Source organism: Coregonus lavaretus (genome assembly GCF_964263955.1).
Source record: "Coregonus lavaretus genome assembly, chromosome: 3".
Classification (NCBI taxonomy): Eukaryota; Metazoa; Chordata; class Actinopteri; order Salmoniformes; family Salmonidae; genus Coregonus; species Coregonus lavaretus.
Window position 1 is genome coordinate 48,254,414 of NC_139990.1, and position 72,089 is coordinate 48,326,502.

General features: G+C 44.1%; 4 protein-coding genes across 5 annotated transcripts; all 4 read right to left on the reverse strand.

Annotated features, from left to right (window-relative positions):
• Positions 1-9,226: 9,226 nt before the first annotated feature.
• Positions 9,227-20,793, reverse strand: LOC311114832 (cytoplasmic dynein 1 light intermediate chain 1-like; the record flags this gene model as incomplete). Its single annotated transcript, XM_084157240.1, has 13 exons — positions 9,227-10,186; positions 14,062-14,172; positions 14,405-14,495; positions 14,691-14,735; positions 14,940-14,999; positions 15,474-15,585; positions 15,706-15,841; positions 16,085-16,178; positions 16,441-16,610; positions 16,843-17,073; positions 17,241-17,357; positions 20,450-20,523; positions 20,702-20,793. The coding sequence occupies 13 exons, from the start codon at positions 20,791-20,793 to the stop codon at positions 10,104-10,106; spliced, it is 1,416 nt and encodes a 471-aa protein (XP_084013366.1). The 3' UTR covers positions 9,227-10,103.
• A 3,009-nt stretch (positions 20,794-23,802) lies between these two features.
• On the reverse strand, positions 23,803-24,817 carry LOC311117100 (H-2 class II histocompatibility antigen, E-S beta chain-like; the record flags this gene model as incomplete). The annotated part of the gene is made up of 3 exons (XM_084157483.1): positions 23,803-23,978; positions 24,096-24,377; positions 24,568-24,817. 3 exons carry the CDS (start codon positions 24,815-24,817, stop codon positions 23,803-23,805), a joined length of 708 nt encoding a protein of 235 aa, XP_084013609.1.
• Positions 24,818-31,648: 6,831 nt separating this feature from the next.
• LOC311108949 (H-2 class II histocompatibility antigen, A-Q alpha chain-like) lies at positions 31,649-34,509 on the reverse strand (the record flags this gene model as incomplete). The annotated part of the gene is made up of 4 exons (XM_084151727.1): positions 34,439-34,509; positions 33,958-34,224; positions 31,968-32,249; positions 31,649-31,779 (listed from the first exon to the last, which is right to left on the reverse strand). The coding sequence occupies exons 1-4, from the start codon at positions 34,494-34,496 to the stop codon at positions 31,649-31,651; spliced, it is 738 nt and encodes a 245-aa protein (XP_084007853.1). The 5' UTR covers positions 34,497-34,509.
• A 1,090-nt stretch (positions 34,510-35,599) lies between these two features.
• On the reverse strand, positions 35,600-38,104 carry LOC311110084 (INO80 complex subunit C-like). Of its 2 annotated transcripts, XM_084152969.1 has the most exons (5): positions 37,780-38,104; positions 37,112-37,228; positions 36,886-36,997; positions 36,605-36,672; positions 35,600-36,459 (listed from the first exon to the last, which is right to left on the reverse strand). In XM_084152969.1, exons 1-5 carry the CDS (start codon positions 37,993-37,995, stop codon positions 36,328-36,330), a joined length of 645 nt encoding a protein of 214 aa, XP_084009095.1. In that variant the 5' UTR covers positions 37,996-38,104; the 3' UTR covers positions 35,600-36,327. The 2 variants fall into 2 exon arrangements, with proteins under 2 accessions (XP_084009095.1, XP_084009096.1); XM_084152970.1 differs by lacking the exon at positions 37,112-37,228.
• Between the last annotated feature and the right edge of the window lie 33,985 nt (positions 38,105-72,089).

Sequence of the window (72,089 nt, forward strand, 5' to 3'; positions counted from 1 at the left end):
CCACTCAGGATAATAATAACTGCAATAACTATCAATAATAATTATATAATAACTATTACGAATTATATTGTCCTTTTTCTGATGTTCCAATTGTAGTCTATTCATTTTAGTTTAAAATATAAAGTTATTTATAACAAATCCAGAACCCACCACAGGCTGGCGCTATTCCCCCAGCACAACAGCCAATGCCACTTGCTTCCTAACCAAAATAAATTATCGTTTTAAAATCGTCCAATTATTCTGTATTTTCCCGCTAACCCATTTCAGTTCGCTATTCAATTTATTTAACTGTTCTCTCTGATTAGGCCCTAATTAATCAAACAAATACTTGCTATCGTTTATCAGCATACGTTTAATGATGTTCCTACCATCTGAACTATACTGTCTCTCACCCTCCCCTTGCTCCTTCGGGGAGAGCGCATGGTAACCTTATAACATGTTTTCATAGACTTTAGAATACTACTAGTTATCTTATGCAACTTTTAATACACGTAAAAACTCTCTCTCCACCCATTCTCTATTGAATAAGTGCGTCTTCCTAGTTACCCCATAACCACGCCTCAAATCTTTTATTTAGCATTTAACCAACCAAATACTAAGTAGTATCCGGTTATCATTTATACCCGCCGTTGAATTTCCTCATACACACATTTTACCTTCTGCCATTCAAATGCCCAACACGACAGAATAGTTCCATGCAAACCTCTATTGGCTCTTCAAGTCGCTCCGGACCAGAGCGTCTGCCAAATGACCAAAAATGCAAACGTAAATTTCTCTACTTTTTCACTCATTACGTACGTCTACGTTTGAGTGCGAAAGCTCATACATATGCATAATAATATGCCATTTAGCAGACGCTTCTATCCAAAGCGACTTACAGTCATGCGTGCATACATGTTTTATTTTATTTTTATGGGTGGTCCCGGGGATCGAACCCACTACCTTGGCGTTACAAGCGCCGTGCTCTACCAGCTGAGCTACAGAGGACCACATCGTTGGACTTTATAGGTACCTCTCAAATAATCGCTTTGTGGTGTTTTTAGCCAATTCTTAATTGACACGAATCATTTTTCAAACATTTTACCCGTTGAACCAAAAATATTGACTGTCATCCTCCTTTTCCCCTGCAGTCACGATGGTTAAATATTCCTTTGTCCCCGTTAAAGCATTTTCGCGCTTAAAAAAAACACACTCGCTGTCTGTAGCCTCTCCTTTCGCTGTTCTTCCAAATTAGTTCCAGTCTACATGCATCTGTTTGATCATAAATTCGAATTTTTCTTCTTCGAGATGCCCAATAAATTCATACCTCTTCTCCCAAATGGATCCCTAAAACATATTTCTTTCATCTCCCGTTAATTCTCGGACTTGTTTAGAAGATGTCTTTCCCATGGCGGAACAATAAGAAATCCCTCCCCCCCTTTTTGTTTTTTAAATAATTCACTCCCGAATTATTTTCGTAGGAGCTAATCTCTTAGTGCGCCTCTTGCTTTTGTAATTAACCCTTTAAAATTATTTAACCCCTAACCCAGAGTTTCTATTTAAAACTCCGGTTTCATGAAAAGAGTAAGTTACCCAATTTTCCTCACGCGACTTATTTTTTTCTCCACCCCTGAAATAATGATCACGTCTCCCGAGGGATTAAGTCTCACACACATACGACCTTATCATCTGATAAACTTGTTTGCAAAGTTCTAGCAAATGCCCAGTCGCATATAGAACTCCCGACATATCCCTCTCATACGATGATAATTATTTCCCTGTTTATACTGAACATTGCAATTCGTACAATGACAATATTAACTTAGTTTACATTTGTGATTGCAATTCACTACCATGTCATTTCGGACTAGTTTTTTTTTTGTAATAGCTATTTACCTCTAGGATCAATTGCGGACCCTCCCTGTCGTAATAATTATTACCTTCTTTGACTTTGGTAACTAAGTTCAACTCATTTTACCAAAATCCATGAATAAAAATTACTGACCTTTTCCTCGCAGTCTGGATTAAAATGCTTTTTCAAACTTGTTAACGTCTTTATCGTTCATAAAGAGTAATCACCGGCCTGTTTATTAACCTTAACGTCGAAGGCCAGGACTATTCTTCACGGATGCATTCACCCGGCCGTGCACGGATATCGGTGTCTCTAGAACGATAAAGATGTATTAAGCTCCGCTCAGAAGGACCAATCTGTCATGTGAATTTCTATCTCTAATTCGACCTAAGCTTGAATCATTACCAGAGGTTGTAAAGCTCTGGTTTTAATCATCAATAATTCAAGGTCCACAATCCACAAGTAATTATCGGTACATTTATTCATGGAGAGCTCTGCTCAAAAACACAAATATCCAGTTTTTTATACTCCTTGACAAACAAAGACACTATGCTCCTCCCACCTTTAGGTGGCTTTCTTAAACAGTTCCCGCCTTCCCCCTTGAATGGTTAGTAACGCCCCTTCTGTTAGTGGGTTGACACTACATGATAATTCTAACATTTATACTGTGTTTGGGGTGAAATTCTTTAGTCATTATTCTTAAAATCAAAATTAATCTAACAGAAGCACATTAAGGTCCTGGAGTGGCCTAGCCAGTCTCCTTAATCCCATAGAAAATCTTTGGAGGGAGCTGATGGTTCGAGTTGCCAAACATCAGCCTCGAAACCTTAATGACTTGGAGAAGATCTGCAAAGAGGAGTGGGACAAAATCCCTCCTGAGATGTGTGCAAACCTGGTGGCCAACTACAAGAAACGTCTGACCTCTGTGATTGCCAACAAGGGTTTTGCCACCAAGTATTAAGTCATGTTTTGCAGAGGGGTCAAATACTTATTTCCCTCACTAAAATGCAAATCAATTTATAACATTTTTGACATGCTTTTTTTGTTGTTATTCTGTCTCTCACTGTTCAAATAAACCTACCATTAAAATTATAGACTGATCATTTCTTTGTGAGTGGGCAAACGTACAAAATCAGCAGGGGATCAAATACTTTTTTCCCCTCACTGTACGTGTCATGTGACGTGAACGTGTTGGCAGTTTGAAGAAAAAAAACTTGTCTCCATTGACAGTCCATTTTAATTCATGGCGATATTTTATGGCGCTAGGAAGACGTTTGGTGACTTGATGAGAGGTATCAGTAGCTTCATGAGGCTTAATTCTGGCACTTATCACCCCCCATGCTAGCCTAGATAGACTACAGTCTAGTCTTCATAAAGAATACCATGATGCAAGAATATTGTGAAGCAAGTCAAAAGGCTCCCTCTTTTTCTTCTTCTTCTATGGTATAATGGCATTCGCAACAATTAGATGTGCATTCTGCCTCCTACTGTGCGGGTGGATAACAAGGATCCCAAAAAGGAAAACATTTGGGTAAAAATAAATAAAATATCATACAAACTACCAAAAAAGAAAATAACTAAACAAAAATTTTCTGTAAAAACCTAATTCTAATCAGGTCCCAACACAGGCTCAGAAGCCTCCTGTGAGGGCGGGACATTTCCTAGCGACAAAAGTCCTTGTAGTGCTTCTGCTGTGAAGTCTTGGAGCCCCAAAAAATTCCCGGCTGCAGATATAATGATATCCATCTTCTTGGACTTCTTAGACACTTGTGCTGTACAATTAATCACTGTGGCTATAAATGCCACAAAATCCATCTTCTTCACAATGAGTGTATCCAGATCACCCGATTGACTTAAAACACTAGCAACTGCTTGCAATGCATCCACCGCCATATCTTCAAGACTATTGCCTCTTGCCCCTTCCACTCTCTTCACCGCCTCCACATAGGAGATCCGCTGCGCAGGCTTGATCCTTGACCTCCTTCACCCTAACAGGGCACTCAAGGAAGTCCGGAGTATGATCCCCACCACAGTTGCAACATTTTCTATTCACAGATTCTTCAATATCATACTTCTTCTGTCTGCAAACATTTGACACGTGACCATATCCTTTACAATTTCCACACTGTAATGGTTTGGACACAAATGCTCTCACCGCATACCTCACATATCCAATCTTCACATATTCAGGTAGAGTCTCCTCAAACAACAATAATATCGACAGGCTTTTCTCCTTCCTTCCATTTACCATACGGTTCAGGCGACGTGCACTGGCCATTCCTGGGATTGTCTGACTAAGGTACTCATCATCTACATCCAACGAGACTCCAGCTATAACTCCTTTGGCAGGCGCCCTGCTCCGAAGATCAATACATGTTACTTTGGACATGGACAATTTTGCCAGATCCAACACGCTTCTTCTGTTCTTCATCAAACACAATTAACCAAAACAGGGCCGCTTTCTAGTCACCTTGATTGAATCCACCTTTCCCACTGCTTTCTTCACAGCCCTCGATATTACAAATGGATTTCCCAAATTAATCTCCTTGTCCAGAAAATGCAGTCCAATAAGAAGTGCATTATGGGACCGGTCTTTGTCTTCTACTACAACTTATCCTCATTTTGTTCCATTCTTTGATTTCACTATTTTCCGTTCATTATCACACACTTCACTTCCCGTACTTTCGGATTCAAGCACAGTCGCCATTTCATCCTCCTGTCCTACATCGGACTCACGAGCTCACACCCCTTCCGTATCAAGGCTCCCCCTTGCATCACTTGAACAGAAATAAAGCATTCAGGATACAACTCTTCTGCTTCTTCTTCTTCTGTGGATTTTATATGGCGGTTGGCAACCAACTTTAAGGTGCATTACCGCCACTAACTGGACTGGAGTGTGGACCAGAGACTGTGAAGGTCTAAATCCTACCCAATAATCTTGTCTCCCTAAGGAAACGAAATACATAATTAAATACTACATCCCCTGAAGATTTCCCCATTAGTTCACTTAATCCTGGCTCTTCAACTCCATTACTCCTCAAATCTAATAACAATCGCTCCCTTTCCCTCACATATTTCTGCCACTGAAATAGATAGTGTTCCACTGTCTCCATCTCCTCCTGACAATGATCACACCTCCCAGTTGGATGTTTCCCCACCAATTTCAATGTAGTATTGAGCCTTGTGTGTCCCAGTCTCAGCCTTGTGACTACACTTTCCTCCGTTCTGTCTCGGCCTGAGGGCCTCCCTGCCCCCACCTTTTCCTGGATCTTATACAGGTGTCTTCCCTTACTCTCCCTGTTCCACAACTCTTGCCACTTATTATTAACCACTGTTCTTATTAATCCCTTGGCTTCTGCTTTACTGATTGACAATTCCATCTCAACATTAGGATGTTTAAGGGCCTGCTTGGCAATAACAGCCACCTCCTCATTCCCCTCTACTCCCACATGAGCTGGTACCCAGAGGAACATCACAAATACCCCCATCTGTTTCACCCTATACAAGCACTGCAATACCTCATACAATTCATCCGGTCTGCTCTGAGACATAAATTAATTTAAGCTCATCAGTGCTGCACAGGAGTCAGAGCAGATGACTACCCTGTCTGGCCACACCTCCTCCACCCACTCTGCAGCCAATAGTATGGCCAACGACTCCATTGTGTAAACAGATAAATGATCCGTTGCTCTTTTCGTCACTGCCACCTTAAACTCAGGAACACTAAAAGCTGCTCCTGTCCTTCCTGTTTTAGGGTCCTTAGATCCATCTGTGAATATATTCAAGAAAGCATAGTATTTTGTTCTTAAATGTTCCCTTACAACTGAATCTACTCTTTCCTCAACATCTCTTGCCTTCTCAAGCAACCTTAGATCTATCACTGTCTGAGGGCGCAACCAAGGTAGGATAGAAGGAAGAGCTATATATATATATATCATTTTCAACGCCATTCTATCTGCCCCCCACTCCATTCCTGACAAGCAACGCATCACATTCAATATTTTCTTTCCTTTGACAACTACTCTGTTAATATGCTCCGCCCATATCAATCGAGCGTTAAACCAAACGCCCAGGAACCTAAACCCTCCCACCCTCTCCAGATTCCTTCATTACAACTTCAAGTATATTTCCTCCCCAACCTTCCCTCTAGAAAAAAACACAATCTGTGTTTTCTCATCTGAAAACTTGAAGCCCCACCTGAGGGACCACTGCTCAACTTCAGTTATCGCTTCTTGAACTCTTCTGGCAGTATGGGTAATATTTCTCCCTCTCTTCCACAGTGCCCCATCATCCGCAAACAATGACCTCCCAATATCAGGTCTCACCTGGGAGAATACATCTTCAATCATAATGGAGAACAACAAAGGACTAATGACACCTCCCTGGAGGGTACCATTATCTACCTCATAGCCTTCTGACATAGAGCTACCTGCCTTCACTTGTATTGATTGCCCAAAAAGAAAATCCTTTATCCAGTTAAAAACCCTTCCTCCAACCCCCATGTTATCCAGCTTGATAAGTAGGCCTTCCTCCCACTACATATCATAAGCCTTCTCTACATCAAAGAAAACGGCTACCACCACCTCCTTATTTGCCTGTGCCTCCCGCATGACTCAAGGCACAGTACAGGATCCATCGTTCCCCTGCCTTTCCTGAACCCACTTTGATCTGGTGACGTTAGTCCTCTACTCTCCAGAAAGTACGTCAGCCTTTCTGTTATCATTCTTTCTATAAGTTTACATACGTGAGATGTCAACGCTATCGGCCTATAGCTTGAAGGACTAGTAGGTTCTTTCCCTGGTTTCTGTATTAATAATAATAATAATAATAATAATATGCCATTTAGCAGACGCTTTTATCCAAAGCGACTTACAGTCATGCGTGCATACATTTTTGTGTATGGGTGGTCCCGGGGATCGAATTGACACCACTACCGCCTGCTTCCAACTTCCAGGCAGTTTCCCTTCCTGTCACACCTTATTGTAAAGGCCCAATACTTTCCCCACTGCAGTGTCATTGAGATGAGTCATCATGATGTAACACATCTCATCCTTCCCAGGAGATGTTACCCCAGCTTTAGCTAAAGCTCTCTTCATCTCAGCCAACGTAAAAGGGCCATTCAATGTATCCCCCACCATCTCTCTCTGATCCAGGACCCAGGATGTTCTCCTCTGACCCTCTCTCTCCCACACTGCCCCTCTTCTGTCAGATTATTTGAGCTGTGCACCTTCACAAATGCCTGGGCTAACATCTCAGTCTTCTCCATATTTCTCACTGCAACAATCTCCCCACTTTTCAGCACAGGGAGATCCCAATCTCTTCTGACCCCACTCATCCTCTTAATCATCCCCCATACCTCTCCCACAGGAGTGGTCCTGCCTATGTTTCCACAGAACCGGCGCCAAATACTCCCTCTTAGCTGTCCTAATGATCCTCCTTACTACTGCTTGTACTTGTTTATACTGTATCAGGTGCTGGTACTTATGGGACCTTTTTAACATTCTGAAAGTCATGTTCCTACTCCCCCCTGTACCCATAGGAATCACCTGCCTTGCTCGTTCTCCCCCTTGTACCCATAGGAATCACCTGCCTTGCTCCTTCTCCCCCCTGTACCCATAGGAATCACCTTCATCTGCCTGCCATTGAATTTGAGATTAAAGTTACTGGGTCAATCCTGGTTCCACTGCCGTCATTAAGACTCACAAGCCCTTTCTCATCCACACCCTCCTCCTCCCCCTCCTCCCCTATCACTACGGACTGCAACATAACCTTGTAATACAACATCTAGAGTTGGTTTAAGCCATGTCTCCTGGAGACATATCATATCAGGTTTGGCTGGTAACTCCTCAAGAAACTGTTTGAACTCTTGCCCATTAGCCATCAAACTTCTGGCATTCCATTGAAGGATTAACGCCACAATGAAAATTAACCAATACATGATTCCTGGCTGGACTGATTCTCAATCTTTATTGAGGTGATCCTGTACATTTTCCCATGTCAGTCCTGTGATCCCAAGATACCTCACTGCCTGCTCCACTATGATCTGTATCTTCTTAGTCTTTGATTGTAATTTGTCTGTGCAATTGATTGCTGCTGTCACAAATGTAACAACCTTCCTCATGTCTCCTACCAGTCTTGTGTTCTCCCCCATTCTGCTCCCTCCATCACGCCCAACCTGCATCTCAATCTGCCCTGGAATACCTGCTCTTCTAGGTGCCCCGCTTGTTTCTGTGTGAACTACCTTCACTGCTTCTGCATACGAGATGTTACGCTCATTCCTCACCTGCTGCGCTTCCACCTGTCTTTTCATCACTGAACAACCCCCATACGCCCCCACAGTTACAGCACTTTAACTGGGCCCGTCTCCACATTCCCCATATGCATGTTCTCCCCCACACTTTGCACATCTCCTTTTGCCTTTACACACCACAGCCACATGCCCAAACCTTTGACAGTTACAGCAACGCAATGGTTTCGGAACATATGCTCGCACATAGTAACTCATATACCCAATCCTACATTTTCCTGGCAATACCAGATCCTCAAAGTTTAGTAGCACTGTCAAGCTATCCACCTTCTTCCCATCTCGTGTCATCTGGAGGCACTTTGCCTCAATAAGAGAGCCTCCCTTCAAGTGGTCCTTTATTTCTTGCATGTTAACAATTTCTGGAACTCCTGTAATAACTCCCGTCACCCACTCCCATCCAGTTTGATCTGGCATGCTGCTATCAACCACACGTTTACATACCTGCTTGAGTTTGAGCGCCTTCTCACACTGTTTAGCATTAAAACACAAAACACAACACCACCAAACTTCCATCACGAAGAACTTTAGCAGACACAACCTCTCCTACTTTACTCTCCAAATCCCTAGTCAACGTGATCGGACTCACCGCCATGACTCCACTTTGATCCTTAAATTTCACCAACACCTTGAACTCCACTTCTCTCAGTACAACACTGTGAACCGAACCACCCTCATCACTACTCTCCTCTGACAAGACCTGCAAAGGCTCCTCAGGCTTCCTCTTCTTCTTAACCTTTACTCTTACTACACTGCCACCTTTTTCCACTCCACTCCATCCCGTCCTCCTCAACTCCTAACCCCCCTACCTTTCTATCCATCTCTGCTCCAGTCACAGCCCAGTGTTGCTCAACCACCTCCACCAGATTTCTTCCAGTTTCGTCAATATCTACTCACTCTTTGCAACTGAATGACAATGATTTTCTTAGCACCCCGTTCCGAAACCTCCCGGTCTCCTTTTAGTCTTTCAGACTTCCCGGCCAGCACCAGGATACAGCTCAACAATAGTGGTGGAAGTTAGACAATATCATTGGCTATTGCATCAACAGGTACCGTAGGCCTAAAGGAACATGAGACAAAAGCCGAATCCTGGTTATTAATACAGCTTTATTGAATGACGGCAGATTTAACAACGGTTCATTGAGAACTTGACTACATATTCCGAACACATGGACATTGCTCATCATCAAACCTTGACTACCTTTTTAAGATTGTGCCAGATGATTACCCTATGCCAATAAAATACTCCAGTGGTCTGCCTATTCTCTAATCCAAACCAAGCAAATAAACACACGACACAAGTAAAAAAAAAAAAAATAATCATTTCCCTGGTTAACGCATCATCGACTCTTGAGTTCTAATAGAACCCTTGATTATGACCATTATAAGCACTAAAACACAAACTATTTCAATCATTCTGCCCGATTGTACAGCGGTCTTCATCCATCAGCGTTCCAGTGCATTATGAAATCATATAACAATGTAACTGGTGTCTACCAAAGACCTATCTCCCCAAATAGCAAACATCAATCTCCTCCACTTTGAAAACATCCTCGCAGACAGCCACAGAGTTCAGAGTGACACCAAGGATGTGCACCTGTCACAGTGGCTTCAAGGCCACCCGCAAGAAATCCAGTTGCTCTCATTTTAATGTTGGTCTAAAAATAAAGCAACAACGAGTCAACAGCCGTACTCCATTTCCCTCCAATATCCTGTGAGCTTATCTTTTATATAATACATTGATGGTTTTCAGTAAGTCCATGTTGTGTTGCTTTGGCGGTGTTTCAACGGGTTGGCATGCAAGGCTCGGTCTCACGGCAACCGCTCTAAGACCGCTCTGTTCTGTTTCCAGTCCAGCTTCTGATCCATCCGACAGTCGAGGGTTTAAAAAGAGGGAGAGGACCCAGCGAGTGTGTGAGCGTGTGGGTGTGTGGTGGCGGGGAGGGTCAGGGGTTGGGGTTTGGGGGTTCAGGACTCCTCCATGTCGGCTGGGGGGGAGGGTGAGGTGGGGGAGGACGCCTCTGGCTCACCGTCTAGTCCCATCTTTGACCCTGGAAGAGTTCACAAAATAGATGTAGGTGTTAAAAATACACTTTCACCCAATTGCTAGTATTGGGACAAAGATCAGTCTGCAGTTGTACTCTCTTTGTGGCACCATTTGAAAATGACAAATAAAACATACATATGAAACAAATGAATACATCAATAGTCCCCTGTAGCTCAGTTGGAAGAGCATGGCGCTTGCAACGCCAGGGTTGTGGGTTCGTTTCCCACGGGGGGCCAGTATGAAAATGTATGCACTCACTAACTGTAAGTCACCCTGGATAAGAGCGTCTGCTAAATGACTAAAATGTAAAAATGTAAATCAAATTCTGAAAACAAAGAAATTAGTTCTAACCAACTACTAAGGCCTTGAAGAGCCAGAGTCATTTTTACAACAAAAGAGGATATGGGAGGACATAAGCTCTGTGCTGTCCTTTAGTGGCAGACCTACAGTACCAGTCAAAAGTTTGGACACACCTACTCATTCAAGGGTTTTTCTTTATTTTTACTATTTTCTATATTGTAGAATAATAGTGAAGTCATCAACACTATGAAATAACACATATGGAATCATGTAGTAACCAACAAAGTGTTAAACAAATCAAAATATATTTTATATTTGAGATTCTTCAAATAGCCACCCTTTGCCATGATGACAGCTTTGCACACTCTTGGCTTTAGTGGCAGACCTGTATGTCTGACGTCTGGGGAGTAGCAACAAATGAGGATATGGGAGGACATGAGCTCTGTGCTGTCCTTTAGTGGCAGACCTATGGAGTAGCAGAATGAGCAGAAACAAACAAGGAGGCTTAGGACCCAAACAAGCAAAAGCCGATGGCGCACCCAGCCACATCCACTCATTTGGGCCAGGCAGGCTCTGTGTGTGTGCAGGAACACAAGGGCAGGGAAACAGGCCGGTCAGTCTAACTGACCAAGTACAAAGGAGTCAAAAGAACCGCTGCAGATCTACAGGTAACTGCCAAAATAATGGAAACACTTGAGTAAATGAAGGATACAAAGTATATTGAAAAGAGGTGCTTCCACAACAGAGGAGGCTGGTGGGAGGAGCTATTGGAGGACGGGCTCATTGTAATAGCTGGAATGGTGTTAATGGAACAGAGTCAATATGTTTGATACCGTTCCATCAATTTCAATCCAGCCATTACAATGAGGCCGTCCTCCTATAGCTCCACCCACCAGACTCCACAAAGGTGTGGTTCCTCAGTTAATTAAGCAATAAACATCCCATCATGCTTAGGGGTCATGTTTACAACATAAAATCAGGGTTTGTTGAATGGTGGAATGGTTATATGGCTACAGAGTGAGCATGCCCCATGAATATGACCGCATGCAGGAGAGTTACATGATACACCGACCTTAGCGGGGCCAGCATCCTGTAACTAACACACACACACAAACAAACACACAGAGAAAGATGAGCAACGGACATAGAAGGGGTTCTAAAATACAATCCGGAGCACCGGATTGAGAACTCAGTTATGATCAGTTGATCTACCATCCACATCATTAGACAATTATAGGTTACATCATGATTATTAAAAGGTTGACTGAAAACCAGCATAAACAAAAAGGGTCATTTAGGACAGAACTATTTACTACTTTAAAAAAGGGGCAATCTATACTGAACAAAAATATAAACGCAACAAGTAAAGTGTTGGTCCCATGTTTCATGAGCTGAAATAAAAGATCCCAGAAATGTTCCATACGCACAAAAAGCTTATTTATTTCAAATTTTGTGCACAAATTTGTTTACATCCCCGTTAGTGAGCATTTCTCCTTTGCCAAGATAATCCATCCACCTGACAGGTGTGGCATATCAAGAAGCTGAATAAACAGCATGATCATTACACAGGTGCACCTTGTGCTGGGGACAATAAAAGGCCACTTGAAAATGTGCAGTTGTCTCAAGTTTGAGGGAGCGTGCAATTGGCATGCTGACTGCAGCAATGTCCACCAGAGCTGTTGCAGGAGAATTTAATGTTAATTTCTCCACCATAAGCCATCTCCAACGTAGTTTTAGAGAATTTGGCTGTACGTCCAACCAGCCTCACAACTGCAGACCACGTGTAACCACGCCAGCCCAGGACTTCCACATCTGGCTTCTTCACCTGCGGGGTCGTCTGAGACCAGCACATCCAAAGAATTTCTCCACAAACTGTCAGAAACCATCTCAGGGAAGCTCATCTGTGTGCTCGTCATCCTCACCAGGGTCTTGACCTGACTGTAGTTTGGCGTCGTAACAGACTTCAGTGGGCAAATGCACACCTTCGATGGCTGGAGAAGTGTGCTCTTCACGGATAAATCCCGGTTTCAACTGTACCGGGCAGATGGCGTTGTATGGGCGAGTGGTTTGCGGATGTCAACGTTGTGAACAGAGTGCCCCATGGTGGCAGTGGGGTTATGGTATGGGCAGGCATAAGCTACGGACAACAAACACAATTGCATTTTATCGATGGCAATTTGAACGCACAGAGATACCGTGATGAGATCCTGAGGCCCATTGTCGTGCAATTTATCCACCACAATCACCTCATGTTTCAGCATGATAATGCACGGCCCCATGTCGCAAGGATCTGTACACAATTCCTGGAAGCTGAAAATGTCCCAGTTCTTCCAGAGCCTGCATACTCACCAGACATGTCACCTATTGAGCACGGGATGCTCTGGATCAACGTGTACGACACAGTGTTCCAGTTCTCGCCAATATCCAGCAACTTCGCACAGACATTGAAGAGGAGTGGGACAACATTCCACAGGCCACAATCAACAGCTTGATCAACTCTATGTGAAGGAGATGTGTGACCACCATTTGGCTCATGCAGCGTGACACCAGATACTGACTGATTTTCTGATCCACACCGCTACTGTTTTTTAAAGGTATCTGTGACCAACAGATGCATATCTGTATTCCCAGTCATGTAAAATCCATAGATTAGGGCCTAATGAAATTATTTCAATTGACTGATTTCCTTATATGAACTGTAACTCAGTAAAATCTTTGAAATGGTTGCATGTTGCGTTTATATTTTTATTCACTGTAAGTTTGGTACATGCATCAATTTCTGAACTTTTGAAGATATATAGCCATTTGTAATGGTCATATTTAAGATGAATAAAGTTCATATTACCACAATACTTTGCATATTTATATGTTCTCCCTTTATGTAATACACATGATTTTTAGTATTCTATTTGGGACACTCATTGTGTATGGTCACTAGACTTGATACTGAATGTTATGGATTGCGCTCATATCTGTTGATAGTGATTGATGCCAGACTGGAGGTACAAGGACCGATGACACTGGTTGTTATTGTATTCTGTGATTCTGTAGCAACTGAAGCGGTGACTTCCTACAAGCCTCTCGGCGGGTGTTCACAGAACATTGGTGCTGTGAGATTAGAACATAAGGGCCTACTTAGAGAAGGCCAGTTAGAAATGTTCTATGCTGGAGGTTATCTCCCTGTTGCAACTTCTATTAAACCGGATTGATTTGATCAATGACTGCTCACCTTCTGGTTTCCATGGAAATTCTCTATTACACCAACGACTCTTGAAGAATAGAACTTCTAAATGCCTCATGAGCTTAGTTACTGAGGTTTAGAACCGCTGGTAAAGACAATGGAAGGAGTGGGAGTGAGTCTAATAAAATCAGGAGGAGGACAGGACACCCACGTGCACAGTGCACCTAAACAACCACAGTGACAGACATGCAGTGAGATGACAGAATGGAACATTTTCTATTTCAAGTCCTGTCTTTCTGTGGAAATTTGGGGAAGAATACCTGTCACTGTGCTATCTAGAACTTTACTAGAAGGTGTATGATAAAAGAGTTAGATATCTTCTATGTGTGGAGCAGTACCTGATTTCCGGACTGTTCTGGGCGTGTTGTTGGCCCCACCCCCTTCCCCGGTCTTCTTGCTCAGCAGACTGTTGAAGAAGTTAGCCAGCACGCCCTCGCTGGTCTGCCCGCCTAATGGCACAGCGAAAAACAAAAAGAGACAAAACACCACAGTTACTAAGCGAACAAGCAAGGTTGGCAGGTATTGTTTAAAAATAATAATAATAATAATAATAATAATAACAGTTAGGCTAACGGTTTCATTCCCTATGTACAAAATATAGGTGCAAACTTAGCACTGGTGCCAAAGCTAATCTTAGTCATTTTAGCAGAATGAGTTATCTGGGATCTATGGTCTTGGTACCTGGTTGCATGGGCATCACATTGGCCATGTTTGCTGTTGCCGAGCGGTTTGACACCCGAGGAGAGCCAGTGGGTGCTCTGTTTGTGGTGTCCTGAGAGGAAGAGGGGGAGGAATGATACAGGAAAGGTAGAGAGAAGAGGAGAGAGGATGAGGAGAAGGGAGGGGAGTGAAAGAGAAGAGACAGGAAAGGAAGGAGGAGGAGAGGATAATTTATTGCATATATCAGAAGATCTACATGAACTCTTCTTTTGGTCCTTTACAGTAGCATGTTTCCCCAGACACTTACCACTGGTCTGCCTGCCGCCGCTGGGGGCTGCTTGGACAACAGGGTCTGTTAAACAACAACACAGAGCATGTCAGTGTGACAGTCCAGATAGAGTCTGACGCCCTTAACACAACTAACCTAATTCATATGGCAAATGGCAGAAATAAACTGTTATAACAGCTGATGTCAGATTAGCGTCATGCAATATTATCAAAGTCATGTTTTGGGTCATACCAGCTGTATCAATATATACTGTACATTCTCACTTACCTGAAGCTTTAGGAGAAACACTTGGTCATCCTCCGCACCTAGTTCCTTTTCATGTACAAACTGCACAAAAAAACAAAAACATCATAAACAAACATACCTATATACCGTTTCTCCACAAAATGACCTGCAAGTCATCCTAATGTGTTAGTTTAGTGTACATCCGATTAAGTACATATTTGTTTGGCCTTGGGTTTTGGCACTGTAATCTGAGTACAGGCAGGCTCATCCTGGTAATCTGATGTTATTTGAGATTATGGTACTCATCCCGGAGCCCAGTAAAGTCCAGAGGAGAGGACTGGAGAGAGAGCAAAACACCCAGAATCCCCCAATCCACAGCACCAACCCTGCATGCCAGTAGTAACCTCTGACCCTGATCAGGGCTAAGGAGTTTAGATTCATTCAGTCAAGTTCAATCAACTCCAAGATCCTACTCCTAGAGTGTAGGGTTAGTTAAAAGGTCTTTTAAAATGACACTTGTTTCTAAAACGTAATGTCAGTGGCAAGAAGAAGGAGGAGATCTGGGAGTTCTATTACCTTTCTAACAGGAGGCTGGACGATAACCTCCTCAAACTTGTCTTCCCTTTTCAACGACTGAAAGGTTTCATATAAAATGGCGACCTTTTTTTCATTATCCCATCCTGATGGGCTGGAAGACAACAAACCACGAAAAGCATGAAAAAACTAAATAACTAAAAATGTCAGTGTCACCAGCACATGAGAAAAAAGGCTAAATGTTTCATTAGTGAGAACACAGAGTCACACTTACATGAATACTGAGTCTTTCTCCACCACCTGGGCCAGCATGTCAAAGGGAAACCCGTATAATCTATGGACCAGGTATTTATACAATAGGTCTATGTTCTTGTTCTCCTTCATTGACGTGTATAGCAGCGCTGCGCCATCTGAGAGGCCACTACTTGTCAAGGATAGTATTATTGATAGAATGGCCAACGATATCTTAAAGACCCCTCTAATACCTAGCTAAGAAAGACCGTGGTCACTTCACACAAGAAAAACCTGAAACTGGTGCCTGCACATTGTTGGTACATCGAAGAAAAATATGAAAATGTATTAGTTTGAAAGAATAACGCCAGCGGAATGCCAACTCTTAGGTCAGAAAAACAGTCGGTGAGTCGGAAGGATACACTGCAAGCAGAAGTGTCGGATGTGAGACTGGATGAAGTCAAAGTGTTCTTCCCGGTAGTCATGCTCTTTCTCTAGACTGACAAACGTGTCACACTGCAGAGGAGGAGGGAAGTGGAGAGAGGGAAAGAGAATACTGAGAGAGAGAAAGGGTAAGCCACACAAGACAAGATTGAAAAAGAGATTGAAAGCAGAGGAAATTAGAAATAGTGTAAAACAAAATGACAGATTTTCCATCCTTTATACACATGTATGAATAAAGAAACCATACCAATGACACTGAAAGTATATTTTGATAAGTTGAGTTAAATGAAGTTGCCTTGTTCTTTCCCTAATGCCAGAGGTTTGCCCACCCTACCTTTGTGCACACCACCATAACAGGCACGCCCAGGTTGTGTGTGAGTGTCTCCTCTCCCAAAGGGAGGACCACACACTCCTCCTCAGCCTCCCCAGCCATGGGGTTCCTCCTCTTGGGAGAGGCGCTGTGGTCTCCCCCTGGCTCTGTGTACTCCTGGAACTGTCGGACCACTAGCGGTAGAGGAGAGGGAGGAAGAGATTCCATTTTAGACTGCTATTTTACCCTTTTTCATTCAAACCCAGAACAATTCATCTCGATTAACTTTATAGTTTACATCTCATGGCTAATCAAAGTTTTAAAGAAATACTGTTGAAGTAGCCATTTCTGTCTTTAATGTTATGAAGTAAGAATGTCTGTGTCTGTCTCCCCACCCCCCTCCATCTCGCAGATTCATAGACGTACATCTCTGTTCCATGTCCCTCAGTGTCTCTGGGTTGACTCGGAGCTTGTCGATGTGTTCTCGCAGCACGCTGGCCCACTTCTGCAGAGAGTCCAGCACCGTCCACGGTCTGGACATGTCCACTACCAGCAGGGCCATAGTGTCGGCAAGGTTCTCCCCACACACAGCAAACTTCTGGAGGCCTTTGTGATACAGGTCACCGTCCAGAATCCATGCGTTACACATAGCATGATCTGCACAGACACACAAACAGTTTGGGGTCAAATCACACCAAAAAGGAGAAATCGTACCATGCTATCCTATTGATCACCAGTGATCCATCATAAACTGATGCCCGAGCTATATCATGAACTAAAACAAACCTTTGTTTTCTCATCATGTTCCAAAAAGCCACACTTACCATCGATGTCATCATCGTGAACGTTAAAGTACAGGTACTCCAGTCCTCTGCCTTTCATGTATTCTTCAACTCCCTGCAGTTTGGCTATCAGAGTGGTCTTACCTGCCCCCGTCTCACCTGCAGCAAACATGAAACACATACGTTCAGGTAAACTGCATGCTAAGCGAAATTATTAAAACACGTTATAGCCTACTGCAGGCTCCATTAGGCCTTTAGGTCGGTTGCCTGCGGTGGCCAGTGCTCTAGGCCTATACAATTATCTATGATCTTGCATCAATGCAGCTTTAGCTCACAAAATGAGTTAGGCCTATATGCAGGGCAACTACAGTGCCTTCAGAAAATATTCACACCCCTTGACCTTTTTCCATATTTTGTTGTGTTACAAAGTGGGATTAAAATGGATGTAATTGTCATTTTTTGTAAACGATTTACACAAAATACTCTAATGTCAAAGTGGAAGAAAAATTCTAACATTTGTAAAAAAATATATATATAAAAGCAAAAGTATTCAACCCCGAGTCAATACATGTTAGAATCACCTTTGGTAGCGCTTTGCACATCTGGATTGTACAACATTTGCACATTACTATTAAAAAAATTCTTCAAGCTCTGTCAAGTTGGTTGTTGATCATTGCTAGACAGCCATTTTCAAGTCTTGCCATAGACTTTCAAGCCGATTTAAGTCAAAACTGTAACCATGCCACTCAGGAACATTCAATGTCAAGCAACTCCAGTGTTTATTTGGTCTTGTTTTTTACGTTATTGTCCTGCTGAAAGGTGACCGTCTCCCAGTGTTTGTTGGAAAGCAGACTGAACCAGGTTTTCCTCTAGGATTTTGCCTGTGCTTAGCTCCACTCCGTTTCTTTTTATCATAAAAAAATAAAAAACTCCCTAGTCCTTGCCAATGACAAGCATACCCATAACATGATGCAGTCACCATTATGCTTGAAAATATGAAGTGGTACTCAGAGATGTGTTGTATTGGATTTGCCCCAAACATAACGCTTTGTATTCAGGACATAAAGTTACTCTTTTTTTTATTATGCACTCACTAACTGTAAGTCGCTCTGGATAAGAGCGTCTGCTAAAAATGACTAAAAAAAATATTTGTATTCTGTACAGGCTCCTTTTTTTCCCCACTGTCAATTAGGTTAGTATTGTGGAGTAACTACAATGTTGTTGATTCATCCTCAGTTTTCTATCACAGCCATTAAACTCTGTAACTGTTTTAAAGTCACCATTGGCCTCATGGTGAAATCCCTGAGCGGTTTCCATGACAACTTCCTTCACAACAGCACTGTGCTGCTCAGCGAAGCTCAAGAAGTATGAATGCCCTGACATCTGCAGAGGCCGTGTCAGTAAATACTGCACGGCCAATGCAGAAGTCAGAATGACCATGCAGCACCTTCCATTCAGGCTCCTCCGGCTCCAGAGACGTGCTCCGACCCCCAACTGTCTGTCATATGCGCGCAGGAAAATAGATCATGAGCATAGAGAAGATACATGTTTAGAACTGATAATTGATCATATGGTGCAAGAATGACTGCAATTAATTGATTATTTAATGTTATGCTGGACACAGCTTTGTAGAACCAAAACATGCACAGCCTCTGCTCAACAAACTCGAGAACGATTTGTTTAGTCGGCTGCAGTTCGTGAACGACTGAACTCTCACGACAGTCAAGCAATGCATTCCGCCAAGAGTTGTTCACAATCTAGTCCGGCAGCAACCACAGCTAGAAGGACCTTGTTTCAAATGTATCAAGAAATAAATGTAATTTGTATGCCTAGCAATCAACAAATGTACATTGTTTAAAGTACACGCTTACAAGTCTCAGTCACAAATGACAGCTCCAATAAGCCCCCTACTGTGAACGACAGTTTTCAGTTCATCGTTCGTCGGTAGGAGGTCCTGTGTGCTCTGGGCATTAAAGGTGCGGCATGGTCATTCCGACGTCTGCATTGGCCGTGCAGCATTTACGGTGACATGTCCTCTGCAGAAGTCAGGGCATTCATACATCAGCGCAGAGCTGTTGTGAAGGAAGTTATCAAGGAAGTGAGTTTGTGTTTACACAGGACCTCCCGCCCTCCCGCCCTCACCTACCGTCAACCAATCATGTAATGCAGAGCTATACGGAACCCTCCACATTGTTACAACATTTGAGAGGCGCACAGCGATGCAGTATGGAGCTCATTTGGCCTCTGCGTGCCTCCGCAATTGCATCACACCATCCATACGGTGCCACTGACCACATTTCCGGAGCAAGCATAATTTGGCTCTTACTGACCCAAATGAACGGAATGAGTCAAAAGATGTGTTCTTTTGACTGAACAAGTTAGGAAGGATGCCTGTATCTTTGTAGTGACTGGGTGTATTGATACATCATCCAAAGTGTAATTAATAACTTCACCATGCTCAAAGGGAAATTCAATGTCTGCTTTTGGAATTGGAAAACCTCCCTGGTCTTTGTGGTTGAAATTCACTGCTCGACTGAGGGATAATTGTATGTGTGGGGAACTGAGATGAGGTAGTCATTCAAAAATCATGTTAAAAACACTTCGCACACAGAGTGAGTCCATGCAACTTATGTGACTTGTTAAACACATTTTTACTCCTAAACTTGACTCAAGACATTTCAGCTTTTCATTTGTAATACATTTCAAAAAACATAATTCCACTTTTACATTATGGGGTATTGTGTGTAGGCCAGTGACAAAATAATATCAATTTAATCTATTTTCAAGGAGTGTGAATACTTTCTGAAGGCACTGTATACCACTATTCGACCAGATAAGAAATATATGTAATCTAATTTGCTTGTTGAGGGATTTCTCTTACGGATTAAACTAGCAGGTGTTGAATATCATCACTCTTTCAATGTGATCTGATCAGATCAGATCTGACCTTCTGCAGAAATTGCCATTTTCAGTCGTCTATGAAACACTGTCCATATTTTGTTGGACAATAGGCCGCGCTGTTACGAATGCATTTAACAATAGCCTGCCATGATTAGGTTAATCATCAATTGTTTCTCAAACCTCGCAACAATGGTCCAATACTGGCAGTTATTTACATTATAATGGAATACAGAACGCGTGGTGAGAGGCACTCCTTGTCTAGCATTCCGCACTCTGGAGTAGCTGAGAGAGCAGGTGGTCCATCCCGTGTCAATATTACACATTGCAAGCAGAAAATTAAATAGGCTTACCCATAATAAGAACATTTTTCCCAGACGGCAATTTTGACCGTGAACGCGTCGATACCTCACTCAAAATAGAGGACCTGCAAGACACAATGACATCAGACAAATACCAAGCACCCGTATCCCTGCCATTCAATCTGATGCGCTACTCCCTAGAACCAGATTTTTCAAAACCTAAAACCATTCAAAGGGGCTCTGACAGGCGAGCTAGGTCTTTCTAAAAGCCATATTATTGTACAGTTCAGGGCCGATACTCACCATAAATTCTGGCCATCCTCCTCCTCGCTGGTTTGATTTTCTATTGAATTTAGTGTATTTGCAGTTGACGTAATTCTCATTGCCGAAGCCATCTTCTATCAGCCTTGAATGGATCAGGTGCCCGGATGTTTGAATTTCCATAATAGAGGGCACGTTCCAGATCACCTAATTTATAAGCGCTGCGGTCACGGCAAGTTCAAATTTGAAGCAAATCAAATCAAATCAAAATGTATTTGTCACATACACGTGTTTAGCAGATGTTATTGCGGGTGTAGCGAAATGCTTGTGCTTCTAGCTCCGACAGTGCAGTAATATCTAACAAGTAATATCTAACAATTTCACAACATATACCCAATACACACAAATCTAAGTTAGGAATGGAATTAAGAATGTATACATATATGGACGAGCAATGACAGAGCGGCATGGACTAAGATACAGTAGAATATTATAGAATACAGTATATACATATGAGATGAGTAATGCAAGATATGTAGGGGCGGCAGGTAGCTTAGTGGTTAAGAGCGTTGTGCCAGTAACCAAAAGGTCGCTGGTTCTAATCCCCGAGCCGACTAGGTGAAAAATCTGTCGATGTGCCCTTGAGCAAGGCACTTAACCCTAATTGCTCCTGTAAATAGCTCTGGATAAGAGCGTCTGCTAAAATGTAAATGTAAACATTGTTAAAGTGACTAGTGTTCCATTTCTTAAAGTGACCAGTGATTTCAATAGGCAGCAGCAGACTCTAATGTGCTAGTGATGGCTATTTAACAGTCTGATGGCCTTGATATATAAGCTGTCTCTCGGTCCCAGCTTTGATGCATATGTACTGACCTCGCTTTCTGGATGATAGTGGGGTGAACAGGTGGTTGATGAAGCCATGCAGAACACACAATTGGCCCAGCGTCGTCCAGGGTTGGGGAGGGAATGGCCGGCAGGGATGTAGCTCAGTTGGTAGAGCATGGCGTTTGCAACGCCAGGGTTGTGGGTTCGATTCCCACGGGGGGCCAGCATGAAAAATCAAAAATAATAATGTATGCACTCACTAACTGTAAGTCGCTCTGGATAAGAGTGTCTGCTAAATCAGAGGATTGGGTTGCAATGTAAATGAATAATCAACTTGCAGCACCATGCACAGAGTGAAAGAGACATTTTAAACACGGGAATGTGCAAAATGATAAATTATTAAATGTTGCAGTCATACAATCTGTGTTTGTTCAGAATGGAAACAATTGCATTGATATGTTTTTGGAAATAATTACATTTGACATTTTTTACATTTTTAGTCATTTAGCAGATGCTCTTATCCAGAGCGACCCTACAGTTTAAGTGAGTGCATACATTTTTCATACTAATTTTACCTTCAAGTTGTCTTTGTAATTTTTTGCCGTCACGCTTTGAAGATGAGCATACTCACAATGTCTGGACTGTAGAAAGAATCAGTACAACATTAATAAGATACAGCAATTTTAAGAGACGCAAACTGTGACTGCAAAAAAAACATGACCTGGAACGCAACCCAATCCTCTGGCAAGGAGTGTCTGCTGGTGCTAGACCTCTGTGTCCTAGCCTAGCCTCCTTTCCTGTGTCCTAGCCTAACCTCCTTTCCTGTGTCCTAGCCTAACCTCCTTTCCCTTGTCCTAGCCTAGCCTCCTTTCCTGTGTCCCAGCCTAGCCTCCTTTCCTGTGTCCTAGCCTCCTTTCCTTGATATGCACTGATCTGAAAGCAAAGGAGGGGTGAAAGCAATATGGGGGATGTTTACTTTCAAATGTCTTTCCATTTTTTTTTGCATAAGTGTCCTTGTAGGAAGGGAAAGCAGGAGAGGAAGTCATTTCAGACTTTTAGCCTTATATAGCCTTTCACTTATATATACGTTTATTTTTTTATTATTATTATTTTTAGTAATTTAGCAGACGCTCTTATCCAGAGCGACTTACAGTTAGTGAGTGCATACATTTTTTCATACTCGTCCCCCGTGGGAAACAAACCCACAACCCTGGCGTTGCAAGCGCCATGCTCTACCAACTGAGCTACAATGGTCGCATGCCATGTCATCGACTGTGTCATCAACTGACAGATTGCTGTAACATATGTGGTTAGCTGAAAGGTAAAATACCTATTCAGGCGTTGTAAGATCTGGCAGCGTCCTGAACCACGGGTATGATGCAAAACATATTGTTTATGTAACCGGTGTGAGCACTGCTAACTAGCTAGCCATTTCACACTGGTTACATTTACAGTTATATTTCTGTTGGTAACCAGTTTATAATAGCAATAAGGCACCTCAGAGGTTTGTGGTATATGGCCAATATACCACTGCTAAGGGCTGTATCCAGGCACTCCGCGTTGAGTCGTGCATAAGAACAGCACTTAGGCATGGTATATTGGCCATATACCACACCACCTCGGATCTTATTGCTTAAATATAGCCTGACCACTGCGAATCTATCAACAAATGCCCAAACAAATGAAAACTGCAAAATAAAACTATTTTATTAAAAGACAAAGCCAAGTTAACAATAACATCAGTTGCCAATAGAAACAAGAATTAGAATAGAAACCTAAGGAGGAACAATTCCATAAACCAATCTTGTATGTCACGTCTGAAAATACCTTACAAAATCATATCATAGATCTAACGTCTCAGACACACAGGATGTGGACTTAGATTTATTCACGTTGGACATTCTGTGGTAAAGTCTTGATCTGAATGACCTGATCAGATATTTAGCTAATTCTGATCCCCATAGAAGGGCCTTGGGGAGTATTTGGCTGCAACCTCTTCTCTTCTCTCCTCCAATGCAAAAGGCCTAGGAGACAGAGAAGAGATTATGCTTGGAGTGATTAAGTGGTAGTCTGGGTACCAGTCTTTTTAGCTAACATTCCATTACTTGTACTCCTTGGCATATGACACGGAAAAAGCTACAAGGAGTGGAATGTTAGCTAAAAAGACTGGTACCCAGACTAATTAAGTGGGTTCAAATCACGGCCTTAAGAAGGCAGACTAGTGTGAACCACTAGATGGCGCAATAACTTTCTGGTAGCACCATGGTTGGCACCAACACTCCTCCTGCTGAGAGAGAACGAAAAAGGTAAAGCTACATTTACAATTTGGACTTGAAAGGTATTTGGTTGATTTGACATAGAATAGCCTGTGTCTCCTCACCAGTAGATTTCTTCCTGTAGTAGATCAGTCCAGCTGCTATAAAGACCACCCCCAGCAGCAGCCCACAGGCCCCGATCACCATCTTATTCCTCTCAGGCTTAGGCAGGGAGGGGTCTGTAATTACACAAACAATTAAGACATACATCTTATAATAAATAGCCTTATAAACCCTCCCACCCAAGAACTCGTATCTCATTCAGACACTCCTAGTCCACACACACACACACATACCCCAGTCATACAGCTTGGGCTCAGTGAGGCTGAAGTGCTCCACCATACAGGTGATTTTCTCTCCAGGTGTGGGCGTGTACTCCAGGTGGGAGTGGATCTGGTAGGTCCAGTCCCCATTGGCCAGCTCCTCTGTGGAAGTCACATTTGCGGTCACTTCCTGTCCGTCCCTCAGCCACGTCACTCTGATGGGTTTGGGGTAGAAGCCGTAGGCACTGCACAAGAGCATGGCCGGGTGTCTGGTACTGAACGGCTCCACTGACCTCAGTCTGATGTAGGGCTCAACTGGAGAGGGATGAACACACTGGGTTCTTCAGGGCTCGCCTCATGCTCTTTTCACAACGTTCATCTGTCTCATCTAATATGTACTCCTCCTTATCACTACCATTGAGTATGTACTCATACATTCACCTGTCTTATCTAGTATGTACTCATACACTCACCTGTCTTATCTAGTATGTACTCATACACTCACCTGTCTTATCTAGTAAGTACCAATACACCACAGGAACGTTGCCGCTGCAATATTTCTTCATGTCTGCTCTCCTCTCAGCCAGAAAAGCAGGGCCTTTGCAGGCCGTTTCAGTGAAGTTCTTCATCCATTGTGTGTATACCGTACATTTCTCTGTTGTGCTGTTGTATTGTCCCAGTAACTTCTTGTTGCCGTAGACCTGTATCAGAAACTCAACATCATGGGGATCCTTGGAGCTGAACCGACACCTCATCTCACAGTGTCCAAAATAGCCATCTGTCAAATAAACAGTCACAAACAAGATGATTTCTGGAGGTCTCGTTTCTCTTCTTTCATAATATCATCTGATCAACAGACCAGAGAAATCAAAGAAATCCTGTGGATTTCACTCTTTACGTATTTATGTCTATAGAAAGATTATAATATATATTATTTATCAAAATACAAACATGTTCAGTGCACAATTTCATCAGTGCACGATTACAAGAACACAGAGGATGACACACTTTGGCCAATATACTGTCCCGAGAATTTCTATCTCTAATTAATCAAACTTAATGCTCTGAATAATTCCCAGAGGGTGTAAGGCTCTGGTTTAATCATGAATTAAACAAAGGTCCACAACCGGCCAGAATGATCTGTATGTTTAATCATGGAGAGCTCTGCCGCCAAAAACCACATATACAGCTTTTATACCCCTTGACACACAAAGGCACTTTGCTCCGTCCACCTTTAGGAGGCCTTTAACCAGTTTCTCAGTCCCCTTCACCCTGGAATGTTTGTCTCAGCAGTTTCTAACTCACCCCCTCTGTTAGTGGGTTTATAATGATAACCCTAACACAGTTCACACAATCATCAGTATTGGGGTTAAAGCTAATTTCCTGCAATTATAAACATTTTGCCATGTGGCAGAGAGAAAGATTTTATGTTTTATAGCTCCTCTCATGCTATTCGTCATATTTTGCCATGAGGATGAGTTTTTTTTCTTCAGTTTTAAAGCACATTTCCTGCTACTCTACACATTCTGCCATGAGGCTGAGAGAACATGTTGCAGTTTTAAAGTAACTGTCCAGTAAAAATCTCACTGTTAAAAGTGAATATTCTGTTAACTCATACCCAAATAATGTTGTTGACTCATCCTATACTTGTATTTGTGGCCAAAGCATAAATTGGAGAAAAAACACTTCAAAAACCCCAACTCAAACTTGTATCTCAACAGACCATTCAAAAAGGCTTGCTATTTCCTCATAGACGATGATGTCATCCTCTTGAGGAGGATGATCTGGCCAATCAGCAGTCTACTCGCATGAATATTTTGAATGACTGGTATACGCCCACACCATTTTGTTGTTGGGGTACGCCCACACCATTCCAACACAGAAAAGCTGCTTTTTAACATACTTAATAAATAAAAAAATTGGAAGGAAAACGATTTCACTCATATTGTAATTAATTATGGATCATATTTCATAGAAATCTGGAAACACTGGAGGTGTTAAAGGTAAACTTTGGGCAAAAAAACTACGGCTTTAAACTGTATAACTGATCAACGCACCATCATGCCTGGTCATGTAAAGTTACAAAAAAATAATAAAAATGGATGAATAAGATATTTGGCTACAGAAGTGCCATTTCTTACCAATCTCTACAGCTTCCGTCCAAAAACAAATCCTGTGAAATGATACCAACACATACTGGATATCTACAAGTGGCTAGCTACAAATGGCTAGCTTAGCTAACGAACTAGCTATGTTGGTCACGGCACGCATGACCACAATGACAGCGATGAACCACCAAAGGCACACCCCATTTCTGTTGAAAAATGTAGAATGATGAGTTGGAAAAAATTTCGTGCCCAAAGTCGACTGTTAAAGCTAATTTCCTGCAATTCTACACATTTTGCCATTGTTTATGATGTGTTCATATGCTATCTTTTTTATTTTAAAGAAATGACATGTCCCCCCATCCCCCGTGGCAATTTCGCCTATGACTTCAATCACTTCAGTCTCTCTGTACAGAGACCATAGTCAACATTAATCCAACATTTATCTCACCACTACAAGTGTCTATAATGGCAGTCATTTTGCAAAGCTCAAGACGATAACTGAGACTTTGGACTGACTTTGTGTATCTTGATCAATTCAAAGTCATTCTATGGTTCCTGTCGAACCTGATCACATCTATAGGACATTAGCAGATTTTTACTCACCTACTACAGACAGAGAGGAGAGGAGCACCAGGTGTATGGAGGAGAAATTCAGCACAGACATGCTTACGTCTCAGAGTTAGAACAGAGTTAGATACCTCCTTCTGTGTCTCTATGTGGTTAATGTCGGCCTGTGTCTATAACGGAACAGAACAGAATGAGGAATCAGATTGGATGGACCAACGTCAGTCCAGTAGCGAAACAGCTCTAAAGTCTTACAGGAAGTCATTTGTTATCATATTGCTATGCTCTCTCTCTCTCTCTCTCTCTCTCTCTCTCTCTCTCTCTCTCTCTCTCTCGCTCTCTCTCTCTCTCTCAGCATATCACAAAGCACTGCAATGCATGACTGATTATGTGTAATAACGTTACCAGCTAAAATATTGTAATCGGATGACAGATTATTTTGAGAAACTAGATGATTACTTCTTGGATTACTTTTAAATTCAGAAAGGATGTTTGTGAAAAAATACATTATGACACTTTCTGTTTTCTCAATGACATTCAATTCAGCATTGAAAAAAGGTGCAAGTTTAAGTTTGTCCGCCTGAGCGAGTCTGACCACAAGTCAGAGACCACTATGATGACACATCAAATGTGTTGCATGGATCCTTTTAGTTTTCTTCTAATGCCTCTTAAAGGGAAAGTAACTGAAAGTAATCAGATTACGTTACTGAGTTTGGGTAATCCAAAAATTACATTACTGATTGCAATTTTGGACTGGTAACTAGTAACGGATTACATTTAGAAAGTAACTAACCCAACCCTGTTCATGATTAATGATTTCTTGACACCAGGAAAAGTCCCATAGCGATTATTGCATACAATAAAACTCTTATTCCCGTCACTGTGTGTAAATATTAACCAACCTACTACTTTACAGTCTTGTTTGGGTGTCTATTGGATTGGTCCCACAATAGCTCAGACATGTTCTCCCATTCTCACTCACAGTTTCAGTACATTGTATAAATCCTTCATACTTCCTCATGTGATCACGCTCTCTGTAGCCGATGTGAGTAAGACTTTTAAGCAGGTCAACATTCACAAGGCCACAGGGCCAGACAGATTACCAGGACGTGTACTCTGAGCATGTGCTGAACAATTGGCAAGTGTCTTCACTGACATTTTCAACATTTCCCTGACTGAGTCTGTAATACAAACATGTTTCAAGCAGACCACCATAGTCCCTGTGCCCAAGAACACTAAGATAACTTGCATAAATGACTACCGACCCATAGCACTCACGTCTGTAGCCATGAAGTGCTTTGAAAGGCTGGTCATGGCTCACATCAACACCATTATCCCAGAAACCCTAGACCCACTCCAATTTGCATACCGCCCCAACAGATCCACAGATTATGCTATCTTTATTGCACTCCACACTGCCCTTTCCCACCTGGACAAGAGGAACACCTACATGAGAATGCTATTCATTGACTACAGCTCAGCGTTCAACACCATAGTGCCCTCAAAGCTCATCACTAAGCTAAGGACCCTGGGACTAAACAGCTCCCTCTGCAACTGGATCCTGGACTTCCTGACGGGCCGCCCCCAGGTGGTAAGGGTAGGTAACAACACATCTGCCACGCTGATCCTCAACATGGGGGCCCCTCAGGGGTGCGTGCTCAGTCCCCTCCTGTACACCATCATTAAGTTTGCCGACGACACAACAGTGGTAGGCCTGATCACCGACAATGATGAGACAGCCTATAGGGAGGAGGTCAGAGACCTGGCCGTGTGGTGCCAGGATAACAACCTCTCCCTCAACGTGATCAAGACAAAGGAGATGATTGTGGACTACAGGGGAAAAAAGAGGACTGAGCACACCCCCATTCTCATCGATGGGGCTGTAGTGGAACAGGTTGAGAGCTTCAAGTTCCTTGGTGTCCACATCACCAACAAACTATCAAGGTCCAAACACACCAAGACAGTCGTGAAGAGGGCACGACAAAGCCTTTTCCCCCTCAGGAGACTGAAAAGATTTGGCACGGGGTCCTCAGATCCTCAAAAAGTTCTACAGCTGCACCATCGAGAGCATCCTGACTGGTTGCATCACCGCCTGGTATGGCAACTGCTCGGCCTCCGACCGCAAGGCACTACAGAGGGTAGTGCATACGGCCCAGTACATCACGGACTCTGTACCGGTACCCCCTGCATATAACCTCCCAACAGTTTTTTTCTTAAAAACTGCATTGTTGGTTAAGGGCTTGTAATCATTTCATTGTAATGTCTACACCTGTTGTATTCGGCGCATGTGGCAAATAACATTTGATTTGATGTTTACCACACAACTGATAGTTATTGGTAAATTGTGAAATGACATTCAAGTTCGTGATCATGTAAGTATTGATGATGGAGGGGTGAATTACCCACTTGCAGTGTACCATGTTGTAAGACGGGGGAACAATTAATGAATGCGATCCATCATGTCTATTATTGCTGAATGTCTCAGGTTGGGTGAGATCACATTTATGATACAGTGGGGGGAAAAAGTATTTAGTCAGCCACCAATTGTGCAAGTTCTCCCACTTAAAAAGATGAGAGAGGCCTGTAATTTTCATCATAGGTACACGTCAACTATGACAGACAAAATGAGAAATAAAAATCCTGAAAATCACATTGTAGGATTTTTAATGAATTTATTTGCAAATTATGGTGGAAAATAAGTATTTGGTCAATAACAAAAGTTTCTCAATACTTTGTTATATACCCTTTGTTGGCAATGACACAGGTCAAACGTTTTCTGTAAGTCTTCACAAGGTTTTCACACACTGTTGCTGGTATTTTGGCCCATTCCTCCATGCAGATCTCCTCTAGAGCAGTGATGTTTTGGGGCTGTCGCTGGGCAACACAGACTTTCAACTCCCTCCAAAGATTTTCTATGGGGTTGAGATCTGGAGACTGGCTAGGCCACTCCAGGACCTTGAAATGCTTCTTACGAAGCCACTCCTTCGTTGCCCGGGCGGTGTGTTTGGGATCATTGTCATGCTGAAAGACCCAGCCACGCTTCATCTTCAATGCCCTTGCTGATGGAAGGAGGTTTTCACTCAAAATCTCACGATACATGGCCCCATTCATTCTTTCCTTTACACAGATCAGTCGTCTTGGTCCCTTTGCAGAAAAACAGCCCCAAAGCATGATGTTTCCACCCCCATGCTTCACAGTAGGTATGGTGTTCTTTGGATGCAACTCAGCATTCTTTGTCCTCCAAACACGACGAGTTGAGTTTTTACCAAAAAGTTATATTTTGGTTTCATCTGACCATATGACATTCTCCCAATCCTCTACTGGATCATCCAAATGCACTGTAGCAAACTTCAGACGGGCCTGGACATGTACTGGCTTAAGCAGGGGGACACGTATGGCACTGCAGGATTTGAGTCCCTGGCGGCGTAGTGTGTTACTGATGGTAGGCTTTGTTACTTTGGTCCCAGCTCTCTGCAGGTCATTCACTAGGTCCCCCCGTGTGGTTCTGGGATTTTTGCTCACCGTTCTTGTGATCATTTTGACCCCACGGGGTGAGATCTTGCGTGGAGCCCCAGATCGAGGGAGATTATCAGTGGTCTTGTACATCTTCCATTTCCTAATAATTGCTCCCACAGTTGATTTCTTCAAACCAAGCTGCTTACCTATTGCAGATTCAGTCTTCCCAGCCTGGTGCAGGTCTACAATTTTGTTTCTGGTGTCCTTTGACAGCTCTTTGGTCTTGGCCATAGTGGAGTTTGGAGTGTGACTGTTTGAGGTTGTGGACAGGTGTCTTTTATACTGATAACAAGTTCAAACAGGTGCCATTAATACAGGTAACGAGTGGAGGACAGAGGAGCCTCTTAAAGAAGAAGTTACAGGTCTGTGAGAGCCAGAAATCTTGCTTGTTTGTAGGTGACCAAATACTTATTTTCCACCATAATTTGCAAATAAATTCATTAAAAATCCTACAATGTGATTTTCTGGATTTTCATTTCTCAATTTGTCTGTCATAGTTGACGTGTACCTATGATGAAAATTACAGGCCTCTCTCATCTTTTTAAGTGGGAGAACTTGCACAATTGGTGGCTGACTAAATACTTTTTTTCCCCACTGTACCTTTGATTGTTCTGAAAAAATCATTTAGATTTTATTGACAGGAACAAATGTGAACTGTTACAGAGTAGCTCTTATATAATAATATTATTCGCACTGGCGTACCACACACCCCTGCAGCCCCCGCTCTGGGGGCCTCAAATCCCCCCCCCCCCCAAAAAAAAGGTGGAGGCCCCCTGGAGGTCAGGCTCCCCTCCCAAGATAACATAAGAACATGTCATAAGTCATGGCAGAAATGTTTAAAATGACAGGAAATTAGCTGTAAAACTTAAACATTTTCTCTCAGCCTCATGGCAAAATGTGTAAAATAGCATGAGATTAGCTATAAAACTACAAATGTTTCTCTCTGCCCCATGGCAATTTGTGTAGAATTGCAGGATATTAGCTTTAAAACAGCAATATTTTCTCTCAGCCTCATGGCAAAATATGTAAAATAGCATGAGATTAGCTATAAAACTGCAGACTGCAGTTAGCATAAAACTTTTAAGAAACTGTCGTACACCACTAATTATTTGTCACATTGTTTACCTACAACAGAAAAATTTGACTTTATTCATTTAATATACATTACCAGTCAAGAGTGTGCAAAGCTGTCATCAAGGCAAAGGGTGGCTATGTGAAGAATCTCAAATATATTTTGATTTGTTTAACACTTTTTTAGTTACTACATGATTCCATATGTTATTTCATAGTTTTGATGTCTTCACTATTATTATACAATGTAGAAAATAGTAAAAATATAGAAAAATCCTTGAATGAGTAGATGTGTCCAAACTTTTGACTGGTAGTGTATGTCACAATTCAGTTGAACTGTTGTCCTTTGACGTAGAGGAATGTTCCAGTAGCCACTCCCAACAGTCCCAGAGTCAGGCCCACTCCACAGAATACAGCAGGACCAGCACTGGACCCACTCACCTCACTGACCTCATACTCTGGGGGACAAGAGGAGAGGGGTGCCATCAAAACCAGGAAGAAATACATCTTTCAAAGATCATATATTGCAGTGGCAATACTTCATGGGGAAACATTACCCTGAGTTTCAGATTTTCTTATATCTGAGGGGCCTCTAAAGACCCAAGATAATTGAGTAAATACCCCATTTAGAGAAACAGTTTCTCACCCCAGAACCTGGTTTTGGGGTCCTTCAGGGCCGTGTGCTCCACAGTGCAGGCGTAGACGTCCCCCTCCTGTGGGGTGAAACTCAGGGTGGAGAACTGGTGGAACGTTCCATCTTCATTAGGATAGTACCGACTGAGAGATGCTACCTCAGTCACCTCGAGGCCATTCTTGGCCCAGTTGACTTTGACAGGCGGGGGGTAGAAATGATTGGCAAAACAGATAAGGGTGTTCTCCACCCCCAGCTCCTCCTCATCCCTGGGGTAGATGGTGCTCTCAGGGGCATCTGGGGGGTGGGGAATACAACCACTCGCTTTAAAATCAATCTCTCACTGTAATACACTGCTCAAAAAAATTAAGGGAACACTAAAATAACACATCCTAGATCTGAATGAATGAAATAATCTTATTAAATACTTTTTTCTTTACATAGTTGAATGTGCTGACAACAAAATCACACAAAAATTATCAATGGAAATCAAATGTATCAACCCATGGAGGTCTGGATTTGGAGTCACCCTCAAAATTAAAGTGGAAAACCACACTACAGGCTGATCCAACTTTGATGTAATGTCCTTAAAACAAGTCAAAATGAGGCTCAGTAGTGTGTGTGGCCTCCACGTGCCTGTATGACCTCCCTACAACGCCTGGGCATGCTCCTGATGAGGTGGCGGATGGTCTCCTGAGGGATCTCCTCCCAGACCTGGACTAAAGCATCCGCCAACTCCTGGACAGTCTGTGGTGCAACGTGGCGTTGGTGGATGGAGCGAGACATGATGTCCCAGATGTGCTCAATTGGATTCAGGTCTGGGGAACGGGCGGGCCAGTCCATAGCATCAATGCCTTCCTCTTGCAGGAACTGCTGACACACTCCAGCCACATGAGGTCTAGCATTGTCTTGCATTAGGAGGAACCCAGGGCCAACCGCACCAGCATATGGTCTCACAAGGGGTCTGAGGATCTCATCTCGGTACCTAATGGCAGTCAGGCTACCTCTGGCGAGCACATGGAGGGCTGTGCGGCCCCCCAAAGAAATGCCACCCCACACCATGACTGACCCACCGCCAAACCGGTCATGCTGGAGGATATTGCAGGCAGCAGAACGTTCTCCACGGCGTCTCCAGACTCTGTCACGTCTGTCACATGTGCTCAGTGTGAACCTGCTTTCATCTGTGAAGAGCACAGGGCGCCAGTGGCGAATTTGCCAATCTTGGTGTTCTCTGGCAAATGCCAAACGTCCTGCACGGTGTTGGGCTGTAAGCACAACCCCCACCTGTGGACGTCGGGCCCTCATACCACCCTCATGGAGTCTGTTTCTGACCGTTTGAGCAGACACATGCACATTTGTGGCCTGCTGGAGGTCATTTTGCAGGGCTCTGGCAGTGCTCCTCCTGCTCCTCCTTGCACAAAGGCGGAGGTAGCAGTCCTGCTGCTGGGTTGTTGCCCTCCTCCACGTCTCCTGATGTACTGGCCTGTCTCCTGGTAGCGCCTCCATGCTCTGGACACTACGCTGACAGACACAGCAAACCTTCTTGCCACAGCTCGCATTGATGTGCCATCCTGGATGAGCTGCACTACCTGAGCCACTTGTGTGGGTTGTAGACTCTGTCTCATGCTACCACTAGAGTGAAAGCACCGCCAGCATTCAAAAGTGACCAAAACATCAGCCAGGAAGCATAGGAACTGAGAAGTGGTCTGTGATCTCCACCTGCAAAACCAGTCCTTTATTGGGGGTGTCTTGCTAATTGCCTATAATTTCCACCTGTTGTCTATTCCATTTGCACAACAGCATGTGAAATGTATTGTCAATCAGTGTTGCTTCCTAAGTGGACAGTTTGATTTCACAGAAGTGTGATTGACTTGGAGTTACATTGTGTTGTTTAAGTGTTCCCTTTATTTTTTTGAGCAGTACATAGGCATTTTTGTCACTTGTTATTTCACTGAAAATTTTGAAAAGTTTCAATTATTGTCAAAAAAGTTGATATGCTCTTTACCCATTATCTCAGGTGGACACTTTTCGTCTAATATCCAAAGAGCCAAGACATCCCGACACAATCGTCTGCCTTTGACGGCATTCTTGTAGAAGTTATGAACAACAGTGGAGCCTGGGAATGGCCCCAGGAACTCAGGCAACGTCCAAACTTCCTGTCCTCTCTGGAAGTCAGCATATAACACTTCCTCCCCATCCACCTGAACCTCCGCCTCTGCCTCCACCTTTGTCTGCTCAAGACAGCCCAGCACATAGACGGCCTCATGAGGAACTGGAAACCAAAACAGATAATACATAAAAGTTCAGTTGAGTGATAAATACACCAAATCATTAACACCAGCTTCAATCTTTACAATGTGATTGATTCAAATACTGGTTCAAAGTCAGTTTTAAACCGTTATCACACTTTCTGTACTCAGTACTATGAAGGAAATAGTATGATCCTGGCCCTAATTCAATTGGCATTAGATCAATAAAATACTTACTTTCTGCCGAAGTGCAGACGACCGCAGTGAGAACGACAATAGCCACAGAGAGGTTCATCTCTCAGTTCGTGAGCGTGTGGGAGAACTCTGCCGAGAACAAGGCACTGACACAACTCTTCCTCTCTTTCACTTTAGTCTCATCTACAGATACTACTGCTGAACATGCGTTATCTAGACTAGAACCAATCAGAACATTTCTTTCACTCTTACTGTATCCAGGAAGAAATAGTTTACAGACCAGGAGAGTAGAGGACTCCACTGGTGAACTAAGCACTATATTCCTGTTTTAACCACCTTATACCACCAGGAGGCACTGTCATCCCCTACTGTATTTCTCTATTTAGAACTTAGAAGGCAGGATAAATCCAGTCTTCTTCTATAGGCTTTTCGATAAACCCTTTGAAATCTTGTTTGTTTTTCCTGGCCCAGTCAAAGCTGTCTGTGAATGGTCAAACACAGCTCAGACTAGACTGAACGATAACAGATATACCCAGAAAGACACAAGCAGAGAGATACAGTACAAGCATAATCTTGTGTCTCTCTGGGTAGCTCGGTGTAATCTTCTTTCTGGCCAACTGTCATTGATAAGCCTTGTCTGAGTATATCTCAACGTGGTAATTAAATTGATATAATTTACAATTACTGTTCTGAAGGCTTTGTGGGATCATACCGGTAGCTATTGTTACTTGTGTTTATACAAGGAGTCTGACATATTACTGAGGTGTGGCGTCTGCATTGTAGCCAGTACAGGTGTGGTAATGAAATAGCCTAGTCTCTGAGTTGCAATACAAGTAAGGCTCCATAGCTCAGTGGTTAGAGCACTGGTCTTGTAAACCAGGGGTCGTGAGTTCAATTCTCGCTGGGGCCTGACATATTTTGGCCCAGCTGATTTGTGACCCCGAGGCCGGTGGCACCTGTTGTCACACAACAGCAGCAGCCATTGGACTGTTGCTCTCTAGATAGCCAGCAACTCAAACTAACCCTGCCCTGGAAAACACATTATGAAGTCTCTTTCTGCATCTCTCCTCTACTCAATTCCCTAGCTTATCTCCCTGTCTCGTCCCCAAGCCGAAAAACAACAGCATCCTTGAGAGAAACTCATCTTTTAAAGCTGTCATATCATATCCTTACAGCAGGTGGTAGTACAGAGTGATTACAGAATGTGCCACAACTAGTTTATTGAGTAAGGACGATAAGTATTTTGTTTTTTAAATAAATAAAAAACAGGTAACAATATGTTGAGTGTTGTGGTGTTATCTTACAGAGGGCAGATAAAATAAGTAGCAACACTATCATCACACAGCAACATGAGAAACACATAGAAACGTGATGATTTCAGACAGATCATGGAGCAATCATCATAGGAGGGTCAAGTTATTCACTTGTTTGTTTTTCCTGTAGACAGTAGCTAACTTAAAAGTCTGTGTAGACAGTAACTAACTCAAAAGGTCTGTGTAGACAGTAACTAACTCAAAAGGTCTGTGTAGACAGTAACTAACTCAAAAGGTCTGTGTAGACAGTAACTAACTCAAAAGGTCTGTGTAGACAGCAGATAACTCTAAAGGTCTTCAATCTACTGAATGTGTTCATCAAATCCCCATCATGACATCGGTCAGATTGGGCGTGATACAGTCTCTTGACACTACAGACGCTTCCTTGTTGTTGAAATGGGGCCCAAGGTCTCTATTGGTTTTCAGGCTGTGTGAGAGTGTGAGTTCCCTCTCTTTGTAACAGTCCCTGTTGGTCCCTCTCCCCGAGAGTCTCAGATGCCTCCTAGACAGTGGAAACTGATCAAAGGTCAGTGTTGTGTTGTTCTCCCTAAAGGTCAATGTCCCTCCCAGGCCAGGACAGACACTGGCTGAACTCCCATCTCCCAGCAGGCCTTGCGGTCAGGGTATAATGCAGGTGGCCTTGCGGAGCGCCAGGTAACCGGTGACGGCGTCAGTGGGGAGCAGGCGCAGGAAGGAGAACTCCTCAGATGACGTGAACCTCAGCTTGGTCTGGGGGTCCATGTAGTTGGCCTGACACATGGACACATAGCATAATGCAGTGAGTGTTCAGTTCACCTGACACATACAAAATGACAATAGCTCATAGGGTGTCCATAAACATGTGTGAGGACTGGAGAACAGTCTGTATGTGTGTGTGTGTGTGTCAGTTACTCACGGGGAGTCCAGAGATGTCTGAGTATTTCTTGGCTGGCTTCAGGGAGGGGGGGGCATCGATGCTGTAGTCTGAACACAGCAGGGTCAAAGGTCAAACTCAGGCAATCAGAGAAGGCTCAGAAAGTATCAGGTCAGGTGTAATACTGCACAGAGAAGTAGCTTATAGTTACACAGCCTTCTGATAAAATCCCCCAAATGGATAATCATTTTCACTGTAAACATCTTTCAAAGCAGAAACATTGATCCAAAACATGTTTCACACACAAAGTCAGACCCACTCACAATTGGGGTCATTGATCTTCCAGGGTAGAGTCCGTTCCACTGACAGGATCTGTTTCAGGTTTTTCCAGGTTCGGTTCTTTTTTCCTGCTGCAGCTCCCCCTATCCCTGAATGCTATAGAGAAAAATGGGGGGAGAGAGAGGAGTGAGGCGAAGACAAGTGAGGGAAAGACAGAAAATGCTCTATCAACCAGTTATAATTTCACAAGTGTTTCCCCAGTCTGCTCACCACAAATATGGGGTCTTTGAAGGGCAGGGGTTTGGCTGCAGGGTCAGTTGTGGCTGGAGCTACAGCGTCAGACACACCCACTGCATTCCCCTCAGACACCGCCTCCACTGCAGCCACCTACAGGGGTGGTTTAGCAGGATGCAACGTTTTGTAACGTTTAGATTGAAATATGCTATGTTTATACAACATGCCTCTCTGACATGTAAAATAAGTAATCATGTAGGCTCTATTAGTGGCATTTCTATCTGCAACGTTGTTTGGCAACTGAACGTGGCCCAGGGGACAGCTCAGCTGTTACATAACTAGTTACACCAAACAGTTTAGATAAAGTGCAGCCAGCATTACAAGCATTATGTAATCTCTCTACTTTTCAAGTTTGAGTGATATTTGGTGTTTAGAAAAACAAAAGAGATTGATTATATTTTTGACTGCAGAAAGTAGATCATAAGTTTTCACTGGGACTTAACTGGATATGTTAAATACGAGGTTAAAAAGTGGTGAAGTGACCCTATAACTGTATTTTATTGTAATGGGAGGACCTCTTACCATGCCCACTCAATTTCTGGTACTGTATCATCGAAATCAGAAACATTTTAATTGGCCTGTCTATTCCTCTGCGTATGTAGTAGCTTGCTAGCTAGCTAGCTAACTTGCAGCGGGGAAACTACCTGCGCTTGTGTCTGGTTTGCGATGGGCTGCTTCTTCTTCTTGCTGTTGTTCCCACTGGCCGGTAGAGCAGGAGAGGTGGCCGTGTTAGCAGGTCGCTTCTTACCGCGGAGCCCGGCCGGGCTAGAAGCCACCACCAAAGTCTGTGTTTTACCATCTTGCGAAGACGTCACCGTGACTGTCCCTGCTACACCGGGATTATGGTTCGGAGAAGCCATTTCTCTGTAAATGATTAACGGAAGAAAAAAAACGTTAAAATGTTCATAAACACATGTTCTATTGTCTTTGAAAATATTTTCGAGTGATCGTCCCGCGGATAACCACTTCCGGGTCAAAACAATTTCTTCTTCTTCTTCTTCTTCTTCTTCTTCTTTTTTTAGGCTTTATGGCAGACTACAACCTATTAGTGTATTGCCGCCACCAACTGTTTGGCTGTTTATCAGCCTACTATTCTGTATTATGAATTCATTACACTGTGAAAAATTGCCCTACCAACTAACGCAACACCCATTAAAACCTCACCACCACTCCACTACTTTGACTCTATCTGATCCTACACCAGGCCAACAGCCTGGGAGGACGGGACACTATCGCTAACAGCTTGTAACTGTTCTGCAGTACAATCATGTACACCCAAATACTTATCTGCAGCTGCCACCACAACATCTATCCTCTGTGATTTACGTCCCATTCCTGCGGTACGGGAATGGAACGTACAGTTGAAGCTCATTTACTGTAGCCTACTTCTACACAATTTAAAAACTCTAAAATGCTATTTGGAGAACAAAAAAACAAACAAAAAAAATGTCCCCCAGACATTATCACCGCAATATCAGGTTTATATTAGGTTTTATACTCAACCTCATCATACATAGGCTACATTGACTATTTTAGCCTACTTGTAGAACAGTGCATACAGTGCAACATGAAATAGATGCATAATACACGCTAAGGGCGACTTCAAATACCGACATCATTGTGAACTTAACCGGAGCATAAAACAGCTGACTGCGAATGCAAACTATGCCAGATAAATCCTACACATGCATTGAAATAAAAGGCATACATTAAAGGAATTACGTAGGCCTACAATCGACAAGAACGCATAAAGACAAACAAAATCTACACATTAAGGCCGCGCGGTGATTCAGCACTGCTGAATGGACAGCGCCTCCGTACAGGTAGACATAGGGGAGCTCCGTGGGGTGTGGCTGAATGGACAGCGTCTCTGTCCAGTAGCCAGCTAGAATTAGGCTATTCAGTTTAGACATTTTCTGGGCACAGTTGAGTAGCCTACAATGCTTATATGAAAATCATAACTGGCATGGAGATCTTTAGAAATTGTAGGATCAATTGTAAACTGTCACTCATATGAAAAAGGTTGCAGACCCCCTGCTATAGGCTATATGAAGTCACTCTTGTGGAACGGCGCATACCATGGACTATTACAGTGTCATTGTCTCATGCGCTTCCCACCAAAATTGTTGCTCTGCATTCAGAGATGTTCCTTATAATGTGTAAACTCAGCATTCTGCGAATATTGAAGCATTACATCAACAAGGTGTTTCTGAGAACATTGAAACATTGTATCAACGAACCAGGCGGCTCGGATTATATTGAAACAGTTTGTATCAACAAGACTACTCCGAGAATATGAATATTGCAACATTGTAGGCAACGCGAAGGCGGCCCGCGAACATTTTCCCCGGGGCCAGCTTGTCTCTGTCTGATATTATTGTGTTGCCTACGCAGCATATTGGTGCTCATTACATATATTTTTTAAAACAGCCCTACATCCTCACTATAGATAAATAACTTAGCAATATTTAATTACGTTTTGCCAGCAAGATTAATCTGTTATAATATCTCATTTTAATTCAGGAAGATGGACCAGCAAGACTGATAGAGGGAGAGGTGGAAATGCATTATACCAGAGGCAGGTAGGCTGCAGGCAGAGGATGATGATGTAGGTCTACAGCAAAAAGTTAAAGAGTTAGCCCAACTAGGTAATCAATAATTAATGAATTATTTGCATTATCTCAATGATCATTCTGTCAGCTGCATGACAATGCACATTTGTTATAGCCTACAATTGTTATTGTCTTTGAAGCCAAAAACAAGACATTTATTTTTGGGAAATGCTCTAAGTAGCAAGTTGTTCAGTTGTTTATTTTCATACCAATAGTCCTACATGAAACCAAAATTGCACTAGCCTACTGGGCGAATAAATTAAAATAACAATTAGGCATACAGCTATCACAACCTATATTTTAAAATAGCAATAAAACAGCTTTGGGTTTCGAATGGTCACCAAAAACGAGGGCTCCCACCTCCCAATTCCCTATTAAATGAACCTCTAGCTATCAGATTACAACAAGGCTAGCAAGGCCAAGTTAAAATGCCAACATCAAATTCAAAGCAATTGGCGCACTGCCTAAACAGCTGACCTGCAAAGCAAATGGCACTCTCTGCCCTCTGCTTTCTAAAAGTTACAGAAAATGCGCACAGCTGCTCTATTTGTTTATTTTATTAATCGTTTTTTAATTCACATTTTTCAGGGCGTGCTGCAGCACCCTCAGCACCCCTACTTCCTGTGGCTCTGCTCTGCACTACTCTGAACCTGGCAACCTCAACCTGACTCTGTCTCTGTTTCACCTGAAGCCAGCAACATGGGCACCCCCACAGTTTACACCCACCACTTTTTCCACCGTTACTTTTATATTAGGATATAACCCTGCACCTATACACTTGCAGCGTTCAAAACAACTGTGAAATGGGAACTCGGAAGTCTCAGACTTCCGACTTCAGTTCGTTCAAGACAACTGGGAAGTCGGGGAAAAAACAAGCTCAGACTGGGGATTTTTTTATTTTTACGGTCCAAATCAGAATTCCAAGTCAGAAACTCTGGCATCTTTCTAGAGCTCCAACTTTCTGGCCTAAAGATCACTGACTTCATGATTTGACCTTGTTCTTTCAGAGTTCCTAGTTGTCTTAAAAGCACCAACTATCCCCAAAAACCCACCACCCCATCCCACTACTTTCAAGCTAAACGATCCTACATCAGGCCGTTGGCCTGGAGGATGGAACCCCCCCTCTCAAAACTCCCTGTAGATCTTCTGCACTAAAATCGATCACACCCAAATATTTCTCTGCTGCTGCAACTACCACATCTATCTTCTGTCATTTCCGCTCTATTTCAACATGGCTATAAACGCAGCAAATCCAACCTTACTAAAACTCATACTCTCTGGATCTCTCTCTTCAAATTTTTTTGGTCACATACACATATTTAGCAGATGGTATTGCGGGTGTAGCGAAATGCTTGTTGTCTTCAGGCCTACTCACTGGGGGGCTCCCAGTCGAATCACTCACCCTTGGTGTCACGGTTTCGGCCGAGGCGGCCTCTCTCCCTTGTTCGGGCAGGCTTCGGCGTTCGTCGTCTCCGGAATTCTAGCTGCCACCGTTCTATGTTCTGTGTTTCCTGTTTGATTAGTTTTGTCTGTTAGCCACACCTGTTTTGTGTTAGGTATCATTATGCACCCTATTTAGTTCCCTGTTTGTGTGTATAGTGTTGTGTGTAATTGTCGCTTGTCAGATGGTTGCGTAGCTGTGTTATTTTCCAGTACGCCAGTATTAGTAGTGTCCTCCTCTGTTGAGGAGAGTTTTGCGCACTGTGTTTTCGTGCGATCGTGTGTTGACGCCTGTGCGCGTCTGTTTGGCCTCCTGCCGTTTGTGGATTATTTTGCATAGTAAAGTCTTGTTGGACTGTACCTCTGCTTCTGCGCCTGATTCCCCACCACACCATCACTACATCGTTGACAGAATTACACACCACCAGCATGGAATCAGCGGGAGCCGAAGCAGCGCCGACGAGACTGGAGGTCCAGGTTCGGGAGCAACAGGAACAGATCCTCCAGATGGGAACCGCCCTGCAGGAGGTAATCACCACGCTCCGAGGCTGGGGCGCACCTCCACCACCTTCCTCACCGCCAGCCCAGCCAGCACCATCGGCCAGCCTGCCCATTCCAGCGCCAGAACACCGAGGTATCCGACTCGCTCTCCCGAGGGCCTACGACGGAACCGCGGCTGGGTGTCAGGGATTCCTCCTCCAGGTGGAGTTGTACCTGGCCACCGTACACCCGGCCCCCTCGGGGCATGAGAGCGTGTCTGCCCTGATATCCTGCCTGTCCGGGAAGGCGTTGGAATGGGCCAACGCGGAGTGGAGGAAGATCGACGCCGCGAGTATCACCTACGACGAGTTCTCCCGTCGCTTTAGGGCGGTGTTCGACCATCCCCCGGAGGGGAAAGCGGCGGGGGAGCGTCTGGTCTTCCTCCGGCAGGGGAGGAGGAGTGCTCAGGAATTCGCGCTTGAATTCCGTACTCTAGCGGCTGACGCAGGGTGGAATGAGCGGGCCCTCGTCGATATATATCGATGTAGCCTAAGGGAGGACGTCCGTAGGAAGCTGGCCTGTAGGGACACCAGTCTCTCTTTCGACCAGCTGGTCGACATGTCAATCAGGTTAGATAACCTATTGGCCACCCGCGGACGTCCTGAGGGGGGTCCGTCCATTTCACCCTCCAGCGCATCCGAGCCGTGTCCTATGGAGCTCGGGGGCGCTGGCGCTAGAGATAGGAGGAGTCGGCAGGTGAGGGGGTCCATCCACTGCACCAACTGTGGTCGGGGAGGACACACCGCGGCTAGGTGCTGGGGATGGCCTCCTCGGGGAGATGACGACAGGTCCCGCACTGGGGATTCCCTCCAGGTGAGTAGGCGCCCCACTCACCCAGAGCTCACTGTTGCCCATTTTTGTATGCCTGTGCGTTTCCCGCAGGTGGCACCTCATTCCCAGTATAAGGCGCTGGTAGATTCAGGCGCGGCTGGGAATTTCATTGATAAGAAGTTTTGTTTAGAGTTAGGGTTTCCCCTTCTCCCTGTTGATGTTCCTTTTCCCGTTCACGCCCTAGATAGTCGTCCGTTGGGTACGGGCTTAATCAGGGAGGTCACGGCGCCACTTAGGATGTGTGCGCAGGGGAATCATCAGGAGATAATTCAACTGTTTCTGATTGACTCTCCTGCGTATCCGGTGGTGCTGGGCATGCCCTGGTTAAGTACCCATAACCCCGTTATTTCGTGGCAGGAGAGGGCTCTGATGGAGTGGTCTGCTCAGTGTGTGGGTAGATGTTTGGGCGTTTCCATAGGGGCTACCTCGGTGGAGAGTCCAAACCAGGTGCCCGCATTGCACATTCCACCTGAGTATGGGGATTTGGCTATCGCGTTTAGTAAGGCGAGGGCGACGCGGTTGCCACCCCATAGGCAGGGGGATTGTGCGATAGACCTTCAGGCAGGAGCTGCGCTCCCACGGAGTCATGTGTATCCTCTGTCTCAGGAGGAGAAGAAAGCTATGGAGGTTTACATAGACGAATCACTGAGACAAGGATACATACGGCCGTCCACTTCCCCCGCGTCCTCGAGTTTCTTTTTCGTGAAGAAGAAGGATGGGGGTTTGCGTCCGTGCATCGATTACCGTGGTCTCAATCAGATTACGGTGAAGTATAGTTATCCACTCCCGCTGATTGCGACCATGACTGAGTCGTTGCATGGGGCGCGTTTCTTCACGAAATTAGATCTCAGGAGCGCGTACAACTTGGTGCGCATCAGGAAGGATGATGAATGGAAAACAGCCTTTAGTACCACCTCGGGCCATTACGAGTATCTAGTCATGCCATACGGGTTGATGAATGCTCCGTCAGTTTTCCAATCATTCGTGGATGAGATCTTCAGGGACATGCAGGGACAGGGAGTCGTGGTGTACATAGATGACATTCTCGTGTACTCACCTACCCGTGTCGAGCATGTGGTCCTGGTGCGCAGGGTGTTGCGGAGGCTGGTGGAGCACGACCTGTATGTGAAGGCAGAGAAGTGTCTGTTTTTCCAGGAGTCGATTTCCTTTTTGGGGTATCAGTTGTCTGCGTCAGGGGTGAAGATGGAGGTAGACCGAGTGTCAGCCGTGCGTAATTGGCAAACACCAACCACTGTGAAAGAGGTGCAGCAGTTTTTGGGGTTTGCGAATTACTACCGGAGGTTTATCCGGGGTTTTGGGCAAGTGGCAGCTCCCATCACGTCTCTCTTAAAGGGGGGCCCGGTGCGTCTGCAGTGGTCAGTCGAGGCGGACAGGGCGTTTGAGAAGCTGAAGGACCTGTTCACCTCGGCTCCGGTGCTGGCGCATCCGGATCCCTCTTTACCATTTCAGGTAGAGGTGGACGCGTCTGAAGCCGGTATTGGCGCCGTGCTTTCACAACGGTCAGGCGCGCCACCTAAACTCCGCCCCTGTGCCTTCTATTCCAAGAAGCTCAGCCCGGCGGAGCGAAATTATGACGTAGGGGACAGGGAGCTGTTAGCTGTGGTACAGGCCCTTAAGGTGTGGAGGCACTGGCTTGAGGGGGCTCAACACCCTTTCCTCATTTTGACGGACCACCGTAACCTGGAGTACATCCGGGCAGCGAGGAGGCTGAACCCTCGACAGGCTAGATGGAGTATGTTTTTGACCCGTTTCTCTTTTAAGATCACCTACATCCCTGGGTCACAAAACGGTAAGGCAGATGCACTGTCTCGGCGGTATGACGGGGAGGAGAGGTCCGTGGAGCCCACTCCCATACTGCCGGAGTCGTGTCTAGTGGCACCGGTGGTGTGGGAGCTCGATTCTGAGCTCGAGCGGGCATTACGCACCGACCCTAGTCCACCACAATGCCCGGAGGGTCGGAAGTATGTTCCGCTCGAGTGTCGGGATCGATTGATCTATTGGGCTCACACGTCACCCTCCTCTGGACATCCGGGTATCGGCCGGACAGTGCACTGTCTTAGTGCCAAATATTGGTGGCCCACGTTGGCCAGGGATGTGAGGGTTTATGTTTCCTCCTGCTCGGTGTGCGCCCAGTGTAAGGCGCCTAGACATCTGCCTAGGGGTAAGTTACTGCCCCTGCCCGTTCCACAACGACCATGGTCCCACCTCTCGGTGGATTTTATAACTGACCTTCCCCTCTCTCAAGGGAATACTACACTCCTGGTCGTTGTGGACCGGTTCTCTAAGGCCTGTCGTTTGCTCCCCATGCCGGGTCTTCCTACTGCCCTACAGACCGCCGAAGCACTATTCACTCATGTGTTCCGGCACTACGGGGTGCCCGAGGACATTGTGGCTGACCGGGGTCCCCAATTCACCTCCAGAGTCTGGAGAGCTTTTATGGAGCGGTTGGGGGTCTCGGTGAGTCTCACCTCGGGTTACCACCCGGAGAGTAATGGGCAGGTGGAACGCGTAAACCAGGATGTGGGCAGGTTTCTCAGAACATACTGCCGGGACCGGCCGGAGGAGTGGGCGAGATATGTGCCCTGGGCCGAGATGGCACAGAACTCTCTCCGCCACTCCTCCACCCAACTAACCCCTTTTCAGTGTGTTTTAGGGTACCAGCCGGTTCTGGCACCATGGCATGAGAGCCAGATCGAGGCCCCCGCTGTGGATGAGTGGGTGCGGCGCTCGGAGGAGACGTGGAACGCTGCACACGTCCATCTGCAGCGTGCCATACGTCGACAGAAGACGAGCGCCGACCTACACCGCAGTGAGGGGCCTGTGTACGCACCTGGAGATCGAGTCTGGCTCTCTGCCAGAAACCTGCCCCTCCGCCTGCCCTGTCGGAAACTGGGTCGGCGGTTTGTAGGGCCATTTAAAGTCCTGAGAAGGTTGAACGAGGTTTGTTATAGATTACAGTTACCAGTGGAGTATAAGTGTATTAACCCCTCGTTCCATGTGTCCCTTCTCAGGCCGGTGGTAGCGGGCCCACTTCAAGAACATGAGATCTTGGAGACTCCCCCGCCCCCGTTGGACATCGAGGGGGCACCGGCGTACACTGTAAGATCCATCTTGGATTCTAGACGTCGGAGGGGGGGTCTTCAGTATCTAGTGGAGTGGGAGGGGTACGGTCCGGAGGAGCGGTGCTGGGTGCCGAGGAGAGACATTTTGGACCCGTCGCTCCTGACGGAATTCCATCGGGGGTATCCGACGCGCCCTGCGCCGCGGCCTCCGGGTCGTCCCCAAGGCCGGAGTCGGCGCGCGTCTGGAGCCGCGCGTCAAGGGGGGGGTACTGTCACGGTTTCGGCCGAGGCGGCCTCTCTCCCTTGTTCGGGCAGGCTTCGGCGTTCGTCGTCTCCGGAATTCTAGCTGCCACCGTTCTATGTTCTGTGTTTCCTGTTTGATTAGTTTTGTCTGTTAGCCACACCTGTTTTGTGTTAGGTATCATTATGCACCCTATTTAGTTCCCTGTTTGTGTGTATAGTGTTGTGTGTAATTGTCGCTTGTCAGATGGTTGCGTAGCTGTGTTATTTTCCAGTACGCCAGTATTAGTAGTGTCCTCCTCTGTTGAGGAGAGTTTTGCGCACTGTGTTTTCGTGCGATCGTGTGTTGACGCCTGTGCGCGTCTGTTTGGCCTCCTGCCGTTTGTGGATTATTTTGCATAGTAAAGTCTTGTTGGACTGTACCTCTGCTTCTGCGCCTGATTCCCCACCACACCATCACTACATCGTTGACACTTGGGCTATCCTCTAATCTCTTCCCCCTAATTCGAACTCTGGCAATCTCAACCCTTCTCTCTCTCACAGGGCACTTTGGATCCCCAGCTGCATGGGCGCCTCCACAGTTGTCACTCTGTGCTTTCTCTATCCCAACTTTACACTCCCTCTGACTATGTCCTCCTGCACATTTCTCACATTGTGGGATCTCCCTTCTACACACTGCTGCAACATGTCCAAATCCTTGGCACCTAAAGCACCGTAGAGCGTTCGGAACATAGGCCCTCACAGAATAGCAAATATAACCTAACCTGATCAGGTAGAAACTCTATGTCAAAGCCCCTGGAGAGTCTGGCTGGCCCCTTGCTGTCTATGAGATTTCAGATGTATTCTCATATTACTCATTTGATTAAATATTTTCTTACAATTGGGGCACTGTGTCACGCCCTGGCTCTGGGGACTATGTTATGTTGAGCCAGGGTGTGTAAGTCTATGTTTTGTATATCTACATTTTACATTTACATTTTAGTCATTTAGCAGACGCTCTTATCCAGAGCGACTTACAGGAGCAATTAGGGTTAAGTGCCTTGCTCAAGGGCACATCGACAGATATTTCACCTAGTCGGCTCGGGGATTAGAACCAGCGACCTTTCGGTTACTGGCACAACGCTCTTAACCACTAAGCTACCTGCCGCCATATCTATGTTGGCCTGAGTGACTCCCAATCAGAGGCAACGAGTGTCAGCTGGTTGTCTCTGATTGGGAGCCATATTTAACTATCGGTCTTTTCACTTTGTGTTGTGGTTTCTTGTTCCTTTTGGTTTGTGTGTATCGAAGGACTTCACGTTTCGTTCGTTGTTTTGATCGGGTGATCTGTTTAATAAATAATATGTACGCATTCAACGCTGCGCATTGGTCCTCCTCCTTAAGCGAACGTGACAGAAGAAACCACCAAGACAGGACCAAGCAGCGTGAAGAGGAGAGTGGAGGGACCTGGGATCAGGGGAGTAGGATTTTCGGCTGGGCCACGCTAAGTGAAGAGGAGAGAGGCTGGTCTATGAAGCAATGGATCGAGAGTCTGGCGAGAGCTAGGGAGGCCTGGTCCACGGGGAGGAGAGAACCCCAGAAATTTTTTAGGGGGGGGCTCACGACGTGGACGACGGGGCAGCAGGAGGCCGCGATGGAGCGGTCCAGCGGGTGTGAAGAGGAGGCCGCCAGGTTAAGGGGGCCACTGGTCACAGAGGAGAGGGAAAGTGTGGAGGCACGGCGAGAGGTACTGGGGTGTATTACCAGTCCGGTCCGGCCCGTTCCTGATCCCTGCATAGGGCCAGTGGCGTGTGTCCCCAGTACGGTTCGGCCTGTTCCTGCCTCTCGCACCGAGCCTGTGGTGCGCGTCGTCAGCCCTGTCCGGCCCGTTCCTGCTCTCCGTACCAAGTCGGTGGTGCGCGTCGCCAGCCCGGTCCGGCCCATTCCTGCTCTCCGCACCAAGTCTGTGGTGCGCGTCGCCAGCCCAGTCCGGCCCATCCAAGCTTCCCGCACCAAGCCAGTGGTGTGCGTCGTCAGTCCGGCACGGCCCGTGCCTGCTCTCCGCACCAAGTCTAGGGTGCGTTTCGTCAGCCCTGTCCGGCCCGTTCCTGCTCTCCGCACCAAGTCTGTGGTGCGCGTCGCCAGCCCAGTCCGGCCCATCCAAGCTCTCCGCACCAGGTCAGTGGTGCGCGTCGTCAGCCCGGTCCGGCTCATTCCTGCTCCCCGCACCAAGTCAGGGGTGCGCTTCGTCAGCCCGGTCCGGCCCGTTCCTCCTCCACGCATCAAGCCAGGGGTGTGCGTCGTCAGTCCAGCACAACCCGTGCCTGGGTCATGTCCGGAGCCGGATCCGCCGCCGAGGCGGAGTGCCCACCCGGTCCCTCCCCTGTTGTGGTTGTTTGGCGCGGCCGGAGTCCGCGCCTTTGGGGGGGGGTACTGTCACGCCCTGGCTCTGGGGACTATGTTATGTTGAGCCAGGGTGTGTAAGTCTATGTTTTGTATATCTATGTTGGCCTGAGTGACTCCCAATCAGAGGCAACGAGTGTCAGCTGGTTGTCTCTGATTGGGAGCCATATTTAACTATCGGTCTTTTCACTTTGTGTTGTGGTTTCTTGTTCCTTTTGGTTTGTGTGTATCGAAGGACTTCACGTTTCGTTCGTTGTTTTGATCGGGTGATCTGTTTAATAAATAATATGTACGCATTCAACGCTGCGCATTGGTCCTCCTCCTTAAGCGAACGTGACACACTGGTGAGGTTTCTTGCCAGTGTGAACATACATGTGTCTTTTAAGGCCATTTGAGGACATAAAACATATTGGACATTGAGTGCAGGAATAAGGACGCTTGCCTGTGTGACATCGCATATGAAGCGTAAGATTGCATGATGCTTTGAAACCCTTTCCACAGATTTCACAGATGTATGGGCATTCTCCTGTATGCAATCGTGTTTGCAGCCTCAGTTCTCCAGAGGCAAGGAATGCCTTTCCACATATGCTACATAAATAATTTCTCTCTCCTTTATGCATCCGCAGGTGTTTCATTAGTATTTGGTCTTGTGACCAACCGCGTCCCACAAACAGTGCAGCAGTGAGGACGCTCCCCAGTGTGTGTACACACATGCAGTTTGAGTGTAAAAGCACCTCTAAATCCCCTATCACAGTATGAGCAACAAGGGTTTTTTCTCCTGTGTGAATTCTCTGGTGTATTTCCAGACTGCTCTGCTTAGCATAACGTTTCTCACAATGGAATGGCAGTTTATGAGTTCTAAAATGTTGCTGTAGTTGATATGCAAATTTGAAAACCTTTCCACAGAGGGTGCAAATTGGAGTCCACTTGTTGAAGCCTCTTTTTGTCTTGCGCTGGGGAAGAGGGTTATCAGTTTCAGCTTCTTCAGAGACAAGACACTTGCTGTCCGTCCCTTGATGCTTGGTCCTGATGTGCTGGTGAAGTTCGGCCATTTTACTGTGAGAGAAGGGGCACATCGAGCAGGCAAGGAGCCGGGATGGCACGTCACCATTCATTCCTGTAGGGATGAAATACAAGAGAGCAGGTTACATAGGACATGATATACTAGGCCTTATTGGGCATCTTCCTTAATGAGCATTTGAAGAGCGATTTCAATTCTCTAATACTTCCTCACTCAAATATAACTTTATTAATCCAAGTACAACAGAAGTTGTTTGCTAAAACAGTACACACCCCACCGGGCAGCCCCAGTCTGCCATTTCAACAGCCTGACCCTGCTACTTTGTTTGGTGAGATGAGGGATGTGACTGGGGAAATGTAGCCACTTTCACATTCATTGATAGAGCTATGGATGCAAGTATTAATAGTATATGAGATTAGTATTATAGTTTTAAACAATTATTTTTAGCTATTAATTGGAAATAAGTATTTTGAAAAATCTGGAAGAAGAGTTCAATTTTCATAACTCATAACTCTAAATCGTCTTCCCGACTTGTCAGTTAAACTGTGAGTAAAAGACACCTCGAGTCACCACCAGTGTATCGCAGCTGTTGTGATGGCTGTAACTGAGCTATCTTTTGCACTCCATTTATCTTAATATACTTTAAATATTTTCAAATAAAAGTGGATGAATGTGTGACTGATTTAAATGTTCTTACCATCGCTGGGCCCTGGAATAACCGAAGTGGAGGACTCTGCAAGTGATAAGCCCTCCTCTTCCCGTTGCTCCAAGTTTGATAGTCCTATATCATCCAATCATCTAGCAGCGCCTTCATCCAGACTCTCATCACTTCTATCATTGTTGTCTTCATCTTCCCAGTCTGGATCACTCTGACTCTCTCCTATTTCTTCTTCCTCCTCTTCCTCCTCTCTGCCCCCATTAAGTTGTCCTTCTCTCTCTTCTCTGTTTCCTTCTCTCTCCGTTTCGTTCTGAATGCATTCATCTGCATTTGGGCATGCCCTCATATGGCCAGAGTTGTCCTGCTCAGAGCCAATGACAACTCTTATTTTTGGAGGGAAAGATAGCGTAGACAGGATGGTATCTGCAGTGAAATGAAAGGTATGACCTGGGAGAAAGAACACAGACCTGTATATTAAACTCTTTCTACGAAAACCTTCCTTCTGTCTAGGAAACAAGAACCAGTCCCCTACGGCTAGTTTATGGAGCTATTCCTTTATCTCTTGTGTTAAAACTGATTGGCTTGATAGACCATACACCTGGATTCCCAAGTTATTAGGACAGGTGGACAATGTGACTCTATAGTTGACCATGATAACCTGGATGGAGACACTTAATATTGTTCAGGTTTCCATGACGCCTATGGTGCTGCAGCAGTGTCTTCAGCTGTTCAACGTCCAAGACTCTCTGTCCACATTCCTCCAGGATAGAGGAGGCAGCACCGAGCCATTCTGTTGTCTGAGAGAAGCAGGCCAGTGGGTTTATAAGGTAATGAGAATTCAAATACATTGTGCCAGCCTCTTGATATATTATACATACCGGTAAGTGAAATTACCCAAAATCCTATTTGATTTACACACCATGTTCTATCTGTCTTTTAGAACTGAGAGGATGTACTAGTCTGTATCTATCTGTCTTTTAGAACTGAGAGGATGTACTAGTCTGTACCTATTTGTCTTTTAGAACTGAGAGGATGTACTAGTCTGTACCTATTTGTCTTTTAGAACTGAGAGGATGTACTAGTCTGTACCTATCTGTCTTTTAGAACTGAGAGGATGTACTAGTCTGTATCTATCTGTCTTTTAGAACTGAGAGGATGTACTAGTCTGTATCTATCTGTCTTTTAGAACTGAGAGGATGTACTAGTCTGTACCTGTCTGTCTTTTAGAACTGAGAGGATGTACTAGTCTGTATCTATCTGTCTTTTAGAACTGAGAGGATGTACTAGTCTGTACCTATCTGTCTTTTAGAACTGAGAGGATGTACTAGTCTGTATCTATCTGTCTTTTAGAACTGAGAGGATGTACTAGTCTGTACCTGTGTGAAGTCTGGTACAGGCAGCAGCTCCTCCAATCTGGACAGGAACTCCCACATGAGTATCTGCAGTGCTGTGTCATACCGAGGGCCGTAGTGTACTGGAAACACCTCCTGTGAAATATATCATTTAGCACACAATAAGGGTTTCCTGCAAAACCTTCATCCAAAATCTTTAGGTTGATTTATCAGGCAAAATAGATTGTATTATAGCCTATTAAATTATGTTTAACTAGTATTTCAGAAAAAGATCAGTAAAATAATCATAAAGGAGAGAGAGAAGGTTCCTCACCTGGATGAAGTGTTCCTTCTCAGACTGGTCTTCCAGCAGGGTTTGGACCAGCTCCACAGAGTTAGACTCTGCAGCCTCCCTCTCGTCATCACTACAGGGCCTAAATATCCAGGGTCTTATTCTGGTGACATGATGATCGATGCTTGGCTTCCGTCTGACAAATAAAAATTATCTTGCTCTTTTGTCCATAATAATCTCATTATGTAGGCTGTTGCCGGTTTCACGTGCTAATCGGGACTAGGAAACTCTGAAACTTCTGACATGCCTACTGGTTGAACGCGGCAAGCGTATAACTACAACCAGTTAGCAAGTCAGAAATGTCCGTTTCCTAGTTCTGACTAGCACGTGAAGAAAATATATATATGGGGGATTGGAAATGATGCATACCATTACATTGATGGAGTCCACAATCTATCTGCAATATTTAAGCTGATCTATCCCCTAACAAAAAATAATAATAAAAAATGTATGTTAACGATTCTGACTTCTACTTTATTCTTTACAGATGCTTAGTGGCGGACAGAACTGTAGCCTGGCATCCTTGAGCAACCAAACCTGAATTATTCAATCCTATACTTATGAACAATACTTACAATACCAACTGAGTCCCGTGTGGCTTAGTTGGTAGAGCATGGCGCTTGCAATGCCAAGGTTGCGGGTTTAATTCCCATGGGTGACCAGTACAAAAATTTACAAAGTATGCACTCCCTTACTGTAACTCACTCTGGATATGATGTGTTTTTAATGTGTCCCTCGCTATCAAATAAGCATTTAAAACCCGTTTTTATCCAGGGTCTTCCATTTTACAGCTGTAGAACGTGGTAGATTACGGTAGCTAACTGTCGCGTGACTGTGTGGTCTAGAATGGCAGCCTACAACCTGAAAATGGTAGACGTAGATAAAAACTGGTTTTAAACTCTTATTTGATTGCGAGGGACACATTCAAACAGACGTATCGTAAGTATTGTCCCTAGAGATTATGGATATGTCTTTGTTGACGGGAAACTTTTTGGGGGGTGAAACCAAATAGTTTAGGTTTGGTTGATCAAGGACACCTAGCTACAGTTTTTTTCCGCAGGTAGCCTAGTGGTTAAGAGCGTTGGGCCAGTAACCGAAAGGTAGTTGGTTAGAATCCCCGAGCCGACTAGGTGAAAAATCTGTCGCTGTACCCTTGAGCAAGGCACTTAACCCTAATTGCTCCTGTAAGTCGCTCTGGATAAGCGCATATGCTAAATTACTAAAATGTAAATGTGAATGCATCTGTAAACAATAAAGTAAAAGTCAGAATTGTTCATATAAATGTAAACATACAGTGCATTCGGAAAGTATTCAGACCCCTTCCCTTTTTCCTCATTGAGTTACGTTACAGCCTTATTCTTAAATGGATTAAATAAAACATTTCCCTCATCAATCTACACACAATACCCCATAATGACAAAGCGAAAACAGGTTTTTAGACATTTTTGCAAATGTATTACAAATAAAAAACAGAAATAAGTATTCAGATCCTTTGCTATGAGACTCAAAATTGAGCTCAGGTGCATCCTGTTTCCATTGATCATCCTTGAGGTCTTTCTACAACTTGATTGGAGTCCACCTGTGGTAAATTCAATTGATTGGACATTATTTGGAAAGGCACACACCTGTCTATATAAGGTCCCACAGTTGACAGTGCATGTCAGAGCAAAAACCAGAGAGCTCCGAGACAGGATTGTGTCGAGGCACAACGGCCTCCACCAAGAACACAGTGGCCTCCATCATTCTATGTTTTTTATTTATTTTACCCCTTTCTCATGGTATCCAATTGGTAGTTACAGTCTTGTCCCATTGGTGCAACTACCGTACGGACTAGGGAGAGGCGAAGGTCGAGAGCCGTGTGTCCTCCGAAACACAACCCAGCCGAGCCGCACCGCACCAATGTGCGGAGTAAACACCGTACACCTGGCAACCGTGTCAGTGTGCACTGCGCCCGTCCTGCCACAGGAGTCGCTAATATGTGCGATGGGACAAGAATGCCCCTGCTGGCCAAGCCCTCCCCTAACCTGGACGACGCTGGGCCAATTGTGCGCCGCCCCATGGGTCTCCCGGTCGTGGTCGGCTGCGACAGCGCCTGGACTCAAACCAGGATCTCTAGTGGCACAGCTAGCACTGCGATGCAGTGCCTTAGACCACTGTGCCACTTGGGAGGCCTGGCCTCCATCATTCTTAAATGGAAGATGTTCGGGACGTTTAGAACCACCAAGACTCTTCCTAGAGCTGAGCAATCGGGGGAGAAGGGCGTTGGTCAGGGAGGTGACCAAGAACCCGATGGTCACTCTGATAGAGCTCCAGAATTCCTCTGTGGAGATGGAAGAACCTTCCAGAAGGACAACCATCCCTACGGTGAAGCATGGTGGTGGCAACATCATGCTGTGGGGATGATTTTCAGCAGCAGGGACTGGGAGACTAGTCAGGATCGAGGGAACGATGAACCTGACAGAGCTTGAGAGGATCTGTAGAGAAGAATGGGAGAAACTCCCAAAATACAGGTGTGCCAAGCTTGTAGCGTCATACCCAAGAAGACTCAAGGCTTCAACAAAGTGCTGAGTAAAGGGTCTGAATACTTACAGTGCCTTGCAAAAGTATTCATCCCCCTTGGCGTTTTTCCTATTTTGTTGCATTACAACCTGTAATTTAAATGGATTTTTATTTGGATTTCATGTAATGGACATACACAAAATAGTCCTAATTGGTGAAGTGAAATGAAAAACATAACTTGTTTGAAAAAATTCAAAAAAATAAGTAACGGAAAATCGGTGTGTGCATATGTATCCCCCCCCCCCCCCTTTTGCTATGAAGCCCCTAAATAATAATAATAATAATAATAATAATATGCCATTTAGCAGACGCTTTTATCCAAAGCGACTTACAGTTATGCGCGCATACATTTATTTTTTTGTGTATGTAAATAAGATCTGGTGCAACCAATTACCTTCAGAAGTCACATAATTAGTTAAATAAAGTCCACCTGTGTGCAATCTAAGTGTCACATGATCTGTCACATGATCTCAGTATATAGACACCTGTTCTGAAAGGCCCCAGAGTCTGCAACATCACTAAGCAAGGGGCACCACCAAGCAAGCAGCACCATGAAGACCAAGGAGCTCTCCAAACAGTTCAGGCACAAAGTTGTGGAGAAGTACAGATCAGGGTTGGGTTATAAATAAATATACGAAACTTTGAACATCCCACGGAGCACCATTAAATCCATGATTAAAAAATTGAAATAATACGGCACCACAACAAACCTGCCAAGAGAGGGCCACCCACCAAAACTCACGGACCAGGCAAGGAGGGCATTAATCAGAGGTAAGAAAGAGACCAAAGATAACCCTGAAGGAGCTGCAAAGCTCCACAGGGGAGATTGGAGTATCTGTCCATAGGACCACTTTAAGCCGTACACTCCACAGAGCTGGGCTTTACGGAAGAGTGGCCAGAAAAAAGCCATTACTTAAAGAAAAAACTAAGCAAACACGTTTGGTGTTCGCCAAAAGGCATGTGGGAGACTCCCCAAACATATGGAAGAAGGTACTCTGGTCAGATGAGACTAATATTGAGCTTCTTGGCCATCAAGGAAAACGCTAGCGCAAACCCAACACCTCTCATCACCCCGAGAACACCATCCCCACAGTGAAGCATGGTGGTGGCAGCATCATGCTGTGGGGATGTTTTTCCATCGGCAGAGACTGGGAAACTGGTCAGAATTGAAGGAATGATGGATGGCGCTAAATACAGGGAAATTCTTGAGGGAAACCTGTTTCAGTCTTCCAGAGATTTGAGACTGGGACAGAGGTTCACCTTCCAGCAGGACAATGACCCTAAGCATACTGCTAAAGCAACACTCAAGTGGGTTAAGGGGAAACATTTAAAAGTCTTGGAATGGCCTAGTCAAAGCCCAGACCTCAATCCAATTGAGAATCTGTGGTATGACTTAAAGGTAGCTGTACACCAGCGGAACCCATCCAACTTGAAGGAGCTGGAGCAGTTTTGCCTTGAAGAATCAGCAAAAATCCCAGTGGCTAGATGTGCCAAGCTTATAGAGACTTGCATCTGTAATTTCTGCAAAACCTGTTTTTGCTTTGTCATTGTGGGGTATTGTGTGTAGATTGATGAGGGGGGAAAAAACAATTTAATCCATTTTAGAATAAGGCTGTAATGTAACAAAATGTGGAAAAAGTCAAGGGGTCTGAATCCTCTAAATGCACTGTAAATGCCTAGTTGCAGGACAAAGCTTGTGGCTGCCTATCCTTCGATGGTATGACTGTTTCCGACCCTCAACATTTCCACCTCTCTCACCCTTGCTGTCAGTCCCAGGATGAGTTGGGTCCTCTGCCTTTTACTCAGCAGCTCTGGAACCAGCTCTGTCACCAAAGTCACAAACTCCTCCAGCTTCCCATACTGCATCACATTACTCCGCTGAGCCACTTGCCGCACAAAGGCGGACATCAGGCGAAGGGGAGACACCAGGAGACGCAAAGAGGATGTAGGGAGACCTGTCACAGAAATAAATAGAGCAATATTAAACAATTCATGAACGTCAATGCAATTGATTCAATAACTTGCTCTGGTCCAGGCGCATGCGTCGGATACGTATGCAGCTCGTAGTACAAAATCCGACGCATACGCATGAACCAGAGCTTGAATTTAAGAAAAATGACACCAAAGATTATCTACAGTGAGCTCAACTCCAAAGGTATTGGGACAGTGACATATTTGTTGTTGTTTTGGCTCAGTACTCCAGCACTGGATTTGAAATTATACAATGACTATGAGGTTAAAGTGCAGACTGGGGTATTTTCATCCATATCGGGTAAACCGGTTAGAAATGTTTGTACATAGTCCCCCCATTTTAGATGACCAAGAGTATTGGGACAAATTCACTTATATGTGTATTAAAGTAGTCAAAAGTTAAGTATTTGGTCCCATATTCCTAGTACGCAATAACTACATCAAGCATGTAACTCTACACATTTGTTGGATGCATTTGCTGTTTGTTTTGGTTGTGTTTCAGATTATTTTGTGCCCAATAGAAATGACCTGCCACTGGCATTAAACAAAGCATGTGTGTCCATGTATGCTGATGATTCAACCATATACGAATCAGCAACCACAGCTAATGAAGTCACTGAAACCCTTAACAAAGAGATGCAGTCTGTTTTGGAATGGGTGGCCACAAATAAACTGGTCCTGAACATCTCTAAAACTAAGAGCATTGTATTTGGTACAAATCACTCCCTAAGTTCTAGACCTCAGCTGAATCAGGTAATGAATGGTGTGGCTGTTGAACAAGTTGAGGAGACTAAATTACTTGGCGTTACCTTAGATTGTAAACTATCATGGTCAAAACATATAGATTCAATAGTTGTAATGATGGGGAGAGGTCTGTCCGTAATAAAGAGATGCTCTGCTTTTTTGACACCACACTCCAAAAAGCAAGTTCTGCAGGCTCTAGTTTTGTCTAATCTTGATTATTGTCCAGTCGTGTGGTCCAGTGCTGCAAGGAAAGACCTAGTTAAGCTGCAGCTGGCCCAAAACAGAGCAGCAAGTCTTGCTGTTCATTGTAATCAGAGGGCTGATATAAATACTATGCATGCCAGTCTCTCTTGGCTAAGAGTTGAGGAGAGACTGATTGCATCACTTCTTTTTATAAGAAACATTAATGTTGAAAATCCCAAATTGTTTGCATAGTCAATTTACACACAGCTCTGACACACATGTACCCCACCAGACATGCCACCAGGGGTCTTTTCACGGTCCCCAAATCCAGAACAAATTCAAGAAAGCGTACAGTATTATATAGAGCCATTATTGCATGGAACTCCGTTCCATCTCATATTGCTCAAATAAACAGCAAACCTGCTTTCAAAAAACAGATAAAGCAACACCTCACGGCACAACGCCTCTCCCCTATTTGACCTAGATAGTTTGTGTATATGTATTGATATGTAGGCTACTGTATGCCTTTAAATTTTTTTTAAATGTTCTGTATTATGTAATGTTTCATGTTTTGTGTGGACCCCAGGTTGAGTAGCTGCTGCTTTTGCAACAGCTAATGGGGATCCTAATAAAATACCAAATGGTAAATAATGTATTGTGTCATTTTGGAGTCACTTTTATTGTAAATAAGAATAGAATATGTTTCTTAACACTTATACATTAATGTGGATGCTACTATGATTATGGATAATCCTCAATGAATCGTGAACAATAATGAGTTAGAGGTTAGCATGTCTTGGGGGTATGATATTTGTGCGTGTGTAATTGTACAAAAAGTGCTGTAATTTCTAAAAGATTCACCCGATATGGATCAAAATACACTCAAATTAAAGCTGACAGTTTGCACTTTAACCTCATAGTCATTGTATCATTTAAAATCCAAAGTGCTGTAGGCTTGTTCATTTAGCAGACAAGATATGCTTATAAGTCCCATGCCATTATTTTATATTATATGATTTTATAGTAAGAAGATTATAATTGAATTAGCCTGAATAAAATAGAAAGGATATTTTTCTCATTCGGAGCTAGTGCGCATATGAAGTGGATATGTTGAAACAGGTCCTATATGCTAGTTATTTGGCAACTTTAGTTGTGAATGATACAAACCTTAGAATGCCTTAGAAATCAAAAGATATATGGGCTACATGATGCGACTATAGACTATTGATGATTTGAGAAAGTCGCAAAAAAAGATGGCGCACTGTTCCTTGCCTCAGGCTGCACAGCTGTTCTCTCCAGCTCCCATCAAATGATCATTATTTCACCCATCAGACTATTCTCAATTTAATCTTGTCTTTACTAATATGTTACATTCGTTTAGATTTAGAATGGCCCATTATCAAATGGGCAGGAACAGGGGCATGAGTATGCACTCCAATAGCGAATGGAGTCTGCAGGTTCATACGATGTCGGGTAGGCTACTCCGATTATTTTGCCGCGCAACAGGTGATATTCCGCACAAACTCTGTACATAATGGGATCTCCAAACCTGTTCCTGCATCTACCCAGTGCTTAATTTGGGAAACCAAGTGAAATCTGTTCGGGAACATCGATAGTTACATGTTTTCCCAACGAAACGTATTTAATTAAACTGTTGACAGCCCCTCTCTCTGCGCGCTGGAGAAAGGAATGAAGGAGAGAGGGAAGGACATGGAAACGCTGTGGTGAGATATTCTGTAGCTAAAGGTAATGTGTCAGCATATTCATTATGATAATATAAAAAATACCCTATTACTAGGCTATTCAAAATCAAATACAAATTCACTATAATGTAGTCTAACTCTGAATTTGTTTAATATAGGCTAGACCAATTATGTACCAAAGATCTCTAAAAATCAGGGGGTTTTTTCTGCCTTTGTAATATGCGGGTAGGCTATGTATTGTATAAAGGCACAATCATTATTTTAATTCCGTTTTTTTTCTTCGGGCTTGGGCTCACATATAGTCCTATGTCTATGTATAATTCTCTAATATGCATATGTATGTTTTGAATTAACCATCACCTTATAAAGCACTGTCCATTTCGTTGTGTTAGGCTTTGAAACAACATCCACAAGACCATGTTTTCCACTCAGTTTCAACCTGTTGTTGAACTTCTTTCTTCAAATTGAGTTTTAAAAGCACATACTGTTTGATGTGAATTTCGATTTCATTTGCATTGATGTCAGAGTGGTTAGAGGGACAGTAGAGCCCTGAGTACCAGGCCATATGCGACCTGATGATAGTTAGCGAGTTGGGTACTACTAACACATGTCCAGAGTTCATAAGAGGAGAGGAGGAGATCACACACACACACACACACACACACACACACACACACACACACACACACACACACACACACACACACATACACACACACACACACACACACAGACACACTAAAAAGCACATGTTCCTATTATTAACTCAGGGAGAATAAGGCCTGTCCCCATTCTACCCTGGTATAGAGTTTCTATCCACCTCTGTGATATGGTAGATGTCTTAGTGTTCGTGACCATCTGAAAACATTCGGTGAGGTTATTATCTAATCTTCTTTGCCACTGCATTAAGGCAGCAGAGGAGTTCCTCAGGCAATACTAATGTCAATAATCCACCTTCTACTGTACCTAACAGGTACCTAGGGTTAGTGTGCCAACACGGTAAATAACAGAGTCAGGGATTATCTGTGGTTACTACTGTGTAATGGCGGTGTTACTAAGGGCCCAGGACTGTGGTACTGTACATGCTTACATTGTGGTAGTTCAAACATCAGTTAGGGAAACATGTCTGCAGCAGATCCATCAGCTCACAGCAGCTCCCCCAGAGAAAGACCTGTTAGCATCCAGACATCAACACAGGATAAAGATAATATAATAATATATATAATATATACATGCCATTTATATAGGCCAGATGTACAGTAGGGTTTGTGTGTGTGAATGTGTGTGCACAACAGTGTTGCGTATCTGTGAAGGAGGAATCTGTTAAGACAGAGGAAGCCTCTTCTGACATTTTACATTTTAGTCATTTAGCAGACGCTCTTATCCAGAGCGACTTACAGGAGCAATTAGGGTTAAGTGCCTTGCTTAAGGGCACATCGACAGATTTTTCACCTAGTCGGCTCGGGGATTAGAACCAGCGACCTTTCGGTTACTGGCACAACGCTCTTACCCACTAAGCTACCTGCCGCCCCGACATCTCATCCATATTACATCACCAGCAGGCTCCTGCTACACATAAATAAGGCATTGCTGGAGACTCTGGTGCAGCTCAATAGCAAACAGGCATGAATGTTTTATAAGCAAAGTTAAACTGTGAGCTGTAACTGTGGGGAATTGGACCCCCAGCTTTCCTGTCTTTAACAGACACATCAACTGTCAGATAACTGACTTCAAGAGACTGTTACATCAGAGCCATCTTGTTTCTGTTCAAACATCAGCTGCACTCCAGCTGGAGATCTACAATACATGCTCCTGGGTGCTACACTGGGCTCTGTAATCGTAGTATTGATTAGATGCTCTTGCTTTCTAGTGGCCTAAATGAATAAGGAGGCCTTGTTTTCATTCAAAGATATCTGCGTGTAAATCTTCAGTTTACATCAATCAGTAGAGGACTTGCAGGTTGGGATTCTGCCATGAATCTCTATGGTGCCACAGAATACCTCACACCATGTTACTAGGAGCCTTTCTATCCGACTATTTCTCAATGAACACAATCTCAGTGTCACCCGAGTGTGTGAAAGGAGGGCCATTGCATGCGTGCAGCCGCATCCCATATAGATTTTTTTTCTTGAAGGTTGTGATTGAAAAGCGGATTACAGTTTTTTTACGATTGCTTACACATTAAAATTAAACTTTTCCCACAATTAGCAAAACCTTACACTCAAGGAGCAAAACACAAGGCTAGATTTGCACAACTGTAAGCACATTGTCAGCTTCACACTATTTGAAAAACATTACACACAGTGATTTGCAAAACACTAAACACACTTGTATACATCAGACACAGAAGTATATCATGATGTCACTTCCTTGCAATTTCAAAGCACTGACTGTCAAATTACCACACCTATGAGCCAATCTGTTAAACACAGCCATCAGGTGCACAAACACATGATTGCTAAATTGTAGACACACCAATCAGGTTTAAGCACTATAAAAATGCAGCAGGTAGGTTCACCTGCCTTCAACCAAAATGGAAGGAGTCAGAAGAAGAGTGAGGGTGAGAGGAGGAGTACACAGAGGAGGAGAAGGAGGTAGAGGAAGAGGCAGAGGCCGAGCCAGAGGTCGAGGAAGACCTGAAGCAGGAGGAGAACGTGCACAAAGAAGAAGAGGACCAAACTTATCAAATTACATTGGTGCAACACTAGTGGACCATGTTGTGAACCATGGATTGACGCTGAGGGAGGCTGGACTGAGAGTTCAGCCAAATCTTAGCAGATATACAGTGGCATCTGTCATAAGGACTTTTCAACAGGAAAACAGGTAAAAGAAAATCTGTCTACAGTTACAGTAATCAGCCGCTTATTGTATACACCATATCAGCACTTGTGATACCCCTTCCTGTGACATTGTACAGTAAGTTACATGTATTATTCTCTACATAGGATTGAGGGTCGGGAACAACAAGGAGGAAGGGGGCCCATATTCACGCAAGAACAAGAGAGAGAGATAATAAACATGGTTTTGGCCAATAATGCAATCAGGCTCAGAGAACTACAAGCCAACATTATCGGTGACCATGCCATTTTCAATAATGTCCATCAGGTCTCTCAGTCAACACTGGCACGCATCCTGAAAAGACATCAGGTTCAAATGAAACAACTTTATAGAGTGCCTTTTGAGTGGAATTCAGAGAGGGTCAAACGTCTGCGGCATGAGTATGTGGAGGTTTGTATTGTTCACTTTAGCACTGTGATGTTGCATACTGCACACATGACTTTTGTACATTGACTGTATACTAGACCTATCCTGAACTACACAATCTTGTCTTTCACTGTATTTCAGAGAGTTTTGTAGATGGATGCTGAGGAAATCCTGCATGAATTCATATATATTGATGAGCCAGGGTTCAACCTCACAAAAGCAAGAAGGAGAGGCAGAAATATCATTGGCCACAGGGCTATAATCAATGTCCCAGGGCAACGTGGGGGTAACATCACCCTTTGCGCTGCCATTTCATAGCATGGGGTTCTCCTCCGTCATGCCAAAATGGGCCCTTACAACACACCTCACATTGTCGCATTTTTGGACCGATTGCCCCACATCGTCACAGCAGGTAATGAAATGCACCAGATGCAATACACTGTCATCTGGGACAATGTGTCATTCCACCGCTCTGCTTTGGTCCAGAACTGGTTTCAACACCATCCACAGTTGACAGTACTATACCTTCCACCATACTCTCCGTTTCTAAACCCTATCGAATAGTTTTTCTCTGCATGGCGGTGGAAGGTTTACGATCTCCAGCCCCAGGCTCAGGTACCCCTCATTCAGGCCATGGAGGACGCCTGTGACTAAGTCGACGCCGCAGCTGTGCAAGGATGGATTCGACATCCAAGACGGTTCTTCCCGCGTTGTCTTGCTAATGAGGATATTGCTTGTGATGTTGATGAAATTCTCTGGCCAGATCCAGCTAGGCGAAGAGATAATGTATAGTATGTTTACTGTAGTATTTTCTGTACAATATTGTCAGTTTTTTTCAGATTATTTTTTATGTTTGTTGTTGTTGTTATTTACTGTAATTGTAACCTGTACTGGATACAGTATTTTACGTTTGTCTGTTGTTTGCTGAGCTAACATTGTTATGCACACTACTGTAGTAGCATGAAAACTGGGACATGTTTTGTTGTGATTCTCCATGTTGACATGTTGACTGATTTGGGTATATGGAGAGAAATAAATGATATTTTCCTCAGTCTGCAGCATTGGTCTTGTGTAGTGTTTGTATAGTTGCACTTTCTCTGTGTACTTCATTTACAGTACTCTAATCACTGAGAATTAGACTTGCTAAAAGTGTTTTAGGTTAGCAACAGCAGTGTGTAACTGGTTCAAAAAGATTGAAGTCATATGAAATGTGTGTGTTTCGTATGGTAACAAAATATTGTTTTTATGAAGTCGTGTATAGTTTTGACAAAAGTGTTCCATTTTGCAAATGATCTGAAGTGTTGTGCTACTTTGGTGTAGGGTTGTGCTAATTGTGTGTAGTGTTTTGACAAACCGGGCCCTGTTTTCAAAATTGTGCTTAATCAATTGAAAAAAACTGTAATGTCACAGAGCTGATACAGTCTTCTGCTCCACTGACTCCATAGATATGAGCCAAAGATCAGACCCAGAGCCTGCAGCACCACCCCATCGATCTGTGTCAGGCGGCCATCGACTGGCGCCGGATATGAGTGAATGATGTCTACGGTGAGATGGCTGGCTCAAACGTGTATATGTCTGAGTTAATGTGTGGGTCAAGGTTGGGGTCAATTCCATTTCAATTCCAGTCAATTCAGAATGCAAACCAAATTCCAATTCCACATTTTGCTAATTGAAAAGCATTTAAGATAATTGGAATTTCAGGGTCCTTCCTGAATTGACTGGAATTGAGACCGACCCTGGTGTGGTGTGTGCGTGTGGTGTGTTTAACAAAGATGGCTCACAAGGTGTGTTTGTGTGTGTGTGTGTGTGTGTGTGTTTGCCACCAGGGAGGAGAGACCAGACTCAAAGACCATCAGCTCATATTTCACACTCAGCTCTGGTGTCATTCCAAATCAGTGGACACTGAGGGAGAGAGACAGCTCGCCTAGGAGAGGCATGGCTAATAGTATGTGAGATCTACCCTGTTGAACCTTTATGCACCCATAAGTTGCTCTGGATCAGAGCGATGCAAGTGCTAAATGACTGGATTGTACTGTAAGTGTGAGGCCAATAAGCAATATGAGGCCAATAAGCAATATGAAGCCAACTAGCAATATGAGGTCAATAAGCAATATGAGGCCAATTTAGCAACATGAGACCAATAAGCAATATGAGGCCAATAAGCAATATGAGTCCAGTAAGCAATATGAGGCCAATAAACAATATGAGGCCAATAAGCAATATGAGTCCAGTAAGCAATATGAGACCAACAAGTAATAGAGTACCACAGTAAGAGTCATAATACCCATAAAATCTAATGATCAAACAAGGAAATGGTTCCAATCGTTTTTTTCACCATTCATTTTTCCCATAGGGGATTTTAGAAACACTTAAAATAAGGGCTGTGTTTCGTGTAGGTTTACTCTGGCATGACGTTTTGATAACCATGTGAATCTCTCTAGGACAAGGTGACTTTTATCACTAGATTTTCCTGTATTTACCCTCCAAAAATGAAACGCTAATTAGCTGCTAATGTGGATATCATAAGGAACTACAAATGCCATGATGATCTGGACGAGACTGCCGAATCGAGGCAAAGGTAAGAATCTCTGGATTAACTATCTAATGTTAGCTAAATTTAGTAAAGAATACATTGGCAACATTTCTTTAAACTGACAATTCTTTGAACATCTTGTGCAAGTTTTAAATTGACACAATACCTGTTAGCAAAGGTGTCAGCTAGAGATGACTTGCAGGACCTTGCTGATATTTGTAGTCTTGCATGATGTCTACGTTGATGCTAATTAGCATTTTAGAATCTGAGAGTAAATAGAGCCGAACATATTGATAAAAGTAAACTTGTCCGAGAGAGATTTACATGGTTATCAAAACGTCACGCCAGGGTAAGCCTACACGAAACACAGCCCTTATTTTAAGTGTTTCTAAAATCCCCTATGGGGAAAACGATTGGAACCATTTCCCTGTTTGACAACTAGGTTTTATGGTTATTATGACACCTCCACTGTGGGGCTCTATATGAGACCAGTAAGCAATATGAGACCAATAAGCAATATGAGACCAATAAGCCTGTGAGGAAAACCAGTTAGAAGACTAAGTTGCTCTGGATAATACTGTCTGGTTTATAATAAGAAATAAGGTAGTGTGAGGAGACTGTCTGTACTATTATATGCCCAACTGTCTATACTAAACCCTTACTTGAGTTCACAGTGTTCATAATCAATCCAATTTCTAACACACTAGTGGTCTCGCTATGAACCTAAAATAGTAGAAGAGCATAATTTTTCAAGTCTCACAAAATTACACCACAATCATTTTATTTTTTTATTAGTAAGCGATAGCTCCCCTCCAGGAGTTTATGGTGTGCAGTGGGAGTAAGGTAGAGGAGGGCTATGTTGAAAGAAGACAATTTGCATTCGTTCTGCCTGGACTCCATTCAGTTACACCAGAGCATTGTGATATGAGAATGGGGTTTTGTGTCTGTGCAAGAGTACTCAGGCAACAACATATAGGCCAACAGTGAGTGTTGTGTCAGATATTTTGCATGTTTCCCTCATTAAATTACACTCCGGGCCTGACTATCAGCAAGTTCCATTCACCACGACTGTGAATGGGTCGCACATCTTTATTAACTGGAGAAAATGAAGTCATTGATTCAGATTCTCTCTCTCTCTCTCTCTCTCTCTCTCTCTCTCTCTCTCTCTCTCCCTCCCTCCCTCCCTCCCTCCCTCCCTCCCTCTGACTCTCTCGCTCTGACTCTCTCTCTCTCACTGTCTGGTGGAGGTAATGCTTGAGCGTTCCCGTGTCACCTCCTCTCTTATTAGGATAATAAATTATGAGGAAAGATACAGTGCCGTCAGGGAACACACTCAAACCCTCCCAGATAAACTGATGAAGCAGGTATTAAACAATCCACACTGACATCTTATTGATAGAATGTTGTATAGAGGAAATGCAAAGTCCATAACAGTAATGTTTTCTGTGCTGTAAAAGCCAATTTCCTACCACTTGTTTCTTATTCCATGCAAGCTATAGGCCTATCTATTTTCCCCTCCCCAAACCCATATTGTATGGCAATTAATCTCATCCATTTAAATAGGCAGTATAGGCTATAGTGAGTGGGAAGTATCCAGTGCTGCATAGAAAAAGATCACATTATATACATTGTATGTCCAACCAGGTGTTATTCACATGCTATTCTTATTTACACATAATGCCATCAAGGAAAACCTATAAAACACAACACTGAGAAATTTGCAATTTTCTTAGACTGGAGCGGATGGGCCAATAGCCAGTAAATGAAATAGGCACATGCTATAGGCCCAGTCCTGCATGTACAGTGAGGGAAACAAGTATTTGATCCCCTGCTGATTTTGTACGTTTGCCCACTGACAAAGAAATGATCAGTCTATAATTTTAATGGTAGGTTTATTTGAACAGTGAGAGACAGAATAACAACAAAAAAATCCAGAAAAACGCATCTCAAAAATGTTATAAATTGACTTGCATTTTAATGATGGAAATAAGTATTTGACCCCCTCTCAATCAGAAAGATTTCTGGCTCCCAGGTGTGTTTTATACAGGTAACGAGCTGAGATTAGGAGCACACTCTTAAAGGGAGTGCTCCTAATCTCCGTTTGTTACCTGTATAAAAGACACCTGTCCACAGAAGCAATCAATCAATCAGATTCCAAACTCTCCACCATGGCCAAGACCAAAGAGCTCTCCAAGGATGTCAGGGACAATATTGTAGACCTACACAAGGCTGGAATGGGCTACAAGACCATCGCCAAGCAGCTTGGTGAGAAGGTGACAATAGTTGGTGCGATTATTCGCTAATGGAAGAAACACAAAATAACTGTCAATCTACCTCGGCCTGGAGCTCCAGGCAAGATCTCACCTCGTGGAGTTGCAATGATCATGAGAATGGTGAGGAATCAGCCCAGAACTACACGGGAGGATCTTGTCAATGATCTCAAGGCAGCTGGGACCATAGTCACCAAGAAACAATTGGTAACACACTACGCCGTGAAGGACTAAAATCCTGCAGCGCCCGCAAGGTCCCCCTGCTCAAGAAAGCACATATACAGGGCCGTCTGAAGTTTGCCAATGAACATCTGAATGATTCAGAGGAGAACTGGGTGAAAGTGTTGTGGTCAGATGAGACCAAAATGGAGTTCTTTGGCATCAACTCAACACGCCGTGTTTGGAGGAGGAGGAATGCTGCCTATGACCCCAAGAACACCATCCCCACCGTCAAACATGGAGGTGGAAACATGATGCTTTGGGGGTGTTTTTCTGCCAAGGAGACAGGACAACTTCACCGCATCAAAGGGACGATGGACGGGGCCATGTACCGTCAAATCTTGGGTGAGAACCTCCTTCCCTCAGCCAGGGCATTGAAAATGGGTCTTGGATGGGTATTCCAGCATGACAATGACCCAAAACACACGGCCAAGGCAACAAAGGAGTGGCTCAAGAAGAAGCACATTATGGTCCTGGAGTGGCCTAGCCAGTCTCCAGACCTTAATCCCATAGAGAATCTGTGGAGGGAGCTGAAGGTTCGAGTTGCCAAACGTCAGCCTCGAAACCTTAATGACTTGGAGAAGATCTGCAAAGAGGAGTGGAACAAAATCCCTCCTGAGATGTGTGCAAACCTGGTGGCCAACTACAAGAAACGTCTGACCTCTGTGATTGCCAACAAGGGTTTTGCCACCAAGTACTAAGTCATGTTTTGCAGAGGGGTCAAATACTTATTTCCCTCATTAAAATGCAAATCAATTTATAACATTTTTGACATGCGTTTTTCTGGATTTATGTTGTTGTTATTCTGTCTCTCACTGTTCAAATAAACCTAAAATTAAAATGATAGACTGATCATGTCTTTGTCAGTGGGCAAACGTACAAAATCAGCAGGGGATCAAATACTTTTTTCCCTCACTGTATTGAAATAGGAGATTCACCAATCTCCATAAGTGGGTCGTGTAGATGGCGCTACAGGACTTGAATTAGCCTATTCTTGGGAGAGGGGCAGGGCATTATTACATTGAGCTTGATGAATAGCAACAAAATAGGCTATTACAGCTACAAAGTCGCATATGATTTTTTAAATAAGTCATCCTTATAAAATGTGTAAACCATTTAAAAGCCAACAATGTATTGCGAATGGCGTTACTGCAGTGTTCATTTCTTCCGGGTTGGGCTGAAGGGAGGATGCTTTCATATCGGGATCACAGTCATTGGGTGCGATGCTGCCTCTGGCTGCTCTGCAAGAGACAGCAGCCGGACTGACTGCCGCAGGGGCTCTCTGAACCCGAGCCGACTGCTGCCTACACACACAGGCTACCAGCTCTCATTCTCGGCAAAATTGCTCCGCCGTCACGCACTGACCTAACAGTAAACGATGTTTTCAATGGACGCCGTTTCGCACGACATGTTTTAAATCGCAGTTTTCGACCGTGGAAATTCCCCCTTCTTCTCGGATTAATTTTTGAGGTACAACTGTGATCTCTTCATCACACCGACTGGAGCAGAGCCAACCACTCCATTTGCTAGCCGCATGCGAACGTCTAGTCGTTGGCAGTTAGCTTGGTAACGTTAGTCGATGTGTCTAGCTTTCTGGAGGTTTAGTTTCCATAATACTGGATTTAGTTTTCAGTTGCCTTCGGCATCGAGCTAGCTTTAGATTGTGTATCGTTTTAAACACCATTAGATAGCTAAAGCTGGCTAGCTAGTGTACGTGTTATAACAAGCCAGGGAGATTTTGGTCGTCAAAGCACATCTGACTGGCACGAGAGCAGCAGGGGGTTCGTTGGGATACGAAATGCGACTCGCTAAATAACCAAGGTTACACAGGAGAAACCACATACATTTCTCAGTTTTCATTCAAAAGGTACGTATTTAAAGCTAAGAATATCCGACATGTATTGCTGTAAACGTGGTGTAGAATTGTGTTGTTTATGCTAAACCAGTCGGTAGCTAGCTAATCCATTACCAGCTAGCTAGCAAGCACGGCCGTTGTCGATGATTGACACAGCTACTGGTCAGGTAACGGTAACTAACGGTCACATGGTCCGCTGTAGGTAACCACCTGGAGGCAGGCGGCTGGAGATGTTGTGTTGGACATCTGTAGACCACGAAAGCAAATATATGCCAGTCAATGAAAAGCTGCAGCGGAATTTCAATATTCATGCTGTCATCAATTATACTACTGAAATATTTCACTGTAGCTAGTAAAGCATATACCTTTTGCTTAAACTGACCCAAAATGTTTATTTTCTGTGAGCATTTGGATGGAATGGCTCACAGCTGCCCTTGTTATGATGATATATTGCTCTCAATAATGACGTATCACAAAATACCATTGACCTGAGTGTAAGCCAAGGTGTAGGCCTAGTCAGTAACACTTCATATAGCCTATCAGTAGTTGCTCTTTGTGTGTGTATTAATGTCAGTAGGCCTACTTAAAATTGCACTGTTATTGTGTTGTAATTGAGTGGTTTACCCGAATGCAATAAGGAACAGCCCCTATTCCAACCAACTCTAATATAATGCAATCATCGAAAGTACTAGAGTAACAAGTGAACATCTTTACAATAGTAATTACAGCATTACTGCACATGTATAAGAGCAACTAAATGTTACTGTATTTTCTTACGACCAGCTGTGAACTGAGTCAATTAGTCAGTTGGAGTAGTCAGTTGGAGTCAGTCCAGAACTAGGCCTATAGCCATGCATAGCCCACTCCCGGCTCCAGCTGATGCTCTACAACAGGCCTGAAGTTGATTACATTTCACGTAACCTAATCCGGAAGGGACCTTTTATAGAGCCTCGTTGATGTTTATGGAGCCCGGGCCAGAGCAGGTCTATGTGTGAGTGTGTGTGTGCGAGAGAGAGTGTGTATCTTTGTCTGCGAGCGAGCGAGCCAGTGAGCATGCACTCGCAGTGCTGTAATTATACATCTGAGAGATGAGGAAATGGATTCACAATCAATCCTGTAACTCTCTGGCTGCAGATGAAGATGTAGGATTGACATGAAGAGGAATTAAATTAGTCTGTCATGTTTCTCCAGGGGCAGGAAGAGATGGTCATCCATTATTTATCCTCCATGCCTGTGGATGAGGCCCAGGCTCTGTGGCTCTGGCTTGCACAATAGGAGAACATGTGCAGAACTGCTGCTCGCTGGAGGGAAGCTATTTGGCCTTATCTGTTAACATGGGCCCCCTGCTACCCCCAGAGCACAATGTGGCCAGAGGGCATGGATGGCTGTGAACACTGAAACACAACACTGTGTTATTGCTTACAGCAGCATAGAGCTGAGCTTGGAGTGACGACTGTAGCTGAACCGCAAAGAGGTAGAGGGAATACAGTTGTCATTTAGTAACAGTTAAAATATAATGACAGTTGCACAAGCTCTCTCTCACACACACACACACACGCCCTGTCTCAAAACACGTGTGACTTCAGGTGTCTGATGTTCAAAGCCCCCCCCCAAGCCTCTTAAGTCCTCGGTCTGGCGATGTTGTGCCATGTTTTGAATCCCCCCTCAGTGAGACTGGAGGTATTGTGTCATGTTTTGTACCCTTCTACAGTGGAAATGCTGTGGGTTAGCCAATAGCCAAGCCCTGTTTTAAGGCATTACTGTCCAGCATTCACAGGAAATGAATCATGTTCCTCAATTCAAGGCTGTGGAGTCTGCATGATGTGTTTCCTGTCCTGCTGTGTGTTCAGGCCCAGACCACAGCAGATGTGCTCCCCTATTTGGTGTGTGTGTGTCTGTGTGTGTTTCTGAGTCTGTGTGTGTGTTTCTCTAAGAGAGTGGAGTGTGTGTAGTAGCTCTGGTGGAACAATAGCTCTATTCTGTGGTGTGTCTCTGGAGGAAGGCAGCGTTGGTTCTCCCTGAGCTGTGCCAGTGAGGCAGGCTCAGACTCAGACTGTGGTTGGGTAGGATTGGGTTTCCCCAGCCACCTGGAGCTCCCAGCACAGGAATGCCATTGTTCCCTGTGGTCCATGGCCGGAACACAGAACCATGCAGACTGGGGATGAGGAGTTACCCTATATCACCCGATATCTAAACCCTGTATCATTATATCTGACCCACAAAGACCTATATCACTGCAGCCTGTAGATTTTAGTTATTTAGCGGATGTTCTTATCCAGACCAACTTAGAGGAGCAATTAGGGTTAAGTACCTTGCTCAAGGGCACATTGACAGATTTTTCACCTAGTCAGCTCAGGGATTTGAACCAGCAACCTTTCGGTTACTGTCCCTACGCTCTTAACCACTAGGCTACCTACTATAATCCCATATCAATAACTCAGACTGACCTTTATCACTGGCCCATGTAGCCTAGGCCTAGTTTAGCTCCCTGTGTCGAAGGCTGGGACAGGGGCACTACACTAGGAGTGGGATGAAATTGGATCTAGACGCTGATCCAAGGTTGTGTTGTCTTTTCACATAATGGGTAAGGTTAGGATTTGGGGAAGGCTAGCTGATCCTAGATCTGTGCCTAAAGGCAACTTCTATCCAGACCAGGGGATGCGTTGTATGGTGATCTATTTTATAGTCAGAAGGAGGAAGGAAGGAAGAAGGATGTACTGTAGTATATCCTGTTGATCCCCAGTATTGATCAATGCAACTGACATGACAATGAGATTATCTCAGATGATCACAACACAACGCTACTGATGTTAGCTAATAAGATTATCTCATAATAACAACAACATCACTCAGACACACATAGGTGGCTATACCTCTCTAAGGAGAGCTGCTGCCAGAGAAAAAAGTATCTCTCACAATCTTTCTCTATCCTTACCTCTCTCTCTTCATAAAAAAAAAAAAAACATGTAGCGAGCTGCATTCTTCTCCTCTCCCCTACTACTCTTCACTGCAACTCTTCCCCAGGTCCTTAGTGTACAAGAGAAAGTAGTGCACTATGTTTTCTGCTAATATACCTGGTCAAATAATGGCTAATAAACAACGATTCCCCCCCAAAAAAAATATGTTTTATATTTTCCCAAATTATGTTTTCTCAGTTGTATTTTTCCTGGTTTTAGATTGTTGTGGTTTTTGACTCTCAAAATTACAATTGTTCATAGAGAAA

Bases quoted from the DNA above. Each gene is read 5' to 3' on its own strand.
- LOC311110084 (XM_084152969.1), bottom strand. From the start codon at position 37,995: ATGGCTTCTCCGAACCATAATCCCGGTGTAGCAGGGACAGTCACGGTG. The intron at 37,229-37,779 runs GTAGTTTCCCCG...CCACCCCTGTAG, and splicing joins CAAACCAGACACAAGCGCAG to GTGGCTGCAGTGGAGGCGGT. The intron at 36,460-36,604 runs GTGAGTAACTGA...TCCATGTGTCAG, and splicing joins CAGACATCTCTGGACTCCCC to GCCAACTACATGGACCCCCA.